Source organism: Manis pentadactyla, chromosome 5 (assembly GCF_030020395.1).
Source record: "Manis pentadactyla isolate mManPen7 chromosome 5, mManPen7.hap1, whole genome shotgun sequence".
NCBI classification, from domain to species: domain Eukaryota; kingdom Metazoa; phylum Chordata; class Mammalia; order Pholidota; family Manidae; genus Manis; species Manis pentadactyla.
The window spans coordinates 128,022,225-128,094,313 of NC_080023.1; positions in this window are offsets into that span (position 1 = coordinate 128,022,225).

The window sequence follows — 72,089 nt, forward strand, 5'->3', positions numbered from 1 at the left end:
GCCTGGTAGGGTGATAGCTGGAACCTAGAATTATGTATATAAATGTTCTACCACTGTGTTGTACACTTGAAACTCATGTAATGTAATACTGTGTGTCAACTACCCTTCAATAAAAAATAATTATTTAAAAAAAAAAAAAAGTTGTTTCAGTAGGGTAGGTAAATCTAGTTTTGTTTACCTAGTCTTGGTTGGAAGCTTCAAAGTATTGGCCTGCCTATCATCTTGATTCTAGGAGTATTTTGTGTATTTCCATTGCAAGCCTTTTGACAAATATACATATTAAAATATCTTCTTCCATTCTGGGATTTGTTTTTGTACTCTCTTAAATGTGATTTTGGGTGAAGATATGTTCTCAATTTTAACGTTGCCCACTATCTCACTTTTTTAATTCTAGGATTCATGCTTTCCATGTTTAACTGTCCTGAAGTTAAGAAGATAGTTTTCTATGTTTTTGTTTAGAAATGTTTTAGTTGTTTCACTTCAATTTTTAAATCTACAAATCATTTGCATTGATTTTTGAATATGCAGTGATTTATTTTTTTCCATATGCATATTCAATTGACCCAGCTCAACTTATTGAAAAGTCTATCAATTGCCCACTCTACTGCATCATTTTAATGACCATTTGTCATCAATTTAACGACCATTTATGTGTTGGTCTGTTTTTTGACTTTTTGTACATGTAGTTTTAACCTCAGTCTGATAAATAGCATTCATCTGAAGCAGTCATCTCATAATTTCCAGTTTAAAAGAAAAGTGAGTTTTCTTAAGTACTATAAGTTTTGACTTAGTAGAATATTGTTGCTCATCCAAAATAAAGTCAGTGTAAACTCCAGAAATGTGAAAAGGTAATAATTATATTAAATAACTCTAATACAATTTCATATAATGTTTTTATGTCACAATCACAAAGGCATTTTGGTTTACATTTTACAAAATAAAAACTCTTTTAACCCAGTTAGTAATATTAGGTTATTACAAGATTACTGGGTTATTGCCGAAATATTAGGTGAGAAATAAAAATTATGCAACTCAATGTTATCATACGCTGTTTAAATTTATCATAGTCCCTAATAAGTGTAATTGTTATGTACTAAAAGCAAACATTTTACTCCTTTGTCAAAACACCATCTTCTTGTCGGTTATACTATTTCAGTCTTATTCCAAGGGTATTTTCATCAAAGATTATTTAAACAAAACTTCCTTAGAAATGTTTAGATGTGTGAAAATGTCAACTTCTAAAGTTTAAAGTTATTTGTTAATTAAAAATATTACATGGCAGGGGCGGAAGATGGCGGCATGAGTAGAGCAGCGTAAATCTCCTCCCAAAACAACATATATCTATGAAAATATAACAAAGACAACCCTTCCTAGAATAAAGACCAGAGGACACAGGACAATATCCAGACCACATCCGCACCTGAGAGAACCCAGCCTCTCTCGAAGGGGGTAAGATACAAGTCCCGGCACGGCGGGAGCCAAGCGCCTCTTCCCCCAGCTCCCGGCGGGAGAAGAATAGGCAGAGCGGGAGGGAGACGGAGCACAGGGCTGCCGAACACCCAGCCCCAGACATCCGGGCCAGAGTGCAGGGCCCTCGATACTAGGAAAACAGGGCAGCAAGAACAGTGAGTGGGCACTGGAGGCCGGATGCCGGAGGACATAAGAAAAGCGCGCGACCATTTTTTTTTTTTTTTTTTTGCTTTTTTGCTCTTTTGTTTTGGCGAACGCTTTTTGGAAGTCTTAAAGGGATAGGGACCCCAATACTAGGGAAACAGGGCAGCAAGACCGGTGAGCAGAGGCCTGAGGCTGGCACCGGAGAATAAAGAAAAATGAGTTACCACCTTTCTTTCTAATTAAAAAAAAATTTTTTTTTTAATTTAAAAATTTTTTTCTTTTTCTTTTTTTTTTTTTCTGTGTTCGTTGTTTTGTTTTGGTGGGTGCTTTTTGGAAGTCTTAAAGGGACAGGGCGGGACACTTAATCCAGAGGTAGGGAATCCGGGGATCTCTGGGCACCCTAACCCCTGGGCTGCAGGGAACACGGAGGCCCCTTACAGAGATAAATAGCCTCCCAGCAGCTCCTGCTCCAACGCGACTCCACCACTTTGGAGTACCTGCCCGAGCCAGGCCACGCCCACAGCAACAGCGGAGATTAGCTCCATAGCAGCCGGGCAGGAAGCAGAAACCCTGTCTGCGCGCAGCTGCGCAGCACAAGCCACTAGAGGTCGCTGTTCTCCCAGGAGAGGAGAGCCACAAACCAACAAGAAAGGAAGTCCTTCCAGCCGTCACTCCTCCCAGCTCTGCAAACTATTCCTATCACCATGAAAAGGCAAAGCTACAGGCAGACAAAGATCACAGAGACAACACCAGAGAAGGAGACAGACCTAACCAGTCTTCCTGAAAAAGAATTCAAAATAAGAATCATAAACATGCTGACAGAGATGAAGAGAAATACGCAAGAGAAATGGGATGAAGTCCGGAGGGAGATCACAGATGCCAGAAAGGAGATCGCAGAAATGAAACAAACTCTGGAAGGGTTTATAAGCAGAATGGATAGAATGCAAGAGGCCATTGATGGAATTGAAATCAGAGAACAGGAACGCATAGAAGCTGACATAGAGAGAGACAAAAGGATCTCCAGGAATGAAACAATATTAAGAGAACTGTGTGACCAATCCAAAAGTAACAATATCCGTATTATAGGGGTCCCAGAAGAAGAAGAGAGAGGAAAAGAGATGGAAAGTATCTTAGAAGAAATAATTGCTGAAAACTTCCCCAAACTGGGGGAGGAAATAATCGAACAGACCACGGAAATACACAGAACCCCCAACAGAAAGGATCCAAGGAGGACAACATCAAGACACATAATAATTAAAATGGCAAAGATCAAGGACAAGGAAAGAGTTTTAAAGGCAGCTAGAGAGAAAAAGGTCACCTATAAAGGGAAACCCATCAGGCTAACATCAGATTTCTCAACAGAAACCCTACATACAGGCCAGAAGAGAATGGCATGATATATTTAATACAATGAAACAGAAGGGCCTTGAACCAAGGATACTGTATCCAGCACGACTATCATTCAAATATGATGGTGGGATTAAACAATTCCCAGACAAACAAAAGCTGAGGGAATTTGCTTTCCACAAACCACCTCTACAGAACATCTTACAGGGACTGCTCTAGATGGGAGCACTCCTAGAAAGAGCACAGAATAAAACACCCAACATATGAAGAATCGAGGAAGAGGAACAAGAAGGGAGAGAAGAAAAGAATCTCCAGACAGTGTACATAACAGCTCAATAAGCGAGCTAAGTTAGGCAGTAAGATAATAAAGAGGCTAACCTTGAACCTTTGGTAACCACGAATTTAAAGCCTGCAATGGCAATAAGTACATATCTTTCAATAGTCACCCTAAATGTTAATGGGTTGAATGCACCAATCAAAAGACACAGAGTAACAGAATGGATAAAAAAGCAAGACCCATCTATATGCTGCTTACAAGAAACTCACCTCAAACCCAAAGACATGTACAGACTAAAAGTCAAGGGATGGAAAAACATATTTCAAGCAAACAACACTGAGAAGAAAGCAGGGGTTGCAGTACTAATATCAGACAAAATAGACTTCAAAACAAAGAAAGTAACAAGAGATAAAGAAGGACACTACATAATGATAAAGGGCTCAGTCAAACAAGGGGATATAACCATTCTAAATATATATGCACCCAACACCGGAGCACCAGCATATATGAAACAAATACTAACAGAACTAAAGGGGGATATAGACTGCAATGCATTCATTCTAGGAGACTTCAACACACCACTCACCCCAAATGATAGATCCACTGGGCAGAAAATAAGTAAGGACACGGAAGCACTGAACAACACAGTAGAGCAGATGGACCTAATAGACATCTATAGAACTCTACATCCAAAAGCAACAGGATATACATTCTTCTCAAGTGCACATGGAACATTCTCCAGAATAGACCACATACTAGGCCACAAAAAGAGTCTCAGAAAATTCCAAAAGATTGAAATTCTACCAACCAACTTTTCAGACCACAAAGGTATAAAACTAGAAATAAACTGTACAAAGAAAGCAAAGAGGTTCACAAACACATGGAGGCTTAACAACACGCTCCTAAATAATCAAGGGATCAATGACCAAATCAAAATGGAGATCCAGCAATATATGGAAACAAATGACAACAACAACACTAAGCCCCAACTTCTGTGGGACACAGCAAAAGAAGTCTTAAGAGGAAAGTATATAGCAATCCAAGCATATTTAAAAAAGGAAGAGCAATCCCAAATGAATGGTCTAATGTCACAATTATCGAAATTGGAAAAAGAAGAACAGATGAGGCCTAAGGTCAGCAGAAGGAGGGACATAATAACGATCAGAGAAGAAATAAATAAAATTGAGAAGAATAAAACAATAGCAAAAATCAATGAAACCAAGAGCTGGTTCTTCGAGAAAATAAACAAAATAGGTAAGCCTCTAGCCAGACTTATTAAGAAGAAAAGAGAGTCAACACAAATCAACACAAAGAAACGAGAAAGGAAAAATCACGACGGACCCCACAGAAATACAAAGAATTATTAGACAATACTATGAAAACCTATATGCTAACAAGCTGGGAAACCTAGGAGAAATGGACAACTTCCTAGAAAAATACAACCTTCCAAGATTGACCCAGAAAGAAACAGAAAATCTAAACAGACCAATTACCAGCAACGAAATTGAAGCGGTAATCAAAAAGCTACCAAAGAACAAAACCCACGGGCCAGATGGATTTACCTCGGAATTTTATGAGACATACAGGGAAGACATAATACCCATTCTCCTTACAGTTTTCCAAAAAATAGAGGAGGAGGGGATACTCCCAAACTCATTCTATGAAGCTAACATCACCCTAATACCAAAACCAGGCAAAGACCCCACCAAAAAAGAAAATTATAGACCAATATCCCTGATGAACGTAGATGCAAAAATACTCAACAAAATATTAGCAAACCGAATTCAAAAATACATCAAAAGGATCATACACCATGACCAAGTGGGATTCATCCCAGGGATGCAAGGATGGTAGAACATTCGAAAGTCCATCAACATCATCCACCACACCAACAAAAAGAAAGACAAAAACCACATGATCATCTCCATAGATGCTGAAAAAGCATTTGACAAAGTTCAACATCCATTCATGATAAAAACTCTCAGCAAAATGGGAATAGAGGGCAAGTACCTCAACATAATAAAGGCCATCTATGATAAACCCACAGCCAACATTATATTGAACAGCGAGAAGCTGAAAGCATTTCCTCTGAGATGGGGAACTAGACAGGGATGCCCACTCTCCCTACTGTTATTTAACATAGTGCTGGAGGTCCTAGCCACGGCAATGAGACAAAACAAAGAAATACAAGGAATCCAGATTGGTAAAGAACAAGTTAAACTGTCACCTTTTGCAGATGACATGATACTGTACATAAAAAACCCTAAAGACTCCACCCCAAAACTACTAGAACTGATATCGGAATACAGCAAAGTTGCAGGATACAAAATCAACACACAGAAATCTGTGGCTTTCCTATATGCTAACAATGAACCAACAGAAAGAGAAATCAGGAAAACAACTCCATTCACAATTGCATCAAAAAAAATAAAATACCTAGGAATAAACCTAACCAAGGAAGTGAAAGACTTATACTCTGAAAACTACAAGTCACTCTTAAGAGAAATTAAAGGGGACACTAACAGATTGGAACTCATCCCATGCTCGTGGCTAGGAAGAATTAATATCGTCAAAATGGCCATCCTGCCCAAAGCAATATACAGATTTGATGCAATCCCTATGAAACTACCAGCAACATTCTTCAATGAACTGGAACAAATAATTCAAAAATTCATATGGAAACACCAAAGACCCCGAATAGCCAAAGCAATCCTGAGAAAGATGAATAAAGTAGGGGGAATCTCACTCCCCAACTTCAAGCTCTACTATAAAGCCATAGTAATCAAGACAATTTGGTACTGGCACAAGAGCAGAGCCACAGACCAATGGAACAGACTAGAGAATCCAGACATTAACCCAGACATATATGGTCAATTAATATTTGATAAAGGAGCCATGGACATACAATGGCGAAATGACAGTCTCTTCAACAGGTGGTGCTGGCAAAACTGGACAGCTACATGTAGGAGAATGAAACTGGACCATTGTCTAACCCCATATACAAAAGTAAACTCAAAATGGACCTGAATGTAAGTCATGAATGTAAGTCATGAAACCATTAAACTCTTGGAAGAAAACATAGGCAAAAACCTCTTAGACATAAACATGAGTGACCTCTTCTTGAACATATCTCCCTGGGCAAGGAAAACAACAGCAAAAATGAGTAAGTGGGAGTATATTAAGCTGAAAAGCTTCTGTACAGCAAAAGACACCATCAATAGAACAAAAAGGATCCCTACAGTATGGGAGAATATATTTGAAAATGACACATCCAATAAAGGCTTGACGTCCAGAATACATAAAGAGCTCACACGCCTCAACAAACAAAAAACAAATAACCCAATTAAAAAATGGGCAGAGGAACTGAACAGACAGTTCTCCAAAAAAGAAATACAGATGGCCAACAGACACATGAAAAGATGCTCCACATCGCTAATTATCAGACAAATGCAAATTAAAACTACAATGAGGTATCACCTCACACCAGTAAGGATGGCTGCCATCCAAAAGACAAACAACAACAAATGTTGGTGAGGCTGTGGAGAAAAGGGAACCCTCCTACACTGCTGGTGGGAATGTAAGTTAGTTCAACCATTGTGGAAAGCAGTATGGAGGTACATCAAAATGCTCAAAACAGACTTACCATTTGACCCAGGAATTGCACTCCTAGGAATTTACCCTAAGAACGCAGCAATCAAGTTTGAGAAAGACAGATGCACCCCTATGTTAATCGCAGCACTATTTACAATAGCCAAGAATTGGAAGCAACCTAAATGTCCATCGATAGATGAATGGATAAAGAAGATGTGGTACATATACACAATGGAATACTACTCAGCCATAAGAAAAGGGCAAATCCAATCATTTGCAGCAACATGGATGGAGCTGGAGGGTATTATGCTCAGTGAAACAAGCCAAGCGGAGAAAGAGAAATACCAAATGATTTCACTTATCTGTGGAATATAAGAACAAAGGAAAAACTGAAGGAACAAAACAGCAGCAGAATCACAGAACTCAAGAATGGACTAACAGGTACCAAAGGGAAAGGGACTGGGGAGGATGGGTGGGTAGGGAGGGATAAGGGGGGGAGAAGTAGGTGGGTATTAAGATTAACATGCATGGGGGGGTAGGAGAAAAGGGAGGGCTGTACAACACAGAGAAGGCAAGTAGTGATTCTACAACATTTTGCTATGCTGATGGACAGTGACTGTAAAGGGGTTTATAGGGGAGACCTGGTATAGGGGAGAGCCTAGTAAACATAATATTCGTCATGTAAGTGTAGATTAGTGATAGCAAAAAAAAAAAAAAAAGGGCAGTTCCTGTGTGGTAACCTCCAACGAGTTCTACACAAGGGTATAAAGGGCATATAAAAGTGTAGGCAAAGGGTCTGTTTGTGTTTATACAGAGGATCAAAGCCTAATTGGGCTACCCCGAAAATGAACTAAGATACGATATGAAAAAGAACTTCCAACATCTGCACTCTCTGGAAGACTCATGCCAGAAGATGATCATCAAAAAACCCCAACAAAGATCCACGCACTGCTACAGCTGTAGATGCACTCATCCCACCAGTTCCTGGACTTGCCATGGGAATGAGGAAGGAGATATCTAAGCTGGCCTGTGCATACAGTAAAACAACAAAATTGGACTGGATCTATACTGTTGGAACTCAACCAAGAATTTGGAGAAGTGCAAATTGTAGCGCTCCAAAGTCTTACAACTACAAACTATTTACTGTTAAAAGAACATATGGCATGTGAACAGTCCCCAGGAATGGGTTGTTTTAATTTGTCTGATTTCTCTCAGACTGTTCAAGTTCAGTTGGACAATATCCACCATATCATAGATAAGTTTTCACAAATGCCTAAGGTGCCTAACTGGTTTTCTTGGTTTCACTGCAGATGGCTGGTAATTACAGATATGCTTTGGTTATGTAACTATACTCCTATTATGTTAATGTGTGTGTGCAATTTAAGTAGTAGCTTAAAACCTATACATGCTGAAGTTACTCTACAAGAAGATATATCAAAGAAATAATCAATCTTCCCATGTTTTCTTCCGCCTGCTACTTCTATAGCTTTTCTTCTTCCTTCCTAATTACAACCCTTAAATAGAATTCGTGCCTCATATCAAATTTACCGAGTATCCTAATTCTTCCAAGTGGTAAAGATACCTCAAGACAAATGCTGGGCATAGAAGCCACAGGGCATAAATAGGCAAAGAAGTAAAAAGCTAACTTTTTCAAACAATAAGGCTTCTCTCTCACTTACCAACTTCACATTTCCCTGTATGGCCCCGGAAGATGACTGGTTAGCCAGAGACGGGTAAGATTCCTCAAGGGAGGAACAACCTAAGACAGGCACAGTCGCAGGGGGGCCATCAGGTGAGAAATTGGGGATCAACAGAGGTGAGGCTTAGAACCTCACCCCCCCGTTCTGAGAGAAATCTTCTGCATACGTGGATGTTTTATTGCCCTGGTCTAGCTTGGATTAACACATAGTCTATAGGCACACACCTGATCATCTACATGTGCTCTCTTACAACACTAAACTATGTTTTCTACCTTTATCTTGTATCTACCTACCACTTCAGCATTTTATTAAAAATAATAATAATAAAGAGAGAAATGTGGTATCCACATATAAATCAAGTATAAAAACCAAATGAGTATTCATATTTGAACTGACTGTTTATAGTTCACAATGAATGAGCAAAACCGAAAGTTTCTGTGATGACTGCCCTTGTACTGTTCACTATGTAACTTATTCATTATGTAAGAATTTGTTCTACATGTAAAAACTTGTTTGTTATGCCTCAGAAGATTGGAGACTGACAAAAATTAGGCTTGGGGTGGAATAATGATTGTGCATTGAGCATTGACTCCCCTATACAGAATTTTATTGTCGTTATCAACCATTTGATCAATAAATATGAGAGATGCCCTCACAAAAAAAAAAAAAAAAAAAAAAAAGAAGGACAGACTTCCAATGGTAAAATAAATTAGTAACCGGGATGTAATGTATAGCATAAGGAATATAGTCAAGATATTGTAACAGCCTGGTAGGGTGATAGCTGGAACCTAGAATTATGTATATAAATGTTCTACCACTGTGTTGTACACTTGAAACTCATGTAATGTAATACTGTGTGTCAACTACCCTTCAATAAAAAATAATTATTTAAAAAAAAAAAAAAGTTGTTTCAGTAGGGTAGGTAAATCTAGTTTTGTTTACCTAGTCTTGGTTGGAAGCTTCAAAGTATTGGCCTGCCTATCATCTTGATTCTAGGAGTATTTTGTGTATTTCCATTGCAAGCCTTTTGACAAATATACATATTAAAATATCTTCTTCCATTCTGGGATTTGTTTTTGTACTCTCTTAAATGTGATTTTGGGTGAAGATATGTTCTCAATTTTAACGTTGCCCACTATCTCACTTTTTTAATTCTAGGATTCATGCTTTCCATGTTTAACTGTCCTGAAGTTAAGAAGATAGTTTTCTATGTTTTTGTTTAGAAATGTTTTAGTTGTTTCACTTCAATTTTTAAATCTACAAATCATTTGCATTGATTTTTGAATATGCAGTGATTTATTTTTTTCCATATGCATATTCAATTGACCCAGCTCAACTTATTGAAAAGTCTATCAATTGCCCACTCTACTGCATCATTTTAATGACCATTTGTCATCAATTTAACGACCATTTATGTGTTGGTCTGTTTTTTGACTTTTTGTACATGTAGTTTTAACCTCAGTCTGATAAATAGCATTCATCTGAAGCAGTCATCTCATAATTTCCAGTTTAAAAGAAAAGTGAGTTTTCTTAAGTACTATAAGTTTTGACTTAGTAGAATATTGTTGCTCATCCAAAATAAAGTCAGTGTAAACTCCAGAAATGTGAAAAGGTAATAATTATATTAAATAACTCTAATACAATTTCATATAATGTTTTTATGTCACAATCACAAAGGCATTTTGGTTTACATTTTACAAAATAAAAACTCTTTTAACCCAGTTAGTAATATTAGGTTATTACAAGATTACTGGGTTATTGCCGAAATATTAGGTGAGAAATAAAAATTATGCAACTCAATGTTATCATACGCTGTTTAAATTTATCATAGTCCCTAATAAGTGTAATTGTTATGTACTAAAAGCAAACATTTTACTCCTTTGTCAAAACACCATCTTCTTGTCGGTTATACTATTTCAGTCTTATTCCAAGGGTATTTTCATCAAAGATTATTTAAACAAAACTTCCTTAGAAATGTTTAGATGTGTGAAAATGTCAACTTCTAAAGTTTAAAGTTATTTGTTAATTAAAAATATTACATGGCAGGGGCGGAAGATGGCGGCATGAGTAGAGCAGCGTAAATCTCCTCCCAAAACAACATATATCTATGAAAATATAACAAAGACAACCCTTCCTAGAATAAAGACCAGAGGACACAGGACAATATCCAGACCACATCCGCACCTGAGAGAACCCAGCCTCTCTCGAAGGGGGTAAGATACAAGTCCCGGCACGGCGGGAGCCAAGCGCCTCTTCCCCCAGCTCCCGGCGGGAGAAGAATAGGCAGAGCGGGAGGGAGACGGAGCACAGGGCTGCCGAACACCCAGCCCCAGACATCCGGGCCAGAGTGCAGGGCCCTCGATACTAGGAAAACAGGGCAGCAAGAACAGTGAGTGGGCACTGGAGGCCGGATGCCGGAGGACATAAGAAAAGCGCGCGACCATTTTTTTTTTTTTTTTTTTGCTTTTTTGCTCTTTTGTTTTGGCGAACGCTTTTTGGAAGTCTTAAAGGGATAGGGACCCCAATACTAGGGAAACAGGGCAGCAAGACCGGTGAGCAGAGGCCTGAGGCTGGCACCGGAGAATAAAGAAAAATGAGTTACCACCTTTCTTTCTAATTAAAAAAAAATTTTTTTTTTAATTTAAAAATTTTTTTCTTTTTCTTTTTTTTTTTTTTGTGTGTTCGTTGTTTTGTTTTGGTGGGTGCTTTTTGGAAGTCTTAAAGGGACAGGGCGGGACACTTAATCCAGAGGTAGGGAATCCGGGGATCTCTGGGCACCCTAACCCCTGGGCTGCAGGGAACACGGAGGCCCCTTACAGAGATAAATAGCCTCCCAGCAGCTCCTGCTCCAACGCGACTCCACCACTTTGGAGTACCTGCCCGAGCCAGGCCACGCCCACAGCAACAGCGGAGATTAGCTCCATAGCAGCCGGGCAGGAAGCAGAAACCCTGTCTGCGCGCAGCTGCGCAGCACAAGCCACTAGAGGTCGCTGTTCTCCCAGGAGAGGAGGGCCACAAACCAACAAGAAAGGAAGTCCTTCCAGCCGTCACTCCTCCCAGCTCTGCAAACTATTCCTATCACCATGAAAAGGCAAAGCTACAGGCAGACAAAGATCACAGAGACAACACCAGAGAAGGAGACAGACCTAACCAGTCTTCCTGAAAAAGAATTCAAAATAAGAATCATAAACATGCTGACAGAGATGAAGAGAAATACGCAAGAGAAATGGGATGAAGTCCGGAGGGAGATCACAGATGCCAGAAAGGAGATCGCAGAAATGAAACAAACTCTGGAAGGGTTTATAAGCAGAATGGATAGAATGCAAGAGGCCATTGATGGAATTGAAATCAGAGAACAGGAACGCATAGAAGCTGACATAGAGAGAGACAAAAGGATCTCCAGGAATGAAACAATATTAAGAGAACTGTGTGACCAATCCAAAAGTAACAATATCCGTATTATAGGGGTCCCAGAAGAAGAAGAGAGAGGAAAAGAGATGGAAAGTATCTTAGAAGAAATAATTGCTGAAAACTTCCCCAAACTGGGGGAGGAAATAATCGAACAGACCACGGAAATACACAGAACCCCCAACAGAAAGGATCCAAGGAGGACAACATCAAGACACATAATAATTAAAATGGCAAAGATCAAGGACAAGGAAAGAGTTTTAAAGGCAGCTAGAGAGAAAAAGGTCACCTATAAAGGGAAACCCATCAGGCTAACATCAGATTTCTCAACAGAAACCCTACATACAGGCCAGAAGAGAATGGCATGATATATTAAATGCAATGAAACAGAAGGGCCTTGAACCAAGGATACTGTATCCAGCACGACTATCATTCAAATATGATGGTGGGATTAAACAATTCCCAGACAAACAAAAGCTGAGGGAATTTGCTTTCCACAAACCACCTCTACAGAACATCTTACAGGGACTGCTCTAGATGGGAGCACTCCTAGAAAGAGCACAGAATAAAACACCCAACATATGAAGAATCGAGGAAGAGGAACAAGAAGGGAGAGAAGAAAAGAATCTCCAGACAGTGTACATAACAGCTCAATAAGCGAGCTAAGTTAGGCAGTAAGATAATAAAGAGGCTAACCTTGAACCTTTGGTAACCACGAATTTAAAGCCTGCAATGGCAATAAGTACATATCTTTCAATAGTCACCCTAAATGTTAATGGGTTGAATGCACCAATCAAAAGACACAGAGTAACAGAATGGATAAAAAAGCAAGACCCATCTATATGCTGCTTACAAGAAACTCACCTCAAACCCAAAGACATGTACAGACTAAAAGTCAAGGGATGGAAAAACATATTTCAAGCAAACAACACTGAGAAGAAAGCAGGGGTTGCAGTACTAATATCAGACAAAATAGACTTCAAAACAAAGAAAGTAACAAGAGATAAAGAAGGACACTACATAATGATAAAGGGCTCAGTCAAACAAGGGGATATAACCATTCTAAATATATATGCACCCAACACCGGAGCACCAGCATATATGAAACAAATACTAACAGAACTAAAGGGGGATATAGACTGCAATGCATTCATTCTAGGAGACTTCAACACACCACTCACCCCAAATGATAGATCCACTGGGCAGAAAATAAGTAAGGACACGGAAGCACTGAACAACACAGTAGAGCAGATGGACCTAATAGACATCTATAGAACTCTACATCCAAAAGCAACAGGATATACATTCTTCTCAAGTGCACATGGAACATTCTCCAGAATAGACCACATACTAGGCCACAAAAAGAGTCTCAGAAAATTCCAAAAGATTGAAATTCTACCAACCAACTTTTCAGACCACAAAGGTATAAAACTAGAAATAAACTGTACAAAGAAAGCAAAGAGGTTCACAAACACATGGAGGCTTAACAACACGCTCCTAAATAATCAAGGGATCAATGACCAAATCAAAATGGAGATCCAGCAATATATGGAAACAAATGACAACAACAACACTAAGCCCCAACTTCTGTGGGACACAGCAAAAGAAGTCTTAAGAGGAAAGTATATAGCAATCCAAGCATATTTAAAAAAGGAAGAGCAATCCCAAATGAATGGTCTAATGTCACAATTATCGAAATTGGAAAAAGAAGAACAGATGAGGCCTAAGGTCAGCAGAAGGAGGGACATAATAACGATCAGAGAAGAAATAAATAAAATTGAGAAGAATAAAACAATAGCAAAAATCAATGAAACCAAGAGCTGGTTCTTCGAGAAAATAAACAAAATAGGTAAGCCTCTAGCCAGACTTATTAAGAAGAAAAGAGAGTCAACACAAATCAACACAAAGAAACGAGAAAGGAAAAATCACGACGGACCCCACAGAAATACAAAGAATTATTAGACAATACTATGAAAACCTATATGCTAACAAGCTGGGAAACCTAGGAGAAATGGACAACTTCCTAGAAAAATACAACCTTCCAAGATTGACCCAGAAAGAAACAGAAAATCTAAACAGACCAATTACCAGCAACGAAATTGAAGCGGTAATCAAAAAGCTACCAAAGAACAAAACCCACGGGCCAGATGGATTTACCTCGGAATTTTATGAGACATACAGGGAAGACATAATACCCATTCTCCTTACAGTTTTCCAAAAAATAGAGGAGGAGGGGATACTCCCAAACTCATTCTATGAAGCTAACATCACCCTAATACCAAAACCAGGCAAAGACCCCACCAAAAAAGAAAATTATAGACCAATATCCCTGATGAACGTAGATGCAAAAATACTCAACAAAATATTAGCAAACCGAATTCAAAAATACATCAAAAGGATCATACACCATGACCAAGTGGGATTCATCCCAGGGATGCAAGGATGGTAGAACATTCGAAAGTCCATCAACATCATCCACCACACCAACAAAAAGAAAGACAAAAACCACATGATCATCTCCATAGATGCTGAAAAAGCATTTGACAAAGTTCAACATCCATTCATGATAAAAACTCTCAGCAAAATGGGAATAGAGGGCAAGTACCTCAACATAATAAAGGCCATCTATGATAAACCCACAGCCAACATTATATTGAACAGCGAGAAGCTGAAAGCATTTCCTCTGAGATGGGGAACTAGACAGGGATGCCCACTCTCCCTACTGTTATTTAACATAGTGCTGGAGGTCCTAGCCACGGCAATGAGACAAAACAAAGAAATACAAGGAATCCAGATTGGTAAAGAACAAGTTAAACTGTCACCTTTTGCAGATGACATGATACTGTACATAAAAAACCCTAAAGACTCCACCCCAAAACTACTAGAACTGATATCGGAATACAGCAAAGTTGCAGGATACAAAATCAACACACAGAAATCTGTGGCTTTCCTATATGCTAACAATGAACCAACAGAAAGAGAAATCAGGAAAACAACTCCATTCACAATTGCATCAAAAAAAATAAAATACCTAGGAATAAACCTAACCAAGGAAGTGAAAGACTTATACTCTGAAAACTACAAGTCACTCTTAAGAGAAATTAAAGGGGACACTAACAGATGGAAACTCATCCCATGCTCGTGGCTAGGAAGAATTAATATCGTCAAAATGGCCATCCTGCCCAAAGCAATATACAGATTTGATGCAATCCCTATGAAACTACCAGCAACATTCTTCAATGAACTGGAACAAATAATTCAAAAATTCATATGGAAACACCAAAGACCCCGAATAGCCAAAGCAATCCTGAGAAAGATGAATAAAGTAGGGGGAATCTCACTCCCCAACTTCAAGCTCTACTATAAAGCCATAGTAATCAAGACAATTTGGTACTGGCACAAGAGCAGAGCCACAGACCAATGGAACAGACTAGAGAATCCAGACATTAACCCAGACATATATGGTCAATTAATATTTGATAAAGGAGCCATGGACATACAATGGCGAAATGACAGTCTCTTCAACAGGTGGTGCTGGCAAAACTGGACAGCTACATGTAGGAGAATGAAACTGGACCATTGTCTAACCCCATATACAAAAGTAAACTCAAAATGGACCTGAATGTAAGTCATGAATGTAAGTCATGAAACCATTAAACTCTTGGAAGAAAACATAGGCAAAAACCTCTTAGACATAAACATGAGTGACCTCTTCTTGAACATATCTCCCTGGGCAAGGAAAACAACAGCAAAAATGAGTAAGTGGGAGTATATTAAGCTGAAAAGCTTCTGTACAGCAAAAGACACCATCAATAGAACAAAAAGGATCCCTACAGTATGGGAGAATATATTTGAAAATGACACATCCAATAAAGGCTTGACGTCCAGAATACATAAAGAGCTCACACGCCTCAACAAACAAAAAACAAATAACCCAATTAAAAAATGGGCAGAGGAACTGAACAGACAGTTCTCCAAAAAAGAAATACAGATGGCCAACAGACACATGAAAAGATGCTCCACATCGCTAATTATCAGACAAATGCAAATTAAAACTACAATGAGGTATCACCTCACACCAGTAAGGATGGCTGCCATCCAAAAGACAAACAACAACAAATGTTGGTGAGGCTGTGGAGAAAAGGGAACCCTCCTACACTGCTGGTGGGAATGTAAGTTAGTTCAACCATTGTGGAAAGCAGTATGGAGGTACATCAAAATGCTCAAAACAGACTTACCATTTGACCCAGGAATTGCACTCCTAGGAATTTACCCTAAGAACGCAGCAATCAAGTTTGAGAAAGACAGATGCACCCCTATGTTAATCGCAGCACTATTTACAATAGCCAAGAATTGGAAGCAACCTAAATGTCCATCGATAGATGAATGGATAAAGAAGATGTGGTACATATACACAATGGAATACTACTCAGCCATAAGAAAAGGGCAAATCCAATCATTTGCAGCAACATGGATGGAGCTGGAGGGTATTATGCTCAGTGAAACAAGCCAAGCGGAGAAAGAGAAATACCAAATGATTTCACTTATCTGTGGAATATAAGAACAAAGGAAAAACTGAAGGAACAAAACAGCAGCAGAATCACAGAACTCAAGAATGGACTAACAGGTACCAAAGGGAAAGGGACTGGGGAGGATGGGTGGGTAGGGAGGGAGGGATAAGGGGGGGAGAAGTAGGTGGGTATTAAGATTAACATGCATGGGGGGGTAGGAGAAAAGGGAGGGCTGTACAACACAGAGAAGGCAAGTAGTGATTCTACAACATTTTGCTATGCTGATGGACAGTGACTGTAAAGGGGTTTATAGGGGAGACCTGGTATAGGGGAGAGCCTAGTAAACATAATATTCGTCATGTAAGTGTAGATTAGTGATAGCAAAAAAAAAAAAAAAAGGGCAGTTCCTGTGTGGTAACCTCCAACGAGTTCTACACAAGGGTATAAAGGGCATATAAAAGTGTAGGCAAAGGGTCTGTTTGTGTTTATACAGAGGATCAAAGCCTAATTGGGCTACCCCGAAAATGAACTAAGATACGATATGAAAAAGAACTTCCAACATCTGCACTCTCTGGAAGACTCATGCCAGAAGATGATCATCAAAAAACCCCAACAAAGATCCACGCACTGCTACAGCTGTAGATGCACTCATCCCACCAGTTCCTGGACTTGCCATGGGAATGAGGAAGGAGATATCTAAGCTGGCCTGTGCATACAGTAAAACAACAAAATTGGACTGGATCTATACTGTTGGAACTCAACCAAGAATTTGGAGAAGTGCAAATTGTAGCGCTCCAAAGTCTTACAACTACAAACTATTTACTGTTAAAAGAACATATGGCATGTGAACAGTCCCCAGGAATGGGTTGTTTTAATTTGTCTGATTTCTCTCAGACTGTTCAAGTTCAGTTGGACAATATCCACCATATCATAGATAAGTTTTCACAAATGCCTAAGGTGCCTAACTGGTTTTCTTGGTTTCACTGCAGATGGCTGGTAATTACAGATATGCTTTGGTTATGTAACTATACTCCTATTATGTTAATGTGTGTGTGCAATTTAAGTAGTAGCTTAAAACCTATACATGCTGAAGTTACTCTACAAGAAGATATATCAAAGAAATAATCAATCTTCCCATGTTTTCTTCCGCCTGCTACTTCTATAGCTTTTCTTCTTCCTTCCTAATTACAACCCTTAAATAGAATTCGTGCCTCATATCAAATTTACCGAGTATCCTAATTCTTCCAAGTGGTAAAGATACCTCAAGACAAATGCTGGGCATAGAAGCCACAGGGCATAAATAGGCAAAGAAGTAAAAAGCTAACTTTTTCAAACAATAAGGCTTCTCTCTCACTTACCAACTTCACATTTCCCTGTATGGCCCCGGAAGATGACTGGTTAGCCAGAGACGGGTAAGATTCCTCAAGGGAGGAACAACCTAAGACAGGCACAGTCGCAGGGGGGCCATCAGGTGAGAAATTGGGGATCAACAGAGGTGAGGCTTAGAACCTCACCCCCCCGTTCTGAGAGAAATCTTCTGCATACGTGGATGTTTTATTGCCCTGGTCTAGCTTGGATTAACACATAGTCTATAGGCACACACCTGATCATCTACATGTGCTCTCTTACAACACTAAACTATGTTTTCTACCTTTATCTTGTATCTACCTACCACTTCAGCATTTTATTAAAAATAATAATAATAAAGAGAGAAATGTGGTATCCACATATAAATCAAGTATAAAAACCAAATGAGTATTCATATTTGAACTGACTGTTTATAGTTCACAATGAATGAGCAAAACCGAAAGTTTCTGTGATGACTGCCCTTGTACTGTTCACTATGTAACTTATTCATTATGTAAGAATTTGTTCTACATGTAAAAACTTGTTTGTTATGCCTCAGAAGATTGGAGACTGACAAAAATTAGGCTTGGGGTGGAATAATGATTGTGCATTGAGCATTGACTCCCCTATACAGAATTTTATTGTCGTTATCAACCATTTGATCAATAAATATGAGAGATGCCCTCACAAAAAAAAAAAAAAAAAAAAAGAAGGACAGACTTCCAATGGTAAAATAAATTAGTAACCGGGATGTAATGTATAGCATAAGGAATATAGTCAAGATATTGTAACAGCCTGGTAGGGTGATAGCTGGAACCTAGAATTATGTATATAAATGTTCTACCACTGTGTTGTACACTTGAAACTCATGTAATGTAATACTGTGTGTCAACTACCCTTCAATAAAAAATAATTATTTAAAAAAAAAAAAGTTGTTTCAGTAGGGTAGGTAAATCTAGTTTTGTTTACCTAGTCTTGGTTGGAAGCTTCAAAGTATTGGCCTGCCTATCATCTTGATTCTAGGAGTATTTTGTGTATTTCCATTGCAAGCCTTTTGACAAATATACATATTAAAATATCTTCTTCCATTCTGGGATTTGTTTTTGTACTCTCTTAAATGTGATTTTGGGTGAAGATATGTTCTCAATTTTAACGTTGCCCACTATCTCACTTTTTTAATTCTAGGATTCATGCTTTCCATGTTTAACTGTCCTGAAGTTAAGAAGATAGTTTTCTATGTTTTTGTTTAGAAATGTTTTAGTTGTTTCACTTCAATTTTTAAATCTACAAATCATTTGCATTGATTTTTGAATATGCAGTGATTTATTTTTTTCCATATGCATATTCAATTGACCCAGCTCAACTTATTGAAAAGTCTATCAATTGCCCACTCTACTGCATCATTTTAATGACCATTTGTCATCAATTTAACGACCATTTATGTGTTGGTCTGTTTTTTGACTTTTTGTACATGTAGTTTTAACCTCAGTCTGATAAATAGCATTCATCTGAAGCAGTCATCTCATAATTTCCAGTTTAAAAGAAAAGTGAGTTTTCTTAAGTACTATAAGTTTTGACTTAGTAGAATATTGTTGCTCATCCAAAATAAAGTCAGTGTAAACTCCAGAAATGTGAAAAGGTAATAATTATATTAAATAACTCTAATACAATTTCATATAATGTTTTTATGTCACAATCACAAAGGCATTTTGGTTTACATTTTACAAAATAAAAACTCTTTTAACCCAGTTAGTAATATTAGGTTATTACAAGATTACTGGGTTATTGCCGAAATATTAGGTGAGAAATAAAAATTATGCAACTCAATGTTATCATACGCTGTTTAAATTTATCATAGTCCCTAATAAGTGTAATTGTTATGTACTAAAAGCAAACATTTTACTCCTTTGTCAAAACACCATCTTCTTGTCGGTTATACTATTTAAGTCTTATTCCAAGGGTATTTTCATCAAAGATTATTTAAACAAAACTTCCTTAGAAATGTTTAGATGTGTGAAAATGTCAACTTCTAAAGTTTAAAGTTATTTGTTAATTAAAAATATTACATGGCAGGGGCGGAAGATGGCGGCATGAGTAGAGCAGCGTAAATCTCCTCCCAAAACAACATATATCTATGAAAATATAACAAAGACAACCCTTCCTAGAATAAAGACCAGAGGACACAGGACAATATCCAGACCACATCCGCACCTGAGAGAACCCAGCCTCTCTCGAAGGGGGTAAGATACAAGTCCCGGCACGGCGGGAGCCAAGCGCCTCTTCCCCCAGCTCCCGGCGGGAGAAGAATAGGCAGAGCGGGAGGGAGACGGAGCACAGGGCTGCCGAACACCCAGCCCCAGACATCCGGGCCAGAGTGCAGGGCCCTCGATACTAGGAAAACAGGGCAGCAAGAACAGTGAGTGGGCACTGGAGGCCGGATGCCGGAGGACATAAGAAAAGCGCGCGACCATTTTTTTTTTTTTTTTTTGCTTTTTTGCTCTTTTGTTTTGGCGAACGCTTTTTGGAAGTCTTAAAGGGATAGGGACCCCAATACTAGGGAAACAGGGCAGCAAGACCGGTGAGCAGAGGCCTGAGGCTGGCACCGGAGAATAAAGAAAAATGAGTTACCACCTTTCTTTCTAATTAAAAAAAAATTTTTTTTTTAATTTAAAAATTTTTTTCTTTTTCTTTTTTTTTTTTTCTGTGTTCGTTGTTTTGTTTTGGTGGGTGCTTTTTGGAAGTCTTAAAGGGACAGGGCGGGACACTTAATCCAGAGGTAGGGAATCCGGGGATCTCTGGGCACCCTAACCCCTGGGCTGCAGGGAACACGGAGGCCCCTTACAGAGATAAATAGCCTCCCAGCAGCTCCTGCTCCAACGCGACTCCACCACTTTGGAGTACCTGCCCGAGCCAGGCCACGCCCACAGCAACAGCGGAGATTAGCTCCATAGCAGCCGGGCAGGAAGCAGAAACCCTGTCTGCGCGCAGCTGCGCAGCACAAGCCACTAGAGGTCGCTGTTCTCCCAGGAGAGGAGAGCCACAAACCAACAAGAAAGGAAGTCCTTCCAGCCGTCACTCCTCCCAGCTCTGCAAACTATTCCTATCACCATGAAAAGGCAAAGCTACAGGCAGACAAAGATCACAGAGACAACACCAGAGAAGGAGACAGACCTAACCAGTCTTCCTGAAAAAGAATTCAAAATAAGAATCATAAACATGCTGACAGAGATGAAGAGAAATACGCAAGAGAAATGGGATGAAGTCCGGAGGGAGATCACAGATGCCAGAAAGGAGATCGCAGAAATGAAACAAACTCTGGAAGGGTTTATAAGCAGAATGGATAGAATGCAAGAGGCCATTGATGGAATTGAAATCAGAGAACAGGAACGCATAGAAGCTGACATAGAGAGAGACAAAAGGATCTCCAGGAATGAAACAATATTAAGAGAACTGTGTGACCAATCCAAAAGTAACAATATCCGTATTATAGGGGTCCCAGAAGAAGAAGAGAGAGGAAAAGAGATGGAAAGTATCTTAGAAGAAATAATTGCTGAAAACTTCCCCAAACTGGGGGAGGAAATAATCGAACAGACCACGGAAATACACAGAACCCCCAACAGAAAGGATCCAAGGAGGACAACATCAAGACACATAATAATTAAAATGGCAAAGATCAAGGACAAGGAAAGAGTTTTAAAGGCAGCTAGAGAGAAAAAGGTCACCTATAAAGGGAAACCCATCAGGCTAACATCAGATTTCTCAACAGAAACCCTACATACAGGCCAGAAGAGAATGGCATGATATATTTAATACAATGAAACAGAAGGGCCTTGAACCAAGGATACTGTATCCAGCACGACTATCATTCAAATATGATGGTGGGATTAAACAATTCCCAGACAAACAAAAGCTGAGGGAATTTGCTTTCCACAAACCACCTCTACAGAACATCTTACAGGGACTGCTCTAGATGGGAGCACTCCTAGAAAGAGCACAGAATAAAACACCCAACATATGAAGAATCGAGGAAGAGGAACAAGAAGGGAGAGAAGAAAAGAATCTCCAGACAGTGTACATAACAGCTCAATAAGCGAGCTAAGTTAGGCAGTAAGATAATAAAGAGGCTAACCTTGAACCTTTGGTAACCACGAATTTAAAGCCTGCAATGGCAATAAGTACATATCTTTCAATAGTCACCCTAAATGTTAATGGGTTGAATGCACCAATCAAAAGACACAGAGTAACAGAATGGATAAAAAAGCAAGACCCATCTATATGCTGCTTACAAGAAACTCACCTCAAACCCAAAGACATGTACAGACTAAAAGTCAAGGGATGGAAAAACATATTTCAAGCAAACAACACTGAGAAGAAAGCAGGGGTTGCAGTACTAATATCAGACAAAATAGACTTCAAAACAAAGAAAGTAACAAGAGATAAAGAAGGACACTACATAATGATAAAGGGCTCAGTCAAACAAGGGGATATAACCATTCTAAATATATATGCACCCAACACCGGAGCACCAGCATATATGAAACAAATACTAACAGAACTAAAGGGGGATATAGACTGCAATGCATTCATTCTAGGAGACTTCAACACACCACTCACCCCAAATGATAGATCCACTGGGCAGAAAATAAGTAAGGACACGGAAGCACTGAACAACACAGTAGAGCAGATGGACCTAATAGACATCTATAGAACTCTACATCCAAAAGCAACAGGATATACATTCTTCTCAAGTGCACATGGAACATTCTCCAGAATAGACCACATACTAGGCCACAAAAAGAGTCTCAGAAAATTCCAAAAGATTGAAATTCTACCAACCAACTTTTCAGACCACAAAGGTATAAAACTAGAAATAAACTGTACAAAGAAAGCAAAGAGGTTCACAAACACATGGAGGCTTAACAACACGCTCCTAAATAATCAAGGGATCAATGACCAAATCAAAATGGAGATCCAGCAATATATGGAAACAAATGACAACAACAACACTAAGCCCCAACTTCTGTGGGACACAGCAAAAGAAGTCTTAAGAGGAAAGTATATAGCAATCCAAGCATATTTAAAAAAGGAAGAGCAATCCCAAATGAATGGTCTAATGTCACAATTATCGAAATTGGAAAAAGAAGAACAGATGAGGCCTAAGGTCAGCAGAAGGAGGGACATAATAACGATCAGAGAAGAAATAAATAAAATTGAGAAGAATAAAACAATAGCAAAAATCAATGAAACCAAGAGCTGGTTCTTCGAGAAAATAAACAAAATAGGTAAGCCTCTAGCCAGACTTATTAAGAAGAAAAGAGAGTCAACACAAATCAACACAAAGAAACGAGAAAGGAAAAATCACGACGGACCCCACAGAAATACAAAGAATTATTAGACAATACTATGAAAACCTATATGCTAACAAGCTGGGAAACCTAGGAGAAATGGACAACTTCCTAGAAAAATACAACCTTCCAAGATTGACCCAGAAAGAAACAGAAAATCTAAACAGACCAATTACCAGCAACGAAATTGAAGCGGTAATCAAAAAACTACCAAAGAACAAAACCCACGGGCCAGATGGATTTACCTCGGAATTTTATGAGACATACAGGGAAGACATAATACCCATTCTCCTTACAGTTTTCCAAAAAATAGAGGAGGAGGGGATACTCCCAAACTCATTCTATGAAGCTAACATCACCCTAATACCAAAACCAGGCAAAGACCCCACCAAAAAAGAAAATTATAGACCAATATCCCTGATGAACGTAGATGCAAAAATACTCAACAAAATATTAGCAAACCGAATTCAAAAATACATCAAAAGGATCATACACCATGACCAAGTGGGATTCATCCCAGGGATGCAAGGATGGTAGAACATTCGAAAGTCCATCAACATCATCCACCACACCAACAAAAAGAAAGACAAAAACCACATGATCATCTCCATAGATGCTGAAAAAGCATTTGACAAAGTTCAACATCCATTCATGATAAAAACTCTCAGCAAAATGGGAATAGAGGGCAAGTACCTCAACATAATAAAGGCCATCTATGATAAACCCACAGCCAACATTATATTGAACAGCGAGAAGCTGAAAGCATTTCCTCTGAGATGGGGAACTAGACAGGGATGCCCACTCTCCCTACTGTTATTTAACATAGTGCTGGAGGTCCTAGCCACGGCAATGAGACAAAACAAAGAAATACAAGGAATCCAGATTGGTAAAGAACAAGTTAAACTGTCACCTTTTGCAGATGACATGATACTGTACATAAAAAACCCTAAAGACTCCACCCCAAAACTACTAGAACTGATATCGGAATACAGCAAAGTTGCAGGATACAAAATCAACACACAGAAATCTGTGGCTTTCCTATATGCTAACAATGAACCAACAGAAAGAGAAATCAGGAAAACAACTCCATTCACAATTGCATCAAAAAAAATAAAATACCTAGGAATAAACCTAACCAAGGAAGTGAAAGACTTATACTCTGAAAACTACAAGTCACTCTTAAGAGAAATTAAAGGGGACACTAACAGATGGAAACTCATCCCATGCTCGTGGCTAGGAAGAATTAATATCGTCAAAATGGCCATCCTGCCCAAAGCAATATACAGATTTGATGCAATCCCTATGAAACTACCAGCAACATTCTTCAATGAACTGGAACAAATAATTCAAAAATTCATATGGAAACACCAAAGACCCCGAATAGCCAAAGCAATCCTGAGAAAGATGAATAAAGTAGGGGGAATCTCACTCCCCAACTTCAAGCTCTACTATAAAGCCATAGTAATCAAGACAATTTGGTACTGGCACAAGAGCAGAGCCACAGACCAATGGAACAGACTAGAGAATCCAGACATTAACCCAGACATATATGGTCAATTAATATTTGATAAAGGAGCCATGGACATACAATGGCGAAATGACAGTCTCTTCAACAGGTGGTGCTGGCAAAACTGGACAGCTACATGTAGGAGAATGAAACTGGACCATTGTCTAACCCCATATACAAAAGTAAACTCAAAATGGACCTGAATGTAAGTCATGAATGTAAGTCATGAAACCATTAAACTCTTGGAAGAAAACATAGGCAAAAACCTCTTAGACATAAACATGAGTGACCTCTTCTTGAACATATCTCCCTGGGCAAGGAAAACAACAGCAAAAATGAGTAAGTGGGAGTATATTAAGCTGAAAAGCTTCTGTACAGCAAAAGACACCATCAATAGAACAAAAAGGATCCCTACAGTATGGGAGAATATATTTGAAAATGACACATCCAATAAAGGCTTGACGTCCAGAATACATAAAGAGCTCACACGCCTCAACAAACAAAAAACAAATAACCCAATTAAAAAATGGGCAGAGGAACTGAACAGACAGTTCTCCAAAAAAGAAATACAGATGGCCAACAGACACATGAAAAGATGCTCCACATCGCTAATTATCAGACAAATGCAAATTAAAACTACAATGAGGTATCACCTCACACCAGTAAGGATGGCTGCCATCCAAAAGACAAACAACAACAAATGTTGGTGAGGCTGTGGAGAAAAGGGAACCCTCCTACACTGCTGGTGGGAATGTAAGTTAGTTCAACCATTGTGGAAAGCAGTATGGAGGTACATCAAAATGCTCAAAACAGACTTACCATTTGACCCAGGAATTGCACTCCTAGGAATTTACCCTAAGAACGCAGCAATCAAGTTTGAGAAAGACAGATGCACCCCTATGTTAATCGCAGCACTATTTACAATAGCCAAGAATTGGAAGCAACCTAAATGTCCATCGATAGATGAATGGATAAAGAAGATGTGGTACATATACACAATGGAATACTACTCAGCCATAAGAAAAGGGCAAATCCAATCATTTGCAGCAACATGGATGGAGCTGGAGGGTATTATGCTCAGTGAAACAAGCCAAGCGGAGAAAGAGAAATACCAAATGATTTCACTTATCTGTGGAATATAAGAACAAAGGAAAAACTGAAGGAACAAAACAGCAGCAGAATCACAGAACTCAAGAATGGACTAACAGGTACCAAAGGGAAAGGGACTGGGGAGGATGGGTGGGTAGGGAGGGATAAGGGGGGGAGAAGTAGGTGGGTATTAAGATTAACATGCATGGGGGGGTAGGAGAAAAGGGAGGGCTGTACAACACAGAGAAGGCAAGTAGTGATTCTACAACATTTTGCTATGCTGATGGACAGTGACTGTAAAGGGGTTTATAGGGGAGACCTGGTATAGGGGAGAGCCTAGTAAACATAATATTCGTCATGTAAGTGTAGATTAGTGATAGCAAAAAAAAAAAAAAAAGGGCAGTTCCTGTGTGGTAACCTCCAACGAGTTCTACACAAGGGTATAAAGGGCATATAAAAGTGTAGGCAAAGGGTCTGTTTGTGTTTATACAGAGGATCAAAGCCTAATTGGGCTACCCCGAAAATGAACTAAGATACGATATGAAAAAGAACTTCCAACATCTGCACTCTCTGGAAGACTCATGCCAGAAGATGATCATCAAAAAACCCCAACAAAGATCCACGCACTGCTACAGCTGTAGATGCACTCATCCCACCAGTTCCTGGACTTGCCATGGGAATGAGGAAGGAGATATCTAAGCTGGCCTGTGCATACAGTAAAACAACAAAATTGGACTGGATCTATACTGTTGGAACTCAACCAAGAATTTGGAGAAGTGCAAATTGTAGCGCTCCAAAGTCTTACAACTACAAACTATTTACTGTTAAAAGAACATATGGCATGTGAACAGTCCCCAGGAATGGGTTGTTTTAATTTGTCTGATTTCTCTCAGACTGTTCAAGTTCAGTTGGACAATATCCACCATATCATAGATAAGTTTTCACAAATGCCTAAGGTGCCTAACTGGTTTTCTTGGTTTCACTGCAGATGGCTGGTAATTACAGATATGCTTTGGTTATGTAACTATACTCCTATTATGTTAATGTGTGTGTGCAATTTAAGTAGTAGCTTAAAACCTATACATGCTGAAGTTACTCTACAAGAAGATATATCAAAGAAATAATCAATCTTCCCATGTTTTCTTCCGCCTGCTACTTCTATAGCTTTTCTTCTTCCTTCCTAATTACAACCCTTAAATAGAATTCGTGCCTCATATCAAATTTACCGAGTATCCTAATTCTTCCAAGTGGTAAAGATACCTCAAGACAAATGCTGGGCATAGAAGCCACAGGGCATAAATAGGCAAAGAAGTAAAAAGCTAACTTTTTCAAACAATAAGGCTTCTCTCTCACTTACCAACTTCACATTTCCCTGTATGGCCCCGGAAGATGACTGGTTAGCCAGAGACGGGTAAGATTCCTCAAGGGAGGAACAACCTAAGACAGGCACAGTCGCAGGGGGGCCATCAGGTGAGAAATTGGGGATCAACAGAGGTGAGGCTTAGAACCTCACCCCCCCGTTCTGAGAGAAATCTTCTGCATACGTGGATGTTTTATTGCCCTGGTCTAGCTTGGATTAACACATAGTCTATAGGCACACACCTGATCATCTACATGTGCTCTCTTACAACACTAAACTATGTTTTCTACCTTTATCTTGTATCTACCTACCACTTCAGCATTTTATTAAAAATAATAATAATAAAGAGAGAAATGTGGTATCCACATATAAATCAAGTATAAAAACCAAATGAGTATTCATATTTGAACTGACTGTTTATAGTTCACAATGAATGAGCAAAACCGAAAGTTTCTGTGATGACTGCCCTTGTACTGTTCACTATGTAACTTATTCATTATGTAAGAATTTGTTCTACATGTAAAAACTTGTTTGTTATGCCTCAGAAGATTGGAGACTGACAAAAATTAGGCTTGGGGTGGAATAATGATTGTGCATTGAGCATTGACTCCCCTATACAGAATTTTATTGTCGTTATCAACCATTTGATCAATAAATATGAGAGATGCCCTCACAAAAAAAAAAAAAAAAAAAAAAAGAAGGACAGACTTCCAATGGTAAAATAAATTAGTAACCGGGATGTAATGTATAGCATAAGGAATATAGTCAAGATATTGTAACAGCCTGGTAGGGTGATAGCTGGAACCTAGAATTATGTATATAAATGTTCTACCACTGTGTTGTACACTTGAAACTCATGTAATGTAATACTGTGTGTCAACTACCCTTCAATAAAAAATAATTATTTTAAAAAAAAAAAAAGTTGTTTCAGTAGGGTAGGTAAATCTAGTTTTGTTTACCTAGTCTTGGTTGGAAGCTTCAAAGTATTGGCCTGCCTATCATCTTGATTCTAGGAGTATTTTGTGTATTTCCATTGCAAGCCTTTTGACAAATATACATATTAAAATATCTTCTTCCATTCTGGGATTTGTTTTTGTACTCTCTTAAATGTGATTTTGGGTGAAGATATGTTCTCAATTTTAACGTTGCCCACTATCTCACTTTTTTAATTCTAGGATTCATGCTTTCCATGTTTAACTGTCCTGAAGTTAAGAAGATAGTTTTCTATGTTTTTGTTTAGAAATGTTTTAGTTGTTTCACTTCAATTTTTAAATCTACAAATCATTTGCATTGATTTTTGAATATGCAGTGATTTATTTTTTTCCATATGCATATTCAATTGACCCAGCTCAACTTATTGAAAAGTCTATCAATTGCCCACTCTACTGCATCATTTTAATGACCATTTGTCATCAATTTAACGACCATTTATGTGTTGGTCTGTTTTTTGACTTTTTGTACATGTAGTTTTAACCTCAGTCTGATAAATAGCATTCATCTGAAGCAGTCATCTCATAATTTCCAGTTTAAAAGAAAAGTGAGTTTTCTTAAGTACTATAAGTTTTGACTTAGTAGAATATTGTTGCTCATCCAAAATAAAGTCAGTGTAAACTCCAGAAATGTGAAAAGGTAATAATTATATTAAATAACTCTAATACAATTTCATATAATGTTTTTATGTCACAATCACAAAGGCATTTTGGTTTACATTTTACAAAATAAAAACTCTTTTAACCCAGTTAGTAATATTAGGTTATTACAAGATTACTGGGTTATTGCCGAAATATTAGGTGAGAAATAAAAATTATGCAACTCAATGTTATCATACGCTGTTTAAATTTATCATAGTCCCTAATAAGTGTAATTGTTATGTACTAAAAGCAAACATTTTACTCCTTTGTCAAAACACCATCTTCTTGTCGGTTATACTATTTAAGTCTTATTCCAAGGGTATTTTCATCAAAGATTATTTAAACAAAACTTCCTTAGAAATGTTTAGATGTGTGAAAATGTCAACTTCTAAAGTTTAAAGTTATTTGTTAATTAAAAATATTACATGGCAGGGGCGGAAGATGGCGGCATGAGTAGAGCAGCGTAAATCTCCTCCCAAAACAACATATATCTATGAAAATATAACAAAGACAACCCTTCCTAGAATAAAGACCAGAGGACACAGGACAATATCCAGACCACATCCGCACCTGAGAGAACCCAGCCTCTCTCGAAGGGGGTAAGATACAAGTCCCGGCACGGCGGGAGCCAAGCGCCTCTTCCCCCAGCTCCCGGCGGGAGAAGAATAGGCAGAGCGGGAGGGAGACGGAGCACAGGGCTGCCGAACACCCAGCCCCAGACATCCGGGCCAGAGTGCAGGGCCCTCGATACTAGGAAAACAGGGCAGCAAGAACAGTGAGTGGGCACTGGAGGCCGGATGCCGGAGGACATAAGAAAAGCGCGCGACCATTTTTTTTTTTTTTTTTTGCTTTTTTGCTCTTTTGTTTTGGCGAACGCTTTTTGGAAGTCTTAAAGGGATAGGGACCCCAATACTAGGGAAACAGGGCAGCAAGACCGGTGAGCAGAGGCCTGAGGCTGGCACCGGAGAATAAAGAAAAATGAGTTACCACCTTTCTTTCTAATTAAAAAAAAATTTTTTTTTTAATTTAAAAATTTTTTTCTTTTTCTTTTTTTTTTTTTCTGTGTTCGTTGTTTTGTTTTGGTGGGTGCTTTTTGGAAGTCTTAAAGGGACAGGGCGGGACACTTAATCCAGAGGTAGGGAATCCGGGGATCTCTGGGCACCCTAACCCCTGGGCTGCAGGGAACACGGAGGCCCCTTACAGAGATAAATAGCCTCCCAGCAGCTCCTGCTCCAACGCGACTCCACCACTTTGGAGTACCTGCCCGAGCCAGGCCACGCCCACAGCAACAGCGGAGATTAGCTCCATAGCAGCCGGGCAGGAAGCAGAAACCCTGTCTGCGCGCAGCTGCGCAGCACAAGCCACTAGAGGTCGCTGTTCTCCCAGGAGAGGAGAGCCACAAACCAACAAGAAAGGAAGTCCTTCCAGCCGTCACTCCTCCCAGCTCTGCAAACTATTCCTATCACCATGAAAAGGCAAAGCTACAGGCAGACAAAGATCACAGAGACAACACCAGAGAAGGAGACAGACCTAACCAGTCTTCCTGAAAAAGAATTCAAAATAAGAATCATAAACATGCTGACAGAGATGAAGAGAAATACGCAAGAGAAATGGGATGAAGTCCGGAGGGAGATCACAGATGCCAGAAAGGAGATCGCAGAAATGAAACAAACTCTAGAAGGGTTTATAAGCAGAATGGATAGAATGCAAGAGGCCATTGATGGAATTGAAATCAGAGAACAGGAACGCATAGAAGCTGACATAGAGAGAGACAAAAGGATCTCCAGGAATGAAACAATATTAAGAGAACTGTGTGACCAATCCAAAAGTAACAATATCCGTATTATAGGGGTCCCAGAAGAAGAAGAGAGAGGAAAAGAGATGGAAAGTATCTTAGAAGAAATAATTGCTGAAAACTTCCCCAAACTGGGGGAGGAAATAATCGAACAGACCACGGAAATACACAGAACCCCCAACAGAAAGGATCCAAGGAGGACAACATCAAGACACATAATAATTAAAATGGCAAAGATCAAGGACAAGGAAAGAGTTTTAAAGGCAGCTAGAGAGAAAAAGGTCACCTATAAAGGGAAACCCATCAGGCTAACATCAGATTTCTCAACAGAAACCCTACATACAGGCCAGAAGAGAATGGCATGATATATTTAATACAATGAAACAGAAGGGCCTTGAACCAAGGATACTGTATCCAGCACGACTATCATTCAAATATGATGGTGGGATTAAACAATTCCCAGACAAACAAAAGCTGAGGGAATTTGCTTTCCACAAACCACCTCTACAGAACATCTTACAGGGACTGCTCTAGATGGGAGCACTCCTAGAAAGAGCACAGAATAAAACACCCAACATATGAAGAATCGAGGAAGAGGAACAAGAAGGGAGAGAAGAAAAGAATCTCCAGACAGTGTACATAACAGCTCAATAAGCGAGCTAAGTTAGGCAGTAAGATAATAAAGAGGCTAACCTTGAACCTTTGGTAACCACGAATTTAAAGCCTGCAATGGCAATAAGTACATATCTTTCAATAGTCACCCTAAATGTTAATGGGTTGAATGCACCAATCAAAAGACACAGAGTAACAGAATGGATAAAAAAGCAAGACCCATCTATATGCTGCTTACAAGAAACTCACCTCAAACCCAAAGACATGTACAGACTAAAAGTCAAGGGATGGAAAAACATATTTCAAGCAAACAACACTGAGAAGAAAGCAGGGGTTGCAGTACTAATATCAGACAAAATAGACTTCAAAACAAAGAAAGTAACAAGAGATAAAGAAGGACACTACATAATGATAAAGGGCTCAGTCAAACAAGGGGATATAACCATTCTAAATATATATGCACCCAACACCGGAGCACCAGCATATATGAAACAAATACTAACAGAACTAAAGGGGGATATAGACTGCAATGCATTCATTCTAGGAGACTTCAACACACCACTCACCCCAAATGATAGATCCACTGGGCAGAAAATAAGTAAGGACACGGAAGCACTGAACAACACAGTAGAGCAGATGGACCTAATAGACATCTATAGAACTCTACATCCAAAAGCAACAGGATATACATTCTTCTCAAGTGCACATGGAACATTCTCCAGAATAGACCACATACTAGGCCACAAAAAGAGTCTCAGAAAATTCCAAAAGATTGAAATTCTACCAACCAACTTTTCAGACCACAAAGGTATAAAACTAGAAATAAACTGTACAAAGAAAGCAAAGAGGTTCACAAACACATGGAGGCTTAACAACACGCTCCTAAATAATCAAGGGATCAATGACCAAATCAAAATGGAGATCCAGCAATATATGGAAACAAATGACAACAACAACACTAAGCCCCAACTTCTGTGGGACACAGCAAAAGAAGTCTTAAGAGGAAAGTATATAGCAATCCAAGCATATTTAAAAAAGGAAGAGCAATCCCAAATGAATGGTCTAATGTCACAATTATCGAAATTGGAAAAAGAAGAACAGATGAGGCCTAAGGTCAGCAGAAGGAGGGACATAATAACGATCAGAGAAGAAATAAATAAAATTGAGAAGAATAAAACAATAGCAAAAATCAATGAAACCAAGAGCTGGTTCTTCGAGAAAATAAACAAAATAGGTAAGCCTCTAGCCAGACTTATTAAGAAGAAAAGAGAGTCAACACAAATCAACACAAAGAAACGAGAAAGGAAAAATCACGACGGACCCCACAGAAATACAAAGAATTATTAGACAATACTATGAAAACCTATATGCTAACAAGCTGGGAAACCTAGGAGAAATGGACAACTTCCTAGAAAAATACAACCTTCCAAGATTGACCCAGAAAGAAACAGAAAATCTAAACAGACCAATTACCAGCAACGAAATTGAAGCGGTAATCAAAAAACTACCAAAGAACAAAACCCACGGGCCAGATGGATTTACCTCGGAATTTTATGAGACATACAGGGAAGACATAATACCCATTCTCCTTACAGTTTTCCAAAAAATAGAGGAGGAGGGGATACTCCCAAACTCATTCTATGAAGCTAACATCACCCTAATACCAAAACCAGGCAAAGACCCCACCAAAAAAGAAAATTATAGACCAATATCCCTGATGAACGTAGATGCAAAAATACTCAACAAAATATTAGCAAACCGAATTCAAAAATACATCAAAAGGATCATACACCATGACCAAGTGGGATTCATCCCAGGGATGCAAGGATGGTAGAACATTCGAAAGTCCATCAACATCATCCACCACACCAACAAAAAGAAAGACAAAAACCACATGATCATCTCCATAGATGCTGAAAAAGCATTTGACAAAGTTCAACATCCATTCATGATAAAAACTCTCAGCAAAATGGGAATAGAGGGCAAGTACCTCAACATAATAAAGGCCATCTATGATAAACCCACAGCCAACATTATATTGAACAGCGAGAAGCTGAAAGCATTTCCTCTGAGATGGGGAACTAGACAGGGATGCCCACTCTCCCTACTGTTATTTAACATAGTGCTGGAGGTCCTAGCCACGGCAATGAGACAAAACAAAGAAATACAAGGAATCCAGATTGGTAAAGAACAAGTTAAACTGTCACCTTTTGCAGATGACATGATACTGTACATAAAAAACCCTAAAGACTCCACCCCAAAACTACTAGAACTGATATCGGAATACAGCAAAGTTGCAGGATACAAAATCAACACACAGAAATCTGTGGCTTTCCTATATGCTAACAATGAACCAACAGAAAGAGAAATCAGGAAAACAACTCCATTCACAATTGCATCAAAAAAAATAAAATACCTAGGAATAAACCTAACCAAGGAAGTGAAAGACTTATACTCTGAAAACTACAAGTCACTCTTAAGAGAAATTAAAGGGGACACTAACAGATGGAAACTCATCCCATGCTCGTGGCTAGGAAGAATTAATATCGTCAAAATGGCCATCCTGCCCAAAGCAATATACAGATTTGATGCAATCCCTATGAAACTACCAGCAACATTCTTCAATGAACTGGAACAAATAATTCAAAAATTCATATGGAAACACCAAAGACCCCGAATAGCCAAAGCAATCCTGAGAAAGATGAATAAAGTAGGGGGAATCTCACTCCCCAACTTCAAGCTCTACTATAAAGCCATAGTAATCAAGACAATTTGGTACTGGCACAAGAGCAGAGCCACAGACCAATGGAACAGACTAGAGAATCCAGACATTAACCCAGACATATATGGTCAATTAATATTTGATAAAGGAGCCATGGACATACAATGGCGAAATGACAGTCTCTTCAACAGGTGGTGCTGGCAAAACTGGACAGCTACATGTAGGAGAATGAAACTGGACCATTGTCTAACCCCATATACAAAAGTAAACTCAAAATGGACCTGAATGTAAGTCATGAATGTAAGTCATGAAACCATTAAACTCTTGGAAGAAAACATAGGCAAAAACCTCTTAGACATAAACATGAGTGACCTCTTCTTGAACATATCTCCCTGGGCAAGGAAAACAACAGCAAAAATGAGTAAGTGGGAGTATATTAAGCTGAAAAGCTTCTGTACAGCAAAAGACACCATCAATAGAACAAAAAGGATCCCTACAGTATGGGAGAATATATTTGAAAATGACACATCCAATAAAGGCTTGACGTCCAGAATACATAAAGAGCTCACACGCCTCAACAAACAAAAAACAAATAACCCAATTAAAAAATGGGCAGAGGAACTGAACAGACAGTTCTCCAAAAAAGAAATACAGATGGCCAACAGACACATGAAAAGATGCTCCACATCGCTAATTATCAGACAAATGCAAATTAAAACTACAATGAGGTATCACCTCACACCAGTAAGGATGGCTGCCATCCAAAAGACAAACAACAACAAATGTTGGTGAGGCTGTGGAGAAAAGGGAACCCTCCTACACTGCTGGTGGGAATGTAAGTTAGTTCAACCATTGTGGAAAGCAGTATGGAGGTACATCAAAATGCTCAAAACAGACTTACCATTTGACCCAGGAATTGCACTCCTAGGAATTTACCCTAAGAACGCAGCAATCAAGTTTGAGAAAGACAGATGCACCCCTATGTTAATCGCAGCACTATTTACAATAGCCAAGAATTGGAAGCAACCTAAATGTCCATCGATAGATGAATGGATAAAGAAGATGTGGTACATATACACAATGGAATACTACTCAGCCATAAGAAAAGGGCAAATCCAATCATTTGCAGCAACATGGATGGAGCTGGAGGGTATTATGCTCAGTGAAACAAGCCAAGCGGAGAAAGAGAAATACCAAATGATTTCACTTATCTGTGGAATATAAGAACAAAGGAAAAACTGAAGGAACAAAACAGCAGCAGAATCACAGAACTCAAGAATGGACTAACAGGTACCAAAGGGAAAGGGACTGGGGAGGATGGGTGGGTAGGGAGGGATAAGGGGGGGAGAAGTAGGTGGGTATTAAGATTAACATGCATGGGGGGGTAGGAGAAAAGGGAGGGCTGTACAACACAGAGAAGGCAAGTAGTGATTCTACAACATTTTGCTATGCTGATGGACAGTGACTGTAAAGGGGTTTATAGGGGAGACCTGGTATAGGGGAGAGCCTAGTAAACATAATATTCGTCATGTAAGTGTAGATTAGTGATAGCAAAAAAAAAAAAAAAGGGGCAGTTCCTGTGTGGTAACCTCCAACGAGTTCTACACAAGGGTATAAAGGGCATATAAAAGTGTAGGCAAAGGGTCTGTTTGTGTTTATACAGAGGATCAAAGCCTAATTGGGCTACCCCGAAAATGAACTAAGATACGATATGAAAAAGAACTTCCAACATCTGCACTCTCTGGAAGACTCATGCCAGAAGATGATCATCAAAAAACCCCAACAAAGATCCACGCACTGCTACAGCTGTAGATGCACTCATCCCACCAGTTCCTGGACTTGCCATGGGAATGAGGAAGGAGATATCTAAGCTGGCCTGTGCATACAGTAAAACAACAAAATTGGACTGGATCTATACTGTTGGAACTCAACCAAGAATTTGGAGAAGTGCAAATTGTAGCGCTCCAAAGTCTTACAACTACAAACTATTTACTGTTAAAAGAACATATGGCATGTGAACAGTCCCCAGGAATGGGTTGTTTTAATTTGTCTGATTTCTCTCAGACTGTTCAAGTTCAGTTGGACAATATCCACCATATCATAGATAAGTTTTCACAAATGCCTAAGGTGCCTAACTGGTTTTCTTGGTTTCACTGCAGATGGCTGGTAATTACAGATATGCTTTGGTTATGTAACTATACTCCTATTATGTTAATGTGTGTGTGCAATTTAAGTAGTAGCTTAAAACCTATACATGCTGAAGTTACTCTACAAGAAGATATATCAAAGAAATAATCAATCTTCCCATGTTTTCTTCCGCCTGCTACTTCTATAGCTTTTCTTCTTCCTTCCTAATTACAACCCTTAAATAGAATTCGTGCCTCATATCAAATTTACCGAGTATCCTAATTCTTCCAAGTGGTAAAGATACCTCAAGACAAATGCTGGGCATAGAAGCCACAGGGCATAAATAGGCAAAGAAGTAAAAAGCTAACTTTTTCAAACAATAAGGCTTCTCTCTCACTTACCAACTTCACATTTCCCTGTATGGCCCCGGAAGATGACTGGTTAGCCAGAGACGGGTAAGATTCCTCAAGGGAGGAACAACCTAAGACAGGCACAGTCGCAGGGGGGCCATCAGGTGAGAAATTGGGGATCAACAGAGGTGAGGCTTAGAACCTCACCCCCCCGTTCTGAGAGAAATCTTCTGCATACGTGGATGTTTTATTGCCCTGGTCTAGCTTGGATTAACACATAGTCTATAGGCACACACCTGATCATCTACATGTGCTCTCTTACAACACTAAACTATGTTTTCTACCTTTATCTTGTATCTACCTACCACTTCAGCATTTTATTAAAAATAATAATAATAAAGAGAGAAATGTGGTATCCACATATAAATCAAGTATAAAAACCAAATGAGTATTCATATTTGAACTGACTGTTTATAGTTCACAATGAATGAGCAAAACCGAAAGTTTCTGTGATGACTGCCCTTGTACTGTTCACTATGTAACTTATTCATTATGTAAGAATTTGTTCTACATGTAAAAACTTGTTTGTTATGCCTCAGAAGATTGGAGACTGACAAAAATTAGGCTTGGGGTGGAATAATGATTGTGCATTGAGCATTGACTCCCCTATACAGAATTTTATTGTCGTTATCAACCATTTGATCAATAAATATGAGAGATGCCCTCACAAAAAAAAAAAAAAAAAAAAAGAAGGACAGACTTCCAATGGTAAAATAAATTAGTAACCGGGATGTAATGTATAGCATAAGGAATATAGTCAAGATATTGTAACAGCCTGGTAGGGTGATAGCTGGAACCTAGAATTATGTATATAAATGTTCTACCACTGTGTTGTACACTTGAAACTCATGTAATGTAATACTGTGTGTCAACTACCCTTCAATAAAAAATAATTATTTAAAAAAAAAAAAAAGTTGTTTCAGTAGGGTAGGTAAATCTAGTTTTGTTTACCTAGTCTTGGTTGGAAGCTTCAAAGTATTGGCCTGCCTATCATCTTGATTCTAGGAGTATTTTGTGTATTTCCATTGCAAGCCTTTTGACAAATATACATATTAAAATATCTTCTTCCATTCTGGGATTTGTTTTTGTACTCTCTTAAATGTGATTTTGGGTGAAGATATGTTCTCAATTTTAACGTTGCCCACTATCTCACTTTTTTAATTCTAGGATTCATGCTTTCCATGTTTAACTGTCCTGAAGTTAAGAAGATAGTTTTCTATGTTTTTGTTTAGAAATGTTTTAGTTGTTTCACTTCAATTTTTAAATCTACAAATCATTTGCATTGATTTTTGAATATGCAGTGATTTATTTTTTTCCATATGCATATTCAATTGACCCAGCTCAACTTATTGAAAAGTCTATCAATTGCCCACTCTACTGCATCATTTTAATGACCATTTGTCATCAATTTAACGACCATTTATGTGTTGGTCTGTTTTTTGACTTTTTGTACATGTAGTTTTAACCTCAGTCTGATAAATAGCATTCATCTGAAGCAGTCATCTCATAATTTCCAGTTTAAAAGAAAAGTGAGTTTTCTTAAGTACTATAAGTTTTGACTTAGTAGAATATTGTTGCTCATCCAAAATAAAGTCAGTGTAAACTCCAGAAATGTGAAAAGGTAATAATTATATTAAATAACTCTAATACAATTTCATATAATGTTTTTATGTCACAATCACAAAGGCATTTTGGTTTACATTTTACAAAATAAAAACTCTTTTAACCCAGTTAGTAATATTAGGTTATTACAAGATTACTGGGTTATTGCCGAAATATTAGGTGAGAAATAAAAATTATGCAACTCAATGTTATCATACGCTGTTTAAATTTATCATAGTCCCTAATAAGTGTAATTGTTATGTACTAAAAGCAAACATTTTACTCCTTTGTCAAAACACCATCTTCTTGTCGGTTATACTATTTAAGTCTTATTCCAAGGGTATTTTCATCAAAGATTATTTAAACAAAACTTCCTTAGAAATGTTTAGATGTGTGAAAATGTCAACTTCTAAAGTTTAAAGTTATTTGTTAATTAAAAATATTACATGGCAGGGGCGGAAGATGGCGGCATGAGTAGAGCAGCGTAAATCTCCTCCCAAAACAACATATATCTATGAAAATATAACAAAGACAACCCTTTCTAGAATAAAGACCAGAGGACACAGGACAATATCCAGACCACATCCGCACCTGAGAGAACCCAGCCTCTCTCGAAGGGGGTAAGATACAAGTCCCGGCACGGCGGGAGCCAAGCGCCTCTTCCCCCAGCTCCCGGCGGGAGAAGAATAGGCAGAGCGGGAGGGAGACGGAGCACAGGGCTGCCGAACACCCAGCCCCAGACATCCGGGCCAGAGTGCAGGGCCCTCGATACTAGGAAAACAGGGCAGCAAGAACAGTGAGTGGGCACTGGAGGCCGGATGCCGGAGGACATAAGAAAAGCGCGCGACCATTTTTTTTTTTTTTTTTTTGCTTTTTTGCTCTTTTGTTTTGGCGAACGCTTTTTGGAAGTCTTAAAGGGATAGGGACCCCAATACTAGGGAAACAGGGCAGCAAGACCGGTGAGCAGAGGCCTGAGGCTGGCACCGGAGAATAAAGAAAAATGAGTTACCACCTTTCTTTCTAATTAAAAAAAAATTTTTTTTTTAATTTAAAAATTTTTTTCTTTTTCTTTTTTTTTTTTTTGTGTGTTCGTTGTTTTGTTTTGGTGGGTGCTTTTTGGAAGTCTTAAAGGGACAGGGCGGGACACTTAATCCAGAGGTAGGGAATCCGGGGATCTCTGGGCACCCTAACCCCTGGGCTGCAGGGAACACGGAGGCCCCTTACAGAGATAAATAGCCTCCCAGCAGCTCCTGCTCCAACGCGACTCCACCACTTTGGAGTACCTGCCCGAGCCAGGCCACGCCCACAGCAACAGCGGAGATTAGCTCCATAGCAGCCGGGCAGGAAGCAGAAACCCTGTCTGCGCGCAGCTGCGCAGCACAAGCCACTAGAGGTCGCTGTTCTCCCAGGAGAGGAGGGCCACAAACCAACAAGAAAGGAAGTCCTTCCAGCCGTCACTCCTCCCAGCTCTGCAAACTATTCCTATCACCATGAAAAGGCAAAGCTACAGGCAGACAAAGATCACAGAGACAACACCAGAGAAGGAGACAGACCTAACCAGTCTTCCTGAAAAAGAATTCAAAATAAGAATCATAAACATGCTGACAGAGATGAAGAGAAATACGCAAGAGAAATGGGATGAAGTCCGGAGGGAGATCACAGATGCCAGAAAGGAGATCGCAGAAATGAAACAAACTCTGGAAGGGTTTATAAGCAGAATGGATAGAATGCAAGAGGCCATTGATGGAATTGAAATCAGAGAACAGGAACGCATAGAAGCTGACATAGAGAGAGACAAAAGGATCTCCAGGAATGAAACAATATTAAGAGAACTGTGTGACCAATCCAAAAGTAACAATATCCGTATTATAGGGGTCCCAGAAGAAGAAGAGAGAGGAAAAGAGATGGAAAGTATCTTAGAAGAAATAATTGCTGAAAACTTCCCCAAACTGGGGGAGGAAATAATCGAACAGACCACGGAAATACACAGAACCCCCAACAGAAAGGATCCAAGGAGGACAACATCAAGACACATAATAATTAAAATGGCAAAGATCAAGGACAAGGAAAGAGTTTTAAAGGCAGCTAGAGAGAAAAAGGTCACCTATAAAGGGAAACCCATCAGGCTAACATCAGATTTCTCAACAGAAACCCTACATACAGGCCAGAAGAGAATGGCATGATATATTTAATACAATGAAACAGAAGGGCCTTGAACCAAGGATACTGTATCCAGCACGACTATCATTCAAATATGATGGTGGGATTAAACAATTCCCAGACAAACAAAAGCTGAGGGAATTTGCTTTCCACAAACCACCTCTACAGAACATCTTACAGGGACTGCTCTAGATGGGAGCACTCCTAGAAAGAGCACAGAATAAAACACCCAACATATGAAGAATCGAGGAAGAGGAACAAGAAGGGAGAGAAGAAAAGAATCTCCAGACAGTGTACATAACAGCTCAATAAGCGAGCTAAGTTAGGCAGTAAGATAATAAAGAGGCTAACCTTGAACCTTTGGTAACCACGAATTTAAAGCCTGCAATGGCAATAAGTACATATCTTTCAATAGTCACCCTAAATGTTAATGGGTTGAATGCACCAATCAAAAGACACAGAGTAACAGAATGGATAAAAAAGCAAGACCCATCTATATGCTGCTTACAAGAAACTCACCTCAAACCCAAAGACATGTACAGACTAAAAGTCAAGGGATGGAAAAACATATTTCAAGCAAACAACACTGAGAAGAAAGCAGGGGTTGCAGTACTAATATCAGACAAAATAGACTTCAAAACAAAGAAAGTAACAAGAGATAAAGAAGGACACTACATAATGATAAAGGGCTCAGTCAAACAAGGGGATATAACCATTCTAAATATATATGCACCCAACACCGGAGCACCAGCATATATGAAACAAATACTAACAGAACTAAAGGGGGATATAGACTGCAATGCATTCATTCTAGGAGACTTCAACACACCACTCACCCCAAATGATAGATCCACTGGGCAGAAAATAAGTAAGGACACGGAAGCACTGAACAACACAGTAGAGCAGATGGACCTAATAGACATCTATAGAACTCTACATCCAAAAGCAACAGGATATACATTCTTCTCAAGTGCACATGGAACATTCTCCAGAATAGACCACATACTAGGCCACAAAAAGAGTCTCAGAAAATTCCAAAAGATTGAAATTCTACCAACCAACTTTTCAGACCACAAAGGTATAAAACTAGAAATAAACTGTACAAAGAAAGCAAAGAGGTTCACAAACACATGGAGGCTTAACAACACGCTCCTAAATAATCAAGGGATCAATGACCAAATCAAAATGGAGATCCAGCAATATATGGAAACAAATGACAACAACAACACTAAGCCCCAACTTCTGTGGGACACAGCAAAAGAAGTCTTAAGAGGAAAGTATATAGCAATCCAAGCATATTTAAAAAAGGAAGAGCAATCCCAAATGAATGGTCTAATGTCACAATTATCGAAATTGGAAAAAGAAGAACAGATGAGGCCTAAGGTCAGCAGAAGGAGGGACATAATAACGATCAGAGAAGAAATAAATAAAATTGAGAAGAATAAAACAATAGCAAAAATCAATGAAACCAAGAGCTGGTTCTTCGAGAAAATAAACAAAATAGGTAAGCCTCTAGCCAGACTTATTAAGAAGAAAAGAGAGTCAACACAAATCAACACAAAGAAACGAGAAAGGAAAAATCACGACGGACCCCACAGAAATACAAAGAATTATTAGACAATACTATGAAAACCTATATGCTAACAAGCTGGGAAACCTAGGAGAAATGGACAACTTCCTAGAAAAATACAACCTTCCAAGATTGACCCAGAAAGAAACAGAAAATCTAAACAGACCAATTACCAGCAACGAAATTGAAGCGGTAATCAAAAAACTACCAAAGAACAAAACCCACGGGCCAGATGGATTTACCTCGGAATTTTATGAGACATACAGGGAAGACATAATACCCATTCTCCTTACAGTTTTCCAAAAAATAGAGGAGGAGGGGATACTCCCAAACTCATTCTATGAAGCTAACATCACCCTAATACCAAAACCAGGCAAAGACCCCACCAAAAAAGAAAATTATAGACCAATATCCCTGATGAACGTAGATGCAAAAATACTCAACAAAATATTAGCAAACCGAATTCAAAAATACATCAAAAGGATCATACACCATGACCAAGTGGGATTCATCCCAGGGATGCAAGGATGGTAGAACATTCGAAAGTCCATCAACATCATCCACCACACCAACAAAAAGAAAGACAAAAACCACATGATCATCTCCATAGATGCTGAAAAAGCATTTGACAAAGTTCAACATCCATTCATGATAAAAACTCTCAGCAAAATGGGAATAGAGGGCAAGTACCTCAACATAATAAAGGCCATCTATGATAAACCCACAGCCAACATTATATTGAACAGCGAGAAGCTGAAAGCATTTCCTCTGAGATGGGGAACTAGACAGGGATGCCCACTCTCCCTACTGTTATTTAACATAGTGCTGGAGGTCCTAGCCACGGCAATGAGACAAAACAAAGAAATACAAGGAATCCAGATTGGTAAAGAACAAGTTAAACTGTCACCTTTTGCAGATGACATGATACTGTACATAAAAAACCCTAAAGACTCCACCCCAAAACTACTAGAACTGATATCGGAATACAGCAAAGTTGCAGGATACAAAATCAACACACAGAAATCTGTGGCTTTCCTATATGCTAACAATGAACCAACAGAAAGAGAAATCAGGAAAACAACTCCATTCACAATTGCATCAAAAAAAATAAAATACCTAGGAATAAACCTAACCAAGGAAGTGAAAGACTTATACTCTGAAAACTACAAGTCACTCTTAAGAGAAATTAAAGGGGACACTAACAGATGGAAACTCATCCCATGCTCGTGGCTAGGAAGAATTAATATCGTCAAAATGGCCATCCTGCCCAAAGCAATATACAGATTTGATGCAATCCCTATGAAACTACCAGCAACATTCTTCAATGAACTGGAACAAATAATTCAAAAATTCATATGGAAACACCAAAGACCCCGAATAGCCAAAGCAATCCTGAGAAAGATGAATAAAGTAGGGGGAATCTCACTCCCCAACTTCAAGCTCTACTATAAAGCCATAGTAATCAAGACAATTTGGTACTGGCACAAGAGCAGAGCCACAGACCAATGGAACAGACTAGAGAATCCAGACATTAACCCAGACATATATGGTCAATTAATATTTGATAAAGGAGCCATGGACATACAATGGCGAAATGACAGTCTCTTCAACAGGTGGTGCTGGCAAAACTGGACAGCTACATGTAGGAGAATGAAACTGGACCATTGTCTAACCCCATATACAAAAGTAAACTCAAAATGGACCTGAATGTAAGTCATGAATGTAAGTCATGAAACCATTAAACTCTTGGAAGAAAACATAGGCAAAAACCTCTTAGACATAAACATGAGTGACCTCTTCTTGAACATATCTCCCTGGGCAAGGAAAACAACAGCAAAAATGAGTAAGTGGGAGTATATTAAGCTGAAAAGCTTCTGTACAGCAAAAGACACCATCAATAGAACAAAAAGGATCCCTACAGTATGGGAGAATATATTTGAAAATGACACATCCAATAAAGGCTTGACGTCCAGAATACATAAAGAGCTCACACGCCTCAACAAACAAAAAACAAATAACCCAATTAAAAAATGGGCAGAGGAACTGAACAGACAGTTCTCCAAAAAAGAAATACAGATGGCCAACAGACACATGAAAAGATGCTCCACATCGCTAATTATCAGACAAATGCAAATTAAAACTACAATGAGGTATCACCTCACACCAGTAAGGATGGCTGCCATCCAAAAGACAAACAACAACAAATGTTGGTGAGGCTGTGGAGAAAAGGGAACCCTCCTACACTGCTGGTGGGAATGTAAGTTAGTTCAACCATTGTGGAAAGCAGTATGGAGGTACATCAAAATGCTCAAAACAGACTTACCATTTGACCCAGGAATTGCACTCCTAGGAATTTACCCTAAGAACGCAGCAATCAAGTTTGAGAAAGACAGATGCACCCCTATGTTAATCGCAGCACTATTTACAATAGCCAAGAATTGGAAGCAACCTAAATGTCCATCGATAGATGAATGGATAAAGAAGATGTGGTACATATACACAATGGAATACTACTCAGCCATAAGAAAAGGGCAAATCCAATCATTTGCAGCAACATGGATGGAGCTGGAGGGTATTATGCTCAGTGAAACAAGCCAAGCGGAGAAAGAGAAATACCAAATGATTTCACTTATCTGTGGAATATAAGAACAAAGGAAAAACTGAAGGAACAAAACAGCAGCAGAATCACAGAACTCAAGAATGGACTAACAGGTACCAAAGGGAAAGGGACTGGGGAGGATGGGTGGGTAGGGAGGGAGGGATAAGGGGGGGAGAAGTAGGTGGGTATTAAGATTAACATGCATGGGGGGGTAGGAGAAAAGGGAGGGCTGTACAACACAGAGAAGGCAAGTAGTGATTCTACAACATTTTGCTATGCTGATGGACAGTGACTGTAAAGGGGTTTATAGGGGAGACCTGGTATAGGGGAGAGCCTAGTAAACATAATATTCGTCATGTAAGTGTAGATTAGTGATAGCAAAAAAAAAAAAAAAAGGGCAGTTCCTGTGTGGTAACCTCCAACGAGTTCTACACAAGGGTATAAAGGGCATATAAAAGTGTAGGCAAAGGGTCTGTTTGTGTTTATACAGAGGATCAAAGCCTAATTGGGCTACCCCGAAAATGAACTAAGATACGATATGAAAAAGAACTTCCAACATCTGCACTCTCTGGAAGACTCATGCCAGAAGATGATCATCAAAAAACCCCAACAAAGATCCACGCACTGCTACAGCTGTAGATGCACTCATCCCACCAGTTCCTGGACTTGCCATGGGAATGAGGAAGGAGATATCTAAGCTGGCCTGTGCATACAGTAAAACAACAAAATTGGACTGGATCTATACTGTTGGAACTCAACCAAGAATTTGGAGAAGTGCAAATTGTAGCGCTCCAAAGTCTTACAACTACAAACTATTTACTGTTAAAAGAACATATGGCATGTGAACAGTCCCCAGGAATGGGTTGTTTTAATTTGTCTGATTTCTCTCAGACTGTTCAAGTTCAGTTGGACAATATCCACCATATCATAGATAAGTTTTCACAAATGCCTAAGGTGCCTAACTGGTTTTCTTGGTTTCACTGCAGATGGCTGGTAATTACAGATATGCTTTGGTTATGTAACTATACTCCTATTATGTTAATGTGTGTGTGCAATTTAAGTAGTAGCTTAAAACCTATACATGCTGAAGTTACTCTACAAGAAGATATATCAAAGAAATAATCAATCTTCCCATGTTTTCTTCCGCCTGCTACTTCTATAGCTTTTCTTCTTCCTTCCTAATTACAACCCTTAAATAGAATTCGTGCCTCATATCAAATTTACCGAGTATCCTAATTCTTCCAAGTGGTAAAGATACCTCAAGACAAATGCTGGGCATAGAAGCCACAGGGCATAAATAGGCAAAGAAGTAAAAAGCTAACTTTTTCAAACAATAAGGCTTCTCTCTCACTTACCAACTTCACATTTCCCTGTATGGCCCCGGAAGATGACTGGTTAGCCAGAGACGGGTAAGATTCCTCAAGGGAGGAACAACCTAAGACAGGCACAGTCGCAGGGGGGCCATCAGGTGAGAAATTGGGGATCAACAGAGGTGAGGCTTAGAACCTCACCCCCCCGTTCTGAGAGAAATCTTCTGCATACGTGGATGTTTTATTGCCCTGGTCTAGCTTGGATTAACACATAGTCTATAGGCACACACCTGATCATCTACATGTGCTCTCTTACAACACTAAACTATGTTTTCTACCTTTATCTTGTATCTACCTACCACTTCAGCATTTTATTAAAAATAATAATAATAAAGAGAGAAATGTGGTATCCACATATAAATCAAGTATAAAAACCAAATGAGTATTCATATTTGAACTGACTGTTTATAGTTCACAATGAATGAGCAAAACCGAAAGTTTCTGTGATGACTGCCCTTGTACTGTTCACTATGTAACTTATTCATTATGTAAGAATTTGTTCTACATGTAAAAACTTGTTTGTTATGCCTCAGAAGATTGGAGACTGACAAAAATTAGGCTTGGGGTGGAATAATGATTGTGCATTGAGCATTGACTCCCCTATACAGAATTTTATTGTCGTTATCAACCATTTGATCAATAAATATGAGAGATGCCCTCACAAAAAAAAAAAAAAAAAAAAAGAAGGACAGACTTCCAATGGTAAAATAAATTAGTAACCGGGATGTAATGTATAGCATAAGGAATATAGTCAAGATATTGTAACAGCCTGGTAGGGTGATAGCTGGAACCTAGAATTATGTATATAAATGTTCTACCACTGTGTTGTACACTTGAAACTCATGTAATGTAATACTGTGTGTCAACTACCCTTCAATAAAAAATAATTATTTAAAAAAAAAAAAAAGTTGTTTCAGTAGGGTAGGTAAATCTAGTTTTGTTTACCTAGTCTTGGTTGGAAGCTTCAAAGTATTGGCCTGCCTATCATCTTGATTCTAGGAGTATTTTGTGTATTTCCATTGCAAGCCTTTTGACAAATATACATATTAAAATATCTTCTTCCATTCTGGGATTTGTTTTTGTACTCTCTTAAATGTGATTTTGGGTGAAGATATGTTCTCAATTTTAACGTTGCCCACTATCTCACTTTTTTAATTCTAGGATTCATGCTTTCCATGTTTAACTGTCCTGAAGTTAAGAAGATAGTTTTCTATGTTTTTGTTTAGAAATGTTTTAGTTGTTTCACTTCAATTTTTAAATCTACAAATCATTTGCATTGATTTTTGAATATGCAGTGATTTATTTTTTTCCATATGCATATTCAATTGACCCAGCTCAACTTATTGAAAAGTCTATCAATTGCCCACTCTACTGCATCATTTTAATGACCATTTGTCATCAATTTAACGACCATTTATGTGTTGGTCTGTTTTTTGACTTTTTGTACATGTAGTTTTAACCTCAGTCTGATAAATAGCATTCATCTGAAGCAGTCATCTCATAATTTCCAGTTTAAAAGAAAAGTGAGTTTTCTTAAGTACTATAAGTTTTGACTTAGTAGAATATTGTTGCTCATCCAAAATAAAGTCAGTGTAAACTCCAGAAATGTGAAAAGGTAATAATTATATTAAATAACTCTAATACAATTTCATATAATGTTTTTATGTCACAATCACAAAGGCATTTTGGTTTACATTTTACAAAATAAAAACTCTTTTAACCCAGTTAGTAATATTAGGTTATTACAAGATTACTGGGTTATTGCCGAAATATTAGGTGAGAAATAAAAATTATGCAACTCAATGTTATCATACGCTGTTTAAATTTATCATAGTCCCTAATAAGTGTAATTGTTATGTACTAAAAGCAAACATTTTACTCCTTTGTCAAAACACCATCTTCTTGTCGGTTATACTATTTAAGTCTTATTCCAAGGGTATTTTCATCAAAGATTATTTAAACAAAACTTCCTTAGAAATGTTTAGATGTGTGAAAATGTCAACTTCTAAAGTTTAAAGTTATTTGTTAATTAAAAATATTACATGGCAGGGGCGGAAGATGGCGGCATGAGTAGAGCAGCGTAAATCTCCTCCCAAAACAACATATATCTATGAAAATATAACAAAGACAACCCTTTCTAGAATAAAGACCAGAGGACACAGGACAATATCCAGACCACATCCGCACCTGAGAGAACCCAGCCTCTCTCGAAGGGGGTAAGATACAAGTCCCGGCACGGCGGGAGCCAAGCGCCTCTTCCCCCAGCTCCCCGCGGGAGAAGAATAGGCAGAGCGGGAGGGAGACGGAGCACAGGGCTGCCGAACACCCAGCCCCAGACATCCGGGCCAGAGTGCAGGGCCCTCGATACTAGGAAAACAGGGCAGCAAGAACAGTGAGTGGGCACTGGAGGCCGGATGCCGGAGGACATAAGAAAAGCGCGCGACCATTTTTTTTTTTTTTTTTTTGCTTTTTTGCTCTTTTGTTTTGGCGAACGCTTTTTGGAAGTCTTAAAGGGATAGGGACCCCAATACTAGGGAAACAGGGCAGCAAGACCGGTGAGCAGAGGCCTGAGGCTGGCACCGGAGAATAAAGAAAAATGAGTTACCACCTTTCTTTCTAATTAAAAAAAAATTTTTTTTTTAATTTAAAAATTTTTTTCTTTTTCTTTTTTTTTTTTTTGTGTGTTCGTTGTTTTGTTTTGGTGGGTGCTTTTTGGAAGTCTTAAAGGGACAGGGCGGGACACTTAATCCAGAGGTAGGGAATCCGGGGATCTCTGGGCACCCTAACCCCTGGGCTGCAGGGAACACGGAGGCCCCTTACAGAGATAAATAGCCTCCCAGCAGCTCCTGCTCCAACGCGACTCCACCACTTTGGAGTACCTGCCCGAGCCAGGCCACGCCCACAGCAACAGCAGAGATTAGCTCCATAGCAGCCGGGCAGGAAGCAGAAACCCTGTCTGCGCGCAGCTGCGCAGCACAAGCCACTAGAGGTCGCTGTTCTCCCAGGAGAGGAGGGCCACAAACCAACAAGAAAGGAAGTCCTTCCAGCCGTCACTCCTCCCAGCTCTGCAAACTATTCCTATCACCATGAAAAGGCAAAGCTACAGGCAGACAAAGATCACAGAGACAACACCAGAGAAGGAGACAGACCTAACCAGTCTTCCTGAAAAAGAATTCAAAATAAGAATCATAAACATGCTGACAGAGATGAAGAGAAATACGCAAGAGAAATGGGATGAAGTCCGGAGGGAGATCACAGATGCCAGAAAGGAGATCGCAGAAATGAAACAAACTCTGGAAGGGTTTATAAGCAGAATGGATAGAATGCAAGAGGCCATTGATGGAATTGAAATCAGAGAACAGGAACGCATAGAAGCTGACATAGAGAGAGACAAAAGGATCTCCAGGAATGAAACAATATTAAGAGAACTGTGTGACCAATCCAAAAGTAACAATATCCGTATTATAGGGGTCCCAGAAGAAGAAGAGAGAGGAAAAGAGATGGAAAGTATCTTAGAAGAAATAATTGCTGAAAACTTCCCCAAACTGGGGGAGGAAATAATCGAACAGACCACGGAAATACACAGAACCCCCAACAGAAAGGATCCAAGGAGGACAACATCAAGACACATAATAATTAAAATGGCAAAGATCAAGGACAAGGAAAGAGTTTTAAAGGCAGCTAGAGAGAAAAAGGTCACCTATAAAGGGAAACCCATCAGGCTAACATCAGATTTCTCAACAGAAACCCTACATACAGGCCAGAAGAGAATGGCATGATATATTTAATACAATGAAACAGAAGGGCCTTGAACCAAGGATACTGTATCCAGCACGACTATCATTCAAATATGATGGTGGGATTAAACAATTCCCAGACAAACAAAAGCTGAGGGAATTTGCTTTCCACAAACCACCTCTACAGAACATCTTACAGGGACTGCTCTAGATGGGAGCACTCCTAGAAAGAGCACAGAATAAAACACCCAACATATGAAGAATCGAGGAAGAGGAACAAGAAGGGAGAGAAGAAAAGAATCTCCAGACAGTGTACATAACAGCTCAATAAGCGAGCTAAGTTAGGCAGTAAGATAATAAAGAGGCTAACCTTGAACCTTTGGTAACCACGAATTTAAAGCCTGCAATGGCAATAAGTACATATCTTTCAATAGTCACCCTAAATGTTAATGGGTTGAATGCACCAATCAAAAGACACAGAGTAACAGAATGGATAAAAAAGCAAGACCCATCTATATGCTGCTTACAAGAAACTCACCTCAAACCCAAAGACATGTACAGACTAAAAGTCAAGGGATGGAAAAACATATTTCAAGCAAACAACACTGAGAAGAAAGCAGGGGTTGCAGTACTAATATCAGACAAAATAGACTTCAAAACAAAGAAAGTAACAAGAGATAAAGAAGGACACTACATAATGATAAAGGGCTCAGTCAAACAAGGGGATATAACCATTCTAAATATATATGCACCCAACACCGGAGCACCAGCATATATGAAACAAATACTAACAGAACTAAAGGGGGATATAGACTGCAATGCATTCATTCTAGGAGACTTCAACACACCACTCACCCCAAATGATAGATCCACTGGGCAGAAAATAAGTAAGGACACGGAAGCACTGAACAACACAGTAGAGCAGATGGACCTAATAGACATCTATAGAACTCTACATCCAAAAGCAACAGGATATACATTCTTCTCAAGTGCACATGGAACATTCTCCAGAATAGACCACATACTAGGCCACAAAAAGAGTCTCAGAAAATTCCAAAAGATTGAAATTCTACCAACCAACTTTTCAGACCACAAAGGTATAAAACTAGAAATAAACTGTACAAAGAAAGCAAAGAGGTTCACAAACACATGGAGGCTTAACAACACGCTCCTAAATAATCAAGGGATCAATGACCAAATCAAAATGGAGATCCAGCAATATATGGAAACAAATGACAACAACAACACTAAGCCCCAACTTCTGTGGGACACAGCAAAAGAAGTCTTAAGAGGAAAGTATATAGCAATCCAAGCATATTTAAAAAAGGAAGAGCAATCCCAAATGAATGGTCTAATGTCACAATTATCGAAATTGGAAAAAGAAGAACAGATGAGGCCTAAGGTCAGCAGAAGGAGGGACATAATAACGATCAGAGAAGAAATAAATAAAATTGAGAAGAATAAAACAATAGCAAAAATCAATGAAACCAAGAGCTGGTTCTTCGAGAAAATAAACAAAATAGGTAAGCCTCTAGCCAGACTTATTAAGAAGAAAAGAGAGTCAACACAAATCAACACAAAGAAACGAGAAAGGAAAAATCACGACGGACCCCACAGAAATACAAAGAATTATTAGACAATACTATGAAAACCTATATGCTAACAAGCTGGGAAACCTAGGAGAAATGGACAACTTCCTAGAAAAATACAACCTTCCAAGATTGACCCAGAAAGAAACAGAAAATCTAAACAGACCAATTACCAGCAACGAAATTGAAGCGGTAATCAAAAAACTACCAAAGAACAAAACCCACGGGCCAGATGGATTTACCTCGGAATTTTATGAGACATACAGGGAAGACATAATACCCATTCTCCTTACAGTTTTCCAAAAAATAGAGGAGGAGGGGATACTCCCAAACTCATTCTATGAAGCTAACATCACCCTAATACCAAAACCAGGCAAAGACCCCACCAAAAAAGAAAATTATAGACCAATATCCCTGATGAACGTAGATGCAAAAATACTCAACAAAATATTAGCAAACCGAATTCAAAAATACATCAAAAGGATCATACACCATGACCAAGTGGGATTCATCCCAGGGATGCAAGGATGGTAGAACATTCGAAAGTCCATCAACATCATCCACCACACCAACAAAAAGAAAGACAAAAACCACATGATCATCTCCATAGATGCTGAAAAAGCATTTGACAAAGTTCAACATCCATTCATGATAAAAACTCTCAGCAAAATGGGAATAGAGGGCAAGTACCTCAACATAATAAAGGCCATCTATGATAAACCCACAGCCAACATTATATTGAACAGCGAGAAGCTGAAAGCATTTCCTCTGAGATGGGGAACTAGACAGGGATGCCCACTCTCCCTACTGTTATTTAACATAGTGCTGGAGGTCCTAGCCACGGCAATGAGACAAAACAAAGAAATACAAGGAATCCAGATTGGTAAAGAACAAGTTAAACTGTCACCTTTTGCAGATGACATGATACTGTACATAAAAAACCCTAAAGACTCCACCCCAAAACTACTAGAACTGATATCGGAATACAGCAAAGTTGCAGGATACAAAATCAACACACAGAAATCTGTGGCTTTCCTATATGCTAACAATGAACCAACAGAAAGAGAAATCAGGAAAACAACTCCATTCACAATTGCATCAAAAAAAATAAAATACCTAGGAATAAACCTAACCAAGGAAGTGAAAGACTTATACTCTGAAAACTACAAGTCACTCTTAAGAGAAATTAAAGGGGACACTAACAGATGGAAACTCATCCCATGCTCGTGGCTAGGAAGAATTAATATCGTCAAAATGGCCATCCTGCCCAAAGCAATATACAGATTTGATGCAATCCCTATGAAACTACCAGCAACATTCTTCAATGAACTGGAACAAATAATTCAAAAATTCATATGGAAACACCAAAGACCCTGAATAGCCAAAGCAATCCTGAGAAAGATGAATAAAGTAGGGGGAATCTCACTCCCCAACTTCAAGCTCTACTATAAAGCCATAGTAATCAAGACAATTTGGTACTGGCACAAGAGCAGAGCCACAGACCAATGGAACAGACTAGAGAATCCAGACATTAACCCAGACATATATGGTCAATTAATATTTGATAAAGGAGCCATGGACATACAATGGCGAAATGACAGTCTCTTCAACAGGTGGTGCTGGCAAAACTGGACAGCTACATGTAGGAGAATGAAACTGGACCATTGTCTAACCCCATATACAAAAGTAAACTCAAAATGGACCTGAATGTAAGTCATGAATGTAAGTCATGAAACCATTAAACTCTTGGAAGAAAACATAGGCAAAAACCTCTTAGACATAAACATGAGTGACCTCTTCTTGAACATATCTCCCTGGGCAAGGAAAACAACAGCAAAAATGAGTAAGTGGGAGTATATTAAGCTGAAAAGCTTCTGTACAGCAAAAGACACCATCAATAGAACAAAAAGGATCCCTACAGTATGGGAGAATATATTTGAAAATGACACATCCAATAAAGGCTTGACGTCCAGAATACATAAAGAGCTCACACGCCTCAACAAACAAAAAAAACAAATAACCCAATTAAAAAATGGGCAGAGGAACTGAACAGACAGTTCTCCAAAAAAGAAATACAGATGGCCAACAGACACATGAAAAGATGCTCCACATCGCTAATTATCAGACAAATGCAAATTAAAACTACAATGAGGTATCACCTCACACCAGTAAGGATGGCTGCCATCCAAAAGACAAACAACAACAAATGTTGGTGAGGCTGTGGAGAAAAGGGAACCCTCCTACACTGCTGGTGGGAATGTAAGTTAGTTCAACCATTGTGGAAAGCAGTATGGAGGTACATCAAAATGCTCAAAACAGACTTACCATTTGACCCAGGAATTGCACTCCTAGGAATTTACCCTAAGAACGCAGCAATCAAGTTTGAGAAAGACAGATGCACCCCTATGTTAATCGCAGCACTATTTACAATAGCCAAGAATTGGAAGCAACCTAAATGTCCATCGATAGATGAATGGATAAAGAAGATGTGGTACATATACACAATGGAATACTACTCAGCCATAAGAAAAGGGCAAATCCAATCATTTGCAGCAACATGGATGGAGCTGGAGGGTATTATGCTCAGTGAAACAAGCCAAGCGGAGAAAGAGAAATACCAAATGATTTCACTTATCTGTGGAATATAAGAACAAAGGAAAAACTGAAGGAACAAAACAGCAGCAGAATCACAGAACTCAAGAATGGACTAACAGGTACCAAAGGGAAAGGGACTGGGGAGGATGGGTGGGTAGGGAGGGAGGGATAATGGGGGGAGAAGTAGGTGGGTATTAAGATTAACATGCATGGGGGGGTAGGAGAAAAGGGAGGGCTGTACAACACAGAGAAGGCAAGTAGTGATTCTACAACATTTTGCTATGCTGATGGACAGTGACTGTAAAGGGGTTTATAGGGGAGACCTGGTATAGGGGAGAGCCTAGTAAACATAATATTCGTCATGTAAGTGTAGATTAGTGATAGCAAAAAAAAAAAAAAAAGGGCAGTTCCTGTGTGGTAACCTCCAACGAGTTCTACACAAGGGTATAAAGGGCATATAAAAGTGTAGGCAAAGGGTCTGTTTGTGTTTATACAGAGGATCAAAGCCTAATTGGGCTACCCCGAAAATGAACTAAGATACGATATGAAAAAGAACTTCCAACATCTGCACTCTCTGGAAGACTCATGCCAGAAGATGATCATCAAAAAACCCCAACAAAGATCCACGCACTGCTACAGCTGTAGATGCACTCATCCCACCAGTTCCTGGACTTGCCATGGGAATGAGGAAGGAGATATCTAAGCTGGCCTGTGCATACAGTAAAACAACAAAATTGGACTGGATCTATACTGTTGGAACTCAACCAAGAATTTGGAGAAGTGCAAATTGTAGCGCTCCAAAGTCTTACAACTACAAACTATTTACTGTTAAAAGAACATATGGCATGTGAACAGTCCCCAGGAATGGGTTGTTTTAATTTGTCTGATTTCTCTCAGACTGTTCAAGTTCAGTTGGACAATATCCACCATATCATAGATAAGTTTTCACAAATGCCTAAGGTGCCTAACTGGTTTTCTTGGTTTCACTGCAGATGGCTGGTAATTACAGATATGCTTTGGTTATGTAACTATACTCCTATTATGTTAATGTGTGTGTGCAATTTAAGTAGTAGCTTAAAACCTATACATGCTGAAGTTACTCTACAAGAAGATATATCAAAGAAATAATCAATCTTCCCATGTTTTCTTCCGCCTGCTACTTCTATAGCTTTTCTTCTTCCTTCCTAATTACAACCCTTAAATAGAATTCGTGCCTCATATCAAATTTACCGAGTATCCTAATTCTTCCAAGTGGTAAAGATACCTCAAGACAAATGCTGGGCATAGAAGCCACAGGGCATAAATAGGCAAAGAAGTAAAAAGCTAACTTTTTCAAACAATAAGGCTTCTCTCTCACTTACCAACTTCACATTTCCCTGTATGGCCCCGGAAGATGACTGGTTAGCCAGAGACGGGTAAGATTCCTCAAGGGAGGAACAACCTAAGACAGGCACAGTCGCAGGGGGGCCATCAGGTGAGAAATTGGGGATCAACAGAGGTGAGGCTTAGAACCTCACCCCCCCGTTCTGAGAGAAATCTTCTGCATACGTGGATGTTTTATTGCCCTGGTCTAGCTTGGATTAACACATAGTCTATAGGCACACACCTGATCATCTACATGTGCTCTCTTACAACACTAAACTATGTTTTCTACCTTTATCTTGTATCTACCTACCACTTCAGCATTTTATTAAAAATAATAATAATAAAGAGAGAAATGTGGTATCCACATATAAATCAAGTATAAAAACCAAATGAGTATTCATATTTGAACTGACTGTTTATAGTTCACAATGAATGAGCAAAACCGAAAGTTTCTGTGATGACTGCCCTTGTACTGTTCACTATGTAACTTATTCATTATGTAAGAATTTGTTCTACATGTAAAAACTTGTTTGTTATGCCTCAGAAGATTGGAGACTGACAAAAATTAGGCTTGGGGTGGAATAATGATTGTGCATTGAGCATTGACTCCCCTATACAGAATTTTATTGTCGTTATCAACCATTTGATCAATAAATATGAGAGATGCCCTCACAAAAAAAAAAAAAAAAAAAAAAAGAAGGACAGACTTCCAATGGTAAAATAAATTAGTAACCGGGATGTAATGTATAGCATAAGGAATATAGTCAAGATATTGTAACAGCCTGGTAGGGTGATAGCTGGAACCTAGAATTATGTATATAAATGTTCTACCACTGTGTTGTACACTTGAAACTCATGTAATGTAATACTGTGTGTCAACTACCCTTCAATAAAAAATAATTATTTAAAAAAAAAAAAAAGTTGTTTCAGTAGGGTAGGTAAATCTAGTTTTGTTTACCTAGTCTTGGTTGGAAGCTTCAAAGTATTGGCCTGCCTATCATCTTGATTCTAGGAGTATTTTGTGTATTTCCATTGCAAGCCTTTTGACAAATATACATATTAAAATATCTTCTTCCATTCTGGGATTTGTTTTTGTACTCTCTTAAATGTGATTTTGGGTGAAGATATGTTCTCAATTTTAACGTTGCCCACTATCTCACTTTTTTAATTCTAGGATTCATGCTTTCCATGTTTAACTGTCCTGAAGTTAAGAAGATAGTTTTCTATGTTTTTGTTTAGAAATGTTTTAGTTGTTTCACTTCAATTTTTAAATCTACAAATCATTTGCATTGATTTTTGAATATGCAGTGATTTATTTTTTTCCATATGCATATTCAATTGACCCAGCTCAACTTATTGAAAAGTCTATCAATTGCCCACTCTACTGCATCATTTTAATGACCATTTGTCATCAATTTAACGACCATTTATGTGTTGGTCTGTTTTTTGACTTTTTGTACATGTAGTTTTAACCTCAGTCTGATAAATAGCATTCATCTGAAGCAGTCATCTCATAATTTCCAGTTTAAAAGAAAAGTGAGTTTTCTTAAGTACTATAAGTTTTGACTTAGTAGAATATTGTTGCTCATCCAAAATAAAGTCAGTGTAAACTCCAGAAATGTGAAAAGGTAATAATTATATTAAATAACTCTAATACAATTTCATATAATGTTTTTATGTCACAATCACAAAGGCATTTTGGTTTACATTTTACAAAATAAAAACTCTTTTAACCCAGTTAGTAATATTAGGTTATTACAAGATTACTGGGTTATTGCCGAAATATTAGGTGAGAAATAAAAATTATGCAACTCAATGTTATCATACGCTGTTTAAATTTATCATAGTCCCTAATAAGTGTAATTGTTATGTACTAAAAGCAAACATTTTACTCCTTTGTCAAAACACCATCTTCTTGTCGGTTATACTATTTCAGTCTTATTCCAAGGGTATTTTCATCAAAGATTATTTAAACAAAACTTCCTTAGAAATGTTTAGATGTGTGAAAATGTCAACTTCTAAAGTTTAAAGTTATTTGTTAATTAAAAATATTACATGGCAGGGGCGGAAGATGGCGGCATGAGTAGAGCAGCGTAAATCTCCTCCCAAAACAACATATATCTATGAAAATATAACAAAGACAACCCTTCCTAGAATAAAGACCAGAGGACACAGGACAATATCCAGACCACATCCGCACCTGAGAGAACCCAGCCTCTCTCGAAGGGGGTAAGATACAAGTCCCGGCACGGCGGGAGCCAAGCGCCTCTTCCCCCAGCTCCCGGCGGGAGAAGAATAGGCAGAGCGGGAGGGAGACGGAGCACAGGGCTGCCGAACACCCAGCCCCAGACATCCGGGCCAGAGTGCAGGGCCCTCGATACTAGGAAAACAGGGCAGCAAGAACAGTGAGTGGGCACTGGAGGCCGGATGCCGGAGGACATAAGAAAAGCGCGCGACCATTTTTTTTTTTTTTTTTTTGCTTTTTTGCTCTTTTGTTTTGGCGAACGCTTTTTGGAAGTCTTAAAGGGATAGGGACCCCAATACTAGGGAAACAGGGCAGCAAGACCGGTGAGCAGAGGCCTGAGGCTGGCACCGGAGAATAAAGAAAAATGAGTTACCACCTTTCTTTCTAATTAAAAAAAAATTTTTTTTTTAATTTAAAAATTTTTTTCTTTTTCTTTTTTTTTTTTTTGTGTGTTCGTTGTTTTGTTTTGGTGGGTGCTTTTTGGAAGTCTTAAAGGGACAGGGCGGGACACTTAATCCAGAGGTAGGGAATCCGGGGATCTCTGGGCACCCTAACCCCTGGGCTGCAGGGAACACGGAGGCCCCTTACAGAGATAAATAGCCTCCCAGCAGCTCCTGCTCCAACGCGACTCCACCACTTTGGAGTACCTGCCCGAGCCAGGCCACGCCCACAGCAACAGCGGAGATTAGCTCCATAGCAGCCGGGCAGGAAGCAGAAACCCTGTCTGCGCGCAGCTGCGCAGCACAAGCCACTAGAGGTCGCTGTTCTCCCAGGAGAGGAGGGCCACAAACCAACAAGAAAGGAAGTCCTTCCAGCCGTCACTCCTCCCAGCTCTGCAAACTATTCCTATCACCATGAAAAGGCAAAGCTACAGGCAGACAAAGATCACAGAGACAACACCAGAGAAGGAGACAGACCTAACCAGTCTTCCTGAAAAAGAATTCAAAATAAGAATCATAAACATGCTGACAGAGATGAAGAGAAATACGCAAGAGAAATGGGATGAAGTCCGGAGGGAGATCACAGATGCCAGAAAGGAGATCGCAGAAATGAAACAAACTCTGGAAGGGTTTATAAGCAGAATGGATAGAATGCAAGAGGCCATTGATGGAATTGAAATCAGAGAACAGGAACGCATAGAAGCTGACATAGAGAGAGACAAAAGGATCTCCAGGAATGAAACAATATTAAGAGAACTGTGTGACCAATCCAAAAGTAACAATATCCGTATTATAGGGGTCCCAGAAGAAGAAGAGAGAGGAAAAGAGATGGAAAGTATCTTAGAAGAAATAATTGCTGAAAACTTCCCCAAACTGGGGGAGGAAATAATCGAACAGACCACGGAAATACACAGAACCCCCAACAGAAAGGATCCAAGGAGGACAACATCAAGACACATAATAATTAAAATGGCAAAGATCAAGGACAAGGAAAGAGTTTTAAAGGCAGCTAGAGAGAAAAAGGTCACCTATAAAGGGAAACCCATCAGGCTAACATCAGATTTCTCAACAGAAACCCTACATACAGGCCAGAAGAGAATGGCATGATATATTAAATGCAATGAAACAGAAGGGCCTTGAACCAAGGATACTGTATCCAGCACGACTATCATTCAAATATGATGGTGGGATTAAACAATTCCCAGACAAACAAAAGCTGAGGGAATTTGCTTTCCACAAACCACCTCTACAGAACATCTTACAGGGACTGCTCTAGATGGGAGCACTCCTAGAAAGAGCACAGAATAAAACACCCAACATATGAAGAATCGAGGAAGAGGAACAAGAAGGGAGAGAAGAAAAGAATCTCCAGACAGTGTACATAACAGCTCAATAAGCGAGCTAAGTTAGGCAGTAAGATAATAAAGAGGCTAACCTTGAACCTTTGGTAACCACGAATTTAAAGCCTGCAATGGCAATAAGTACATATCTTTCAATAGTCACCCTAAATGTTAATGGACTGAATGCACCAATCAAAAGACACAGAGTAACAGAATGGATAAAAAAGCAAGACCCATCTATATGCTGCTTACAAGAAACTCACCTCAAACCCAAAGACATGTACAGACTAAAAGTCAAGGGATGGAAAAACATATTTCAAGCAAACAACACTGAGAAGAAAGCAGGGGTTGCAGTACTAATATCAGACAAAATAGACTTCAAAACAAAGAAAGTAACAAGAGATAAAGAAGGACACTACATAATGATAAAGGGCTCAGTCAAACAAGGGGATATAACCATTCTAAATATATATGCACCCAACACCGGAGCACCAGCATATATGAAACAAATACTAACAGAACTAAAGGGGGATATAGACTGCAATGCATTCATTCTAGGAGACTTCAACACACCACTCACCCCAAATGATAGATCCACTGGGCAGAAAATAAGTAAGGACACGGAAGCACTGAACAACACAGTAGAGCAGATGGACCTAATAGACATCTATAGAACTCTACATCCAAAAGCAACAGGATATACATTCTTCTCAAGTGCACATGGAACATTCTCCAGAATAGACCACATACTAGGCCACAAAAAGAGTCTCAGAAAATTCCAAAAGATTGAAATTCTACCAACCAACTTTTCAGACCACAAAGGTATAAAACTAGAAATAAACTGTACAAAGAAAGCAAAGAGGTTCACAAACACATGGAGGCTTAACAACACGCTCCTAAATAATCAAGGGATCAATGACCAAATCAAAATGGAGATCCAGCAATATATGGAAACAAATGACAACAACAACACTAAGCCCCAACTTCTGTGGGACACAGCAAAAGAAGTCTTAAGAGGAAAGTATATAGCAATCCAAGCATATTTAAAAAAGGAAGAGCAATCCCAAATGAATGGTCTAATGTCACAATTATCGAAATTGGAAAAAGAAGAACAGATGAGGCCTAAGGTCAGCAGAAGGAGGGACATAATAACGATCAGAGAAGAAATAAATAAAATTGAGAAGAATAAAACAATAGCAAAAATCAATGAAACCAAGAGCTGGTTCTTCGAGAAAATAAACAAAATAGGTAAGCCTCTAGCCAGACTTATTAAGAAGAAAAGAGAGTCAACACAAATCAACACAAAGAAACGAGAAAGGAAAAATCACGACGGACCCCACAGAAATACAAAGAATTATTAGACAATACTATGAAAACCTATATGCTAACAAGCTGGGAAACCTAGGAGAAATGGACAACTTCCTAGAAAAATACAACCTTCCAAGATTGACCCAGAAAGAAACAGAAAATCTAAACAGACCAATTACCAGCAACGAAATTGAAGCGGTAATCAAAAAACTACCAAAGAACAAAACCCACGGGCCAGATGGATTTACCTCGGAATTTTATGAGACATACAGGGAAGACATAATACCCATTCTCCTTACAGTTTTCCAAAAAATAGAGGAGGAGGGGATACTCCCAAACTCATTCTATGAAGCTAACATCACCCTAATACCAAAACCAGGCAAAGACCCCACCAAAAAAGAAAATTATAGACCAATATCCCTGATGAACGTAGATGCAAAAATACTCAACAAAATATTAGCAAACCGAATTCAAAAATACATCAAAAGGATCATACACCATGACCAAGTGGGATTCATCCCAGGGATGCAAGGATGGTAGAACATTCGAAAGTCCATCAACATCATCCACCACACCAACAAAAAGAAAGACAAAAACCACATGATCATCTCCATAGATGCTGAAAAAGCATTTGACAAAGTTCAACATCCATTCATGATAAAAACTCTCAGCAAAATGGGAATAGAGGGCAAGTACCTCAACATAATAAAGGCCATCTATGATAAACCCACAGCCAACATTATATTGAACAGCGAGAAGCTGAAAGCATTTCCTCTGAGATGGGGAACTAGACAGGGATGCCCACTCTCCCTACTGTTATTTAACATAGTGCTGGAGGTCCTAGCCACGGCAATGAGACAAAACAAAGAAATACAAGGAATCCAGATTGGTAAAGAACAAGTTAAACTGTCACCTTTTGCAGATGACATGATACTGTACATAAAAAACCCTAAAGACTCCACCCCAAAACTACTAGAACTGATATCGGAATACAGCAAAGTTGCAGGATACAAAATCAACACACAGAAATCTGTGGCTTTCCTATATGCTAACAATGAACCAACAGAAAGAGAAATCAGGAAAACAACTCCATTCACAATTGCATCAAAAAAAATAAAATACCTAGGAATAAACCTAACCAAGGAAGTGAAAGACTTATACTCTGAAAACTACAAGTCACTCTTAAGAGAAATTAAAGGGGACACTAACAGATGGAAACTCATCCCATGCTCGTGGCTAGGAAGAATTAATATCGTCAAAATGGCCATCCTGCCCAAAGCAATATACAGATTTGATGCAATCCCTATGAAACTACCAGCAACATTCTTCAATGAACTGGAACAAATAATTCAAAAATTCATATGGAAACACCAAAGACCCCGAATAGCCAAAGCAATCCTGAGAAAGATGAATAAAGTAGGGGGAATCTCACTCCCCAACTTCAAGCTCTACTATAAAGCCATAGTAATCAAGACAATTTGGTACTGGCACAAGAGCAGAGCCACAGACCAATGGAACAGACTAGAGAATCCAGACATTAACCCAGACATATATGGTCAATTAATATTTGATAAAGGAGCCATGGACATACAATGGCGAAATGACAGTCTCTTCAACAGGTGGTGCTGGCAAAACTGGACAGCTACATGTAGGAGAATGAAACTGGACCATTGTCTAACCCCATATACAAAAGTAAACTCAAAATGGACCTGAATGTAAGTCATGAATGTAAGTCATGAAACCATTAAACTCTTGGAAGAAAACATAGGCAAAAACCTCTTAGACATAAACATGAGTGACCTCTTCTTGAACATATCTCCCTGGGCAAGGAAAACAACAGCAAAAATGAGTAAGTGGGAGTATATTAAGCTGAAAAGCTTCTGTACAGCAAAAGACACCATCAATAGAACAAAAAGGATCCCTACAGTATGGGAGAATATATTTGAAAATGACACATCCAATAAAGGCTTGACGTCCAGAATACATAAAGAGCTCACACGCCTCAACAAACAAAAAAAACAAATAACCCAATTAAAAAATGGGCAGAGGAACTGAACAGACAGTTCTCCAAAAAAGAAATACAGATGGCCAACAGACACATGAAAAGATGCTCCACATCGCTAATTATCAGACAAATGCAAATTAAAACTACAATGAGGTATCACCTCACACCAGTAAGGATGGCTGCCATCCAAAAGACAAACAACAACAAATGTTGGTGAGGCTGTGGAGAAAAGGGAACCCTCCTACACTGCTGGTGGGAATGTAAGTTAGTTCAACCATTGTGGAAAGCAGTATGGAGGTACATCAAAATGCTCAAAACAGACTTACCATTTGACCCAGGAATTGCACTCCTAGGAATTTACCCTAAGAACGCAGCAATCAAGTTTGAGAAAGACAGATGCACCCCTATGTTAATCGCAGCACTATTTACAATAGCCAAGAATTGGAAGCAACCTAAATGTCCATCGATAGATGAATGGATAAAGAAGATGTGGTACATATACACAATGGAATACTACTCAGCCATAAGAAAAGGGCAAATCCAATCATTTGCAGCAACATGGATGGAGCTGGAGGGTATTATGCTCAGTGAAACAAGCCAAGCGGAGAAAGAGAAATACCAAATGATTTCACTTATCTGTGGAATATAAGAACAAAGGAAAAACTGAAGGAACAAAACAGCAGCAGAATCACAGAACTCAAGAATGGACTAACAGGTACCAAAGGGAAAGGGACTGGGGAGGATGGGTGGGTAGGGAGGGATAAGGGGGGGAGAAGTAGGTGGGTATTAAGATTAACATGCATGGGGGGGTAGGAGAAAAGGGAGGGCTGTACAACACAGAGAAGGCAAGTAGTGATTCTACAACATTTTGCTATGCTGATGGACAGTGACTGTAAAGGGGTTTATAGGGGAGACCTGGTATAGGGGAGAGCCTAGTAAACATAATATTCGTCATGTAAGTGTAGATTAGTGATAGCAAAAAAAAAAAAAAAAGGGCAGTTCCTGTGTGGTAACCTCCAATGAGTTCTACACAAGGGTATAAAGGGCATATAAAAGTGTAGGCAAAGGGTCTGTTTGTGTTTATACAGAGGATCAAAGCCTAATTGGGCTACCCCGAAAATGAACTAAGATACGATATGAAAAAGAACTTCCAACATCTGCACTCTCTGGAAGACTCATGCCAGAAGATGATCATCAAAAAACCCCAACAAAGATCCACGCACTGCTACAGCTGTAGATGCACTCATCCCACCAGTTCCTGGACTTGCCATGGGAATGAGGAAGGAGATATCTAAGCTGGCCTGTGCATACAGTAAAACAACAAAATTGGACTGGATCTATACTGTTGGAACTCAACCAAGAATTTGGAGAAGTGCAAATTGTAGCGCTCCAAAGTCTTACAACTACAAACTATTTACTGTTAAAAGAACATATGGCATGTGAACAGTCCCCAGGAATGGGTTGTTTTAATTTGTCTGATTTCTCTCAGACTGTTCAAGTTCAGTTGGACAATATCCACCATATCATAGATAAGTTTTCACAAATGCCTAAGGTGCCTAACTGGTTTTCTTGGTTTCACTGCAGATGGCTGGTAATTACAGATATGCTTTGGTTATGTAACTATACTCCTATTATGTTAATGTGTGTGTGCAATTTAAGTAGTAGCTTAAAACCTATACATGCTGAAGTTACTCTACAAGAAGATATATCAAAGAAATAATCAATCTTCCCATGTTTTCTTCCGCCTGCTACTTCTATAGCTTTTCTTCTTCCTTCCTAATTACAACCCTTAAATAGAATTCGTGCCTCATATCAAATTTACCGAGTATCATAATTCTTCCAAGTGGTAAAGATACCTCAAGACAAATGCTGGGCATAGAAGCCACAGGGCATAAATAGGCAAAGAAGTAAAAAGCTAACTTTTTCAAACAATAAGGCTTCTCTCTCACTTACCAACTTCACATTTCCCTGTATGGCCCCGGAAGATGACTGGTTAGCCAGAGACGGGTAAGATTCCTCAAGGGAGGAACAACCTAAGACAGGCACAGTCGCAGGGGGGCCATCAGGTGAGAAATTGGGGATCAACAGAGGTGAGGCTTAGAACCTCACCCCCCCGTTCTGAGAGAAATCTTCTGCATACGTGGATGTTTTATTGCCCTGGTCTAGCTTGGATTAACACATAGTCTATAGGCACACACCTGATCATCTACATGTGCTCTCTTACAACACTAAACTATGTTTTCTACCTTTATCTTGTATCTACCTACCACTTCAGCATTTTATTAAAAATAATAATAATAAAGAGAGAAATGTGGTATCCACATATAAATCAAGTATAAAAACCAAATGAGTATTCATATTTGAACTGACTGTTTATAGTTCACAATGAATGAGCAAAACCGAAAGTTTCTGTGATGACTGCCCTTGTACTGTTCACTATGTAACTTATTCATTATGTAAGAATTTGTTCTACATGTAAAAACTTGTTTGTTATGCCTCAGAAGATTGGAGACTGACAAAAATTAGGCTTGGGGTGGAATAATGATTGTGCATTGAGCATTGACTCCCCTATACAGAATTTTATTGTCGTTATCAACCATTTGATCAATAAATATGAGAGATGCCCTCACAAAAAAAAAAAAAAAAAAAAAAGAAGGACAGACTTCCAATGGTAAAATAAATTAGTAACCGGGATGTAATGTATAGCATAAGGAATATAGTCAAGATATTGTAACAGCCTGGTAGGGTGATAGCTGGAACCTAGAATTATGTATATAAATGTTCTACCACTGTGTTGTACACTTGAAACTCATGTAATGTAATACTGTGTGTCAACTACCCTTCAATAAAAAATAATTATTTAAAAAAAAAAAAAGTTGTTTCAGTAGGGTAGGTAAATCTAGTTTTGTTTACCTAGTCTTGGTTGGAAGCTTCAAAGTATTGGCCTGCCTATCATCTTGATTCTAGGAGTATTTTGTGTATTTCCATTGCAAGCCTTTTGACAAATATACATATTAAAATATCTTCTTCCATTCTGGGATTTGTTTTTGTACTCTCTTAAATGTGATTTTGGGTGAAGATATGTTCTCAATTTTAACGTTGCCCACTATCTCACTTTTTTAATTCTAGGATTCATGCTTTCCATGTTTAACTGTCCTGAAGTTAAGAAGATAGTTTTCTATGTTTTTGTTTAGAAATGTTTTAGTTGTTTCACTTCAATTTTTAAATCTACAAATCATTTGCATTGATTTTTGAATATGCAGTGATTTATTTTTTTCCATATGCATATTCAATTGACCCAGCTCAACTTATTGAAAAGTCTATCAATTGCCCACTCTACTGCATCATTTTAATGACCATTTGTCATCAATTTAACGACCATTTATGTGTTGGTCTGTTTTTTGACTTTTTGTACATGTAGTTTTAACCTCAGTCTGATAAATAGCATTCATCTGAAGCAGTCATCTCATAATTTCCAGTTTAAAAGAAAAGTGAGTTTTCTTAAGTACTATAAGTTTTGACTTAGTAGAATATTGTTGCTCATCCAAAATAAAGTCAGTGTAAACTCCAGAAATGTGAAAAGGTAATAATTATATTAAATAACTCTAATACAATTTCATATAATGTTTTTATGTCACAATCACAAAGGCATTTTGGTTTACATTTTACAAAATAAAAACTCTTTTAACCCAGTTAGTAATATTAGGTTATTACAAGATTACTGGGTTATTGCCGAAATATTAGGTGAGAAATAAAAATTATGCAACTCAATGTTATCATACGCTGTTTAAATTTATCATAGTCCCTAATAAGTGTAATTGTTATGTACTAAAAGCAAACATTTTACTCCTTTGTCAAAACACCATCTTCTTGTCGGTTATACTATTTCAGTCTTATTCCAAGGGTATTTTCATCAAAGATTATTTAAACAAAACTTCCTTAGAAATGTTTAGATGTGTGAAAATGTCAACTTCTAAAGTTTAAAGTTATTTGTTAATTAAAAATATTACATGGCAGGGGCGGAAGATGGCGGCATGAGTAGAGCAGCGTAAATCTCCTCCCAAAACAACATATATCTATGAAAATATAACAAAGACAACCCTTCCTAGAATAAAGACCAGAGGACACAGGACAATATCCAGACCACATCCGCACCTGAGAGAACCCAGCCTCTCTCGAAGGGGGTAAGATACAAGTCCCGGCACGGCGGGAGCCAAGCGCCTCTTCCCCCAGCTCCCGGCGGGAGAAGAATAGGCAGAGCGGGAGGGAGACGGAGCACAGGGCTGCCGAACACCCAGCCCCAGACATCCGGGCCAGAGTGCAGGGCCCTCGATACTAGGAAAACAGGGCAGCAAGAACAGTGAGTGGGCACTGGAGGCCGGATGCCGGAGGACATAAGAAAAGCGCGCGACCATTTTTTTTTTTTTTTTTTTGCTTTTTTGCTCTTTTGTTTTGGCGAACGCTTTTTGGAAGTCTTAAAGGGATAGGGACCCCAATACTAGGGAAACAGGGCAGCAAGACCGGTGAGCAGAGGCCTGAGGCTGGCACCGGAGAATAAAGAAAAATGAGTTACCACCTTTCTTTCTAATTAAAAAAAAATTTTTTTTTTAATTTAAAAATTTTTTTCTTTTTCTTTTTTTTTTTTTTGTGTGTTCGTTGTTTTGTTTTGGTGGGTGCTTTTTGGAAGTCTTAAAGGGACAGGGCGGGACACTTAATCCAGAGGTAGGGAATCCGGGGATCTCTGGGCACCCTAACCCCTGGGCTGCAGGGAACACGGAGGCCCCTTACAGAGATAAATAGCCTCCCAGCAGCTCCTGCTCCAACGCGACTCCACCACTTTGGAGTACCTGCCCGAGCCAGGCCACGCCCACAGCAACAGCGGAGATTAGCTCCATAGCAGCCGGGCAGGAAGCAGAAACCCTGTCTGCGCGCAGCTGCGCAGCACAAGCCACTAGAGGTCGCTGTTCTCCCAGGAGAGGAGGGCCACAAACCAACAAGAAAGGAAGTCCTTCCAGCCGTCACTCCTCCCAGCTCTGCAAACTATTCCTATCACCATGAAAAGGCAAAGCTACAGGCAGACAAAGATCACAGAGACAACACCAGAGAAGGAGACAGACCTAACCAGTCTTCCTGAAAAAGAATTCAAAATAAGAATCATAAACATGCTGACAGAGATGAAGAGAAATACGCAAGAGAAATGGGATGAAGTCCGGAGGGAGATCACAGATGCCAGAAAGGAGATCGCAGAAATGAAACAAACTCTGGAAGGGTTTATAAGCAGAATGGATAGAATGCAAGAGGCCATTGATGGAATTGAAATCAGAGAACAGGAACGCATAGAAGCTGACATAGAGAGAGACAAAAGGATCTCCAGGAATGAAACAATATTAAGAGAACTGTGTGACCAATCCAAAAGTAACAATATCCGTATTATAGGGGTCCCAGAAGAAGAAGAGAGAGGAAAAGAGATGGAAAGTATCTTAGAAGAAATAATTGCTGAAAACTTCCCCAAACTGGGGGAGGAAATAATCGAACAGACCACGGAAATACACAGAACCCCCAACAGAAAGGATCCAAGGAGGACAACATCAAGACACATAATAATTAAAATGGCAAAGATCAAGGACAAGTAAAGAGTTTTAAAGGCAGCTAGAGAGAAAAAGGTCACCTATAAAGGGAAACCCATCAGGCTAACATCAGATTTCTCAATAGAAACCCTACATACAGGCCAGAAGAGAATGGCATGATATATTAAATGCAATGAAACAGAAGGGCCTTGAACCAAGGATACTGTATCCAGCACGACTATCATTCAAATATGATGGTGGGATTAAACAATTCCCAGACAAACAAAAGCTGAGGGAATTTGCTTTCCACAAACCACCTCTACAGAACATCTTACAGGGACTGCTCTAGATGGGAGCACTCCTAGAAAGAGCACAGAATAAAACACCCAACATATGAAGAATCGAGGAAGAGGAACAAGAAGGGAGAGAAGAAAAGAATCTCCAGACAGTGTACATAACAGCTCAATAAGCGAGCTAAGTTAGGCAGTAAGATAATAAAGAGGCTAACCTTGAACCTTTGGTAACCACGAATTTAAAGCCTGCAATGGCAATAAGTACATATCTTTCAATAGTCACCCTAAATGTTAATGGGTTGAATGCACCAATCAAAAGACACAGAGTAACAGAATGGATAAAAAAGCAAGACCCATCTATATGCTGCTTACAAGAAACTCACCTCAAACCCAAAGACATGTACAGACTAAAAGTCAAGGGATGGAAAAACATATTTCAAGCAAACAACACTGAGAAGAAAGCAGGGGTTGCAGTACTAATATCAGACAAAATAGACTTCAAAACAAAGAAAGTAACAAGAGATAAAGAAGGACACTACATAATGATAAAGGGCTCAGTCAAACAAGGGGATATAACCATTCTAAATATATATGCACCCAACACCGGAGCACCAGCATATATGAAACAAATACTAACAGAACTAAAGGGGGATATAGACTGCAATGCATTCATTCTAGGAGACTTCAACACACCACTCACCCCAAATGATAGATCCACTGGGCAGAAAATAAGTAAGGACACGGAAGCACTGAACAACACAGTAGAGCAGATGGACCTAATAGACATCTATAGAACTCTACATCCAAAAGCAACAGGATATACATTCTTCTCAAGTGCACATGGAACATTCTCCAGAATAGACCACATACTAGGCCACAAAAAGAGTCTCAGAAAATTCCAAAAGATTGAAATTCTACCAACCAACTTTTCAGACCACAAAGGTATAAAACTAGAAATAAACTGTACAAAGAAAGCAAAGAGGTTCACAAACACATGGAGGCTTAACAACACGCTCCTAAATAATCAAGGGATCAATGACCAAATCAAAATGGAGATCCAGCAATATATGGAAACAAATGACAACAACAACACTAAGCCCCAACTTCTGTGGGACACAGCAAAAGAAGTCTTAAGAGGAAAGTATATAGCAATCCAAGCATATTTAAAAAAGGAAGAGCAATCCCAAATGAATGGTCTAATGTCACAATTATCGAAATTGGAAAAAGAAGAACAGATGAGGCCTAAGGTCAGCAGAAGGAGGGACATAATAACGATCAGAGAAGAAATAAATAAAATTGAGAAGAATAAAACAATAGCAAAAATCAATGAAACCAAGAGCTGGTTCTTCGAGAAAATAAACAAAATAGGTAAGCCTCTAGCCAGACTTATTAAGAAGAAAAGAGAGTCAACACAAATCAACACAAAGAAACGAGAAAGGAAAAATCACGACGGACCCCACAGAAATACAAAGAATTATTAGACAATACTATGAAAACCTATATGCTAACAAGCTGGGAAACCTAGGAGAAATGGACAACTTCCTAGAAAAATACAACCTTCCAAGATTGACCCAGAAAGAAACAGAAAATCTAAACAGACCAATTACCAGCAACGAAATTGAAGCGGTAATCAAAAAACTACCAAAGAACAAAACCCACGGGCCAGATGGATTTACCTCGGAATTTTATGAGACATACAGGGAAGACATAATACCCATTCTCCTTACAGTTTTCCAAAAAATAGAGGAGGAGGGGATACTCCCAAACTCATTCTATGAAGCTAACATCACCCTAATACCAAAACCAGGCAAAGACCCCACCAAAAAAGAAAATTATAGACCAATATCCCTGATGAACGTAGATGCAAAAATACTCAACAAAATATTAGCAAACCGAAATCAAAAATACATCAAAAGGATCATACACCATGACCAAGTGGGATTCATCCCAGGGATGCAAGGATGGTAGAACATTCGAAAGTCCATCAACATCATCCACCACACCAACAAAAAGAAAGACAAAAACCACATGATCATCTCCATAGATGCTGAAAAAGCATTTGACAAAGTTCAACATCCATTCATGATAAAAACTCTCAGCAAAATGGGAATAGAGGGCAAGTACCTCAACATAATAAAGGCCATCTATGATAAACCCACAGCCAACATTATATTGAACAGCGAGAAGCTGAAAGCATTTCCTCTGAGATGGGGAACTAGACAGGGATGCCCACTCTCCCTACTGTTATTTAACATAGTGCTGGAGGTCCTAGCCACGGCAATGAGACAAAACAAAGAAATACAAGGAATCCAGATTGGTAAAGAACAAGTTAAACTGTCACCTTTTGCAGATGACATGATACTGTACATAAAAAACCCTAAAGACTCCACCCCAAAACTACTAGAACTGATATCGGAATACAGCAAAGTTGCAGGATACAAAATCAACACACAGAAATCTGTGGCTTTCCTATATGCTAACAATGAACCAACAGAAAGAGAAATCAGGAAAACAACTCCATTCACAATTGCATCAAAAAAAATAAAATACCTAGGAATAAACCTAACCAAGGAAGTGAAAGACTTATACTCTGAAAACTACAAGTCACTCTTAAGAGAAATTAAAGGGGACACTAACAGATTGGAACTCATCCCATGCTCGTGGCTAGGAAGAATTAATATCGTCAAAATGGCCATCCTGCCCAAAGCAATATACAGATTTGATGCAATCCCTATGAAACTACCAGCAACATTCTTCAATGAACTGGAACAAATAATTCAAAAATTCATATGGAAACACCAAAGACCCCGAATAGCCAAAGCAATCCTGAGAAAGATGAATAAAGTAGGGGGAATCTCACTCCCCAACTTCAAGCTCTACTATAAAGCCATAGTAATCAAGACAATTTGGTACTGGCACAAGAGCAGAGCCACAGACCAATGGAACAGACTAGAGAATCCAGACATTAACCCAGACATATATGGTCAATTAATATTTGATAAAGGAGCCATGGACATACAATGGCGAAATGACAGTCTCTTCAACAGGTGGTGCTGGCAAAACTGGACAGCTACATGTAGGAGAATGAAACTGGACCATTGTCTAACCCCATATACAAAAGTAAACTCAAAATGGACCTGAATGTAAGTCATGAATGTAAGTCATGAAACCATTAAACTCTTGGAAGAAAACATAGGCAAAAACCTCTTAGACATAAACATGAGTGACCTCTTCTTGAACATATCTCCCTGGGCAAGGAAAACAACAGCAAAAATGAGTAAGTGGGAGTATATTAAGCTGAAAAGCTTCTGTACAGCAAAAGACACCATCAATAGAACAAAAAGGATCCCTACAGTATGGGAGAATATATTTGAAAATGACACATCCAATAAAGGCTTGACGTCCAGAATACATAAAGAGCTCACACGCCTCAACAAACAAAAAACAAATAACCCAATTAAAAAATGGGCAGAGGAACTGAACAGACAGTTCTCCAAAAAAGAAATACAGATGGCCAACAGACACATGAAAAGATGCTCCACATCGCTAATTATCAGACAAATGCAAATTAAAACTACAATGAGGTATCACCTCACACCAGTAAGGATGGCTGCCATCCAAAAGACAAACAACAACAAATGTTGGTGAGGCTGTGGAGAAAAGGGAACCCTCCTACACTGCTGGTGGGAATGTAAGTTAGTTCAACCATTGTGGAAAGCAGTATGGAGGTACATCAAAATGCTCAAAACAGACTTACCATTTGACCCAGGAATTGCACTCCTAGGAATTTACCCTAAGAACGCAGCAATCAAGTTTGAGAAAGACAGATGCACCCCTATGTTAATCGCAGCACTATTTACAATAGCCAAGAATTGGAAGCAACCTAAATGTCCATCGATAGATGAATGGAT